This window comes from Elephas maximus, chromosome 4 (assembly GCF_024166365.1).
Source record: "Elephas maximus indicus isolate mEleMax1 chromosome 4, mEleMax1 primary haplotype, whole genome shotgun sequence".
Lineage (NCBI taxonomy): Eukaryota > Metazoa > Chordata > Mammalia > Proboscidea > Elephantidae > Elephas > Elephas maximus.
Genome location: NC_064822.1, coordinates 180,756,552 through 180,819,213, shown reverse-complemented (window position 1 = coordinate 180,819,213; position 62,662 = coordinate 180,756,552). Strand labels below are relative to the sequence as shown.

The 62,662-nt window shown below is 44.3% G+C and overlaps 1 protein-coding gene across 1 annotated transcript; it reads left to right on the top strand.

The window, feature by feature from the left end:
- Positions 1–2,279: 2,279 nt before the first annotated feature.
- On the top strand, positions 2,280–29,926 carry TEX33 (testis expressed 33). The gene is made up of 5 exons (XM_049881599.1): positions 2,280–2,301; positions 10,488–10,957; positions 12,939–13,083; positions 29,516–29,626; positions 29,829–29,926. Exons 1-5 carry the CDS (start codon positions 2,280–2,282, stop codon positions 29,924–29,926), a joined length of 846 nt encoding a protein of 281 aa, XP_049737556.1.
- Positions 29,927–62,662: the final 32,736 nt, after the last annotated feature.

Genomic DNA, 62,662 nt, shown 5'->3' with positions numbered 1-62,662 from the left:
GAGATAGAGGCAAGTCACTAAGTGCAACCCACACTCAAGGGGAGGGGATTGCACAAGTGTGTGACTATCAGGGGTAGGATCATTGAGGGTCACATCAGAAGCTGCCCACCACAATCATCTAACAATTATTAAGTGCCAAATTGCCTTTGCTTGGCAATATTTCAAGAGGATAAAATTGACCTCATTCTTACCTGCTCTGAGCCTACCAGCACAACGACTTGCTGAGTGACCTTAGACAAGTCACTCCACTTCTCTGGGCCTCAGCTTCTTCACCTGTAAAACGAAGATCTCAAAGATGTATTTCAGCTTACCATTTAGGTCCAGTTGCTAAACATCTATTATCATAAACCAGTCAAACCAAACCCATTGGCGTCGAGTGGATTCCGACTCATAGTGACCCTATAGGACAGAATAGAACTGCCCCATAGAGCTTCCAAGGAGCTCTTGGTGGTTTTGAACTGCCAACATTTTTTTGGTTAGCAGCCATAACTCTTAACCACTTCGTTACCAGGGTTATCTAATAGTTTATTTGATTTAGATGAAAACACTTGCAAAAACTTAAAAAAAAAAAAATATGATAAGAGAACATGAATAAGAAGATCACCTGGGAAAGAGTAACACCAACACGCCAACTACAGGGGCTTCAGAAGATGCCAGAACTGCCCCTCAAATCTGAGACAAAGGCCTGTTCATCAGAGGACGGCTGAGATTATACCATACCGACTTCCCGCTCTTGGCTGGTTTCTTTCCTGTGACCTTGACCAACCAGCTGGTAAAATGAACACGATTCTATTTGCAGGAGGGCAAATCATCCAGAATAAGGGGCTGGGGCAAAGTACCCACAGCCAGGGGCTTGCTGGGGACTCCTAGGGGAGCACTGGGTATGTAGGGAACGGGGTCAAGAGGAGGAAGAGGAGATGGAAGAAAAAGATCACTGTCTTAGTTTCCTAGTGCTGCTGTAACAGAAATGTCACAATTGGGTAGCTTTAACAAACAGAAATTTATTCTCAGAGTTTAGGAGGCTAGAAGTCTGAAGTCAGGGTATCAGCTCCAGGGAAAGGCTCTCTCCCTGTCCACTCTGGGGGAAGACCCTTGTTTCAACATTTCTAACCTTGGTGTTCCCCAGTTTCTTGGGGATCTCTATGTGGCATCTATCTTCCCCCCCTCCCCGTGCTTGCTTGTCTCTGTGTCTATGCAAACCAAAAAATCCAAACCCCCAAAAATCCAAACCTGTTGCCGTGGAGTTTATTCCAACTCATGACCACCCCCCGTGTGACAGAGTAGAACTGTGCTCCGTGGAGTTTTCCTGGCTGGGGTGCCACCGTTGTGGGTTCGAACCACCAACCTTACAGTTGCCAGCTGAGGACAAACCGTTTGCACCACACAGGGACAGTTTTCCTAGTGCAGTGGTTAAGAGCTCAGCTGCTAACCAAAAGGCTGATGATTCGAATCTACTTGGAAACCCTATAGGGAAGTTCTACCCTGTTCTGTATGGTTGCTACACGTCAGAATTGACTCAACGGCAACAGGTTTGGTTTTGGTTTTGGTTTTTATGTTTCTCTTTAAGAAGCCCTGGTGGTGCAATGGTTAAGCACTCGGCTGATAACTGTAAGGTCAGTGGTTTGAGCCCTCTAGCCACTCTTTGAGAGACAAGGCTCCCATAGAGATTATAGCCTCGGGAACCCTATGGGGCAGTTCTGCTCAGTCCTATAGGGTCACTATGAGTTGGAATCCACTCAATGGCACACTACAACAACATGCTGCTCTTTACATAACTCAGAAGGGATTAGGTTTAGGACATACCTTATGCTGGTATGGCCTCATTAACATAATAAAGAAAACTTTACTCCCAAACAGGATTATAGCCACAGGTATAGGGGTTAGGATATGAACACATATTTTACGGGGACACAACACAGCACAAACCTAAACACTTATGAAGGAGGAAGAGGAGCCCAGGGTCCCAAGATTGTTTGGGAAAGGCCGTTGAGGTCCTGGTGGTGGGGGTGACCAGCGCTTTCAAGAGATGACAGGGTCCAGGAGGCAGGGCCCAGAGCTGGGAGCAGATGGGGCAGGAGGCTCTGTGGGTCCAGGCAGGGACAGAGAGCACCAGGAGCAGCATAGAGGGACCTCAGTCAGGGCTGGGCAGACGGCTACAGGCCTCCCTATTCAGTTCTCAGTCCATGCTCAGTCACCGGAACTCTGTCATCTGAGACGATGAGTGGGTTTCTTTGTCTATAGGACTAAGCTTGGAATTACCTGCCCCAGAACCAGAGACCATGGAGCTGAGCCACAGAGCAGGTAGGCCTGGGGAACCAGGGATCAGGGACATGGTGAATCCACATCCAGGCCCTCAGGAGAGGGGACCCCTGGGGGCATCAGGAAGCAGCTCCTCTCTTCTTCCTCACTCTTGCTTTGGTCCCCAGGCTCACCATCTGGCCCTGACTTCCTTGGAGCCTTCTAGAAGAAGAAGAGAGGAGAAGGAATACTTGCAAGCGCCTCCCCTACATCTCCCATCTTACCAGGCCTGGGGATTATGACCCCAGTACAGTCCCCACTCTGAGCCCTGGTGGCACAGTGGTTAAGAGCTTTGGCTGCTAACCAAAAGGTTGGCAGTTCGAATCCACCAGCTGCTCCTTGGAAACACTGTGGGGGCAGTTCTACTCTGTCCTCTAGGGTCACTATGAATCAGAATTGACTCCATGGCAGCAGCCCCCACTTAGGGGGCTCAGAACTATGAGGGGAAACAATGACTCAGTGCACCAGGACAGGGCTGTGGGAGAACATGGCCGCGGGTGAGGGTGGGGGTACATGTAAGCCATGAGTGAGACAAGCCTGGGGGTGACTTGGGCCCCAGGAGGAGAGGAGAGAGTGTTCCAGGCAGGGTAACAGTGAGGGCAAGGCCTAGAAATGAGAGGAGCCAGCCGTGGAAAGAGAAAGAATAGAGTTCGCGGGTTTGGGGGAGGTGAGAGAGGAGCACAGGCCAGGTCCTGGGTCTAGTCAGAGGGCAGGGCTCCTCCCTGAGAATGAGCAAAGGGTTTCAATGCAGCGGTGACTGGGAAGAGTTAGCTCTGGGAAGGCTCCCTACAAGCAAGTGAAGGGTGGCTGTGCCAGCAGGTGGGGGCAGGGCTTTGGGACTGGGAGCCCAGTGAGTTTGGGTGGGATTCCCACTGGAATCTTTCTCCAGCGAGCCCTTGTTAAACCCTCAGATTCCTGACCTCTCCCACAGATTCTGGTGTATCTGCTCTGGGAGGGGCTGTATGTTTAAGGAGTGCCCTGGGTAATTCTGATAAACAGCTAAGGTTGCAAAACTCTGATCATTGCTCTTTTGATCCTTGTGATAACCACGTGAAGTAGGATTTGTTGTTAGCTGCCTATGGAGCCCTAGTGGCGCCCTGGTTAAGAGCTCAACTCTAATCGATGAAGGTTTGTTTGAACCTAGCAGCCGCTCCACAGAGGAAGACGGGGCAGTCTGCTTCCATAGAGGTTGTTGTTGTTAGGTGCTGTCAAGTTGGTTCCGACTCATAGCCACCCTACGAAGCACTGCTCGGTCCTGCGCCACCTGCACAATCGTTGTGATGCTTGAGCCCATTGTTGCAATCAGTGTTATCAATCCATCTCATTGAGGGTTTTCCTCTTTTTCACTGACCCTCTACTTTACCAAGGATGATGTCCTTCTCCAGGAATTGGTCCCTTCTGATAATGTGTCTAAAGTATGTGAGATGAAGTCTCTCTATCCTTGCGTCTAAGGAGCATTCTGGTTGTACTTGAACAGACATACTTGTTCATTCTTCTGGCAGTCCATGGTATATTCAATATTCTTCTCCAACACCATAATTCAAAGGCATCATTTCTTATTTGGTCTTCCTTATTCATTGTCCAGCTTTCGCATGCATGAGGTGATTGAAAACACCATGACTTGGGTCAGGCACATCTTTGTCCTCACAGTGACCACTTTGCTTTTTAACAGTTTAAAGAGATCTTTTGCAGCAGATTTGCCCAATGCAATGTTTTGTTTGATTTCTTGACTGCTGCTTCCATGGATGTTGATTGTGAATTCAAGTAAAATGGAATCCTTGACAAATTTAATCTTTTCTCTGTTTATCATGATGTTGCTTATTGATCCAGCTGTGAGGATTTTTGTTTTCTTTATGTTGAGGCGCAATCCATACTGAAGGCTCTGGTCTTTGATCTACATCAGTAAGGGTTTCAAGTCCTCTTCACTTCCAGCAAGTGAAATTCTGTCACCTGCATAACACAGGTTGTTAATGAGTCTTCCTCCAGTCCAGTTGCTGTGTTCTTCTTCATATAGTCCAGCTTCTCGGATTATTTGCTCAGCATACAGATTGAAAAAATATAGTGAAAGGATACAACCCTGGCACACATCTTTCCTGACTTTAAAAAACCACACAGTAACTCCTTGTTCTGTTCGAATGACTGTCTCTTGGTCTATGTACAGGTTCCTCAAGAATACAATTAAGTGTTCTGGAATTTCCATTTTTTACAACGTTATTCATGATTTGTTATGATCCACACAGTTGAATGCCTTTGCATAGTCAATAAAACACAAGTAAACACCTTTCTGAATACTGGCAGCATAGCTTCCAGCATCACAGCAACACACAAGCCCCCACAGTACGACAAACTGACAGACACGTGCGGGACTGACAAGCTGAAACTGAAGAAAATCAGAACAAGCCCACGAGAGCCACAATATGACCTTGAGTACATCCCATCTGAGTTTAGAGACCATTCCAAGAATAGATTTGACCCCTTGAACACTAGCGACCGAAGACCAGATGAGTTGTGGAATGACATCAAGAACATCATACATGAAGAAAGCAAGAGGTTATTGAAAAGACAGGAAAGAAAGAAAAGACCAAGGTGGATGTCGGAGGAGACTCTGACACTTTCTCATGAACGTCAGTTAGCTACAGCAAAAGGAAGAAATGATGAAGTAAAAGAACTGAACGGAAGATTTCAAAGGGCGGCTTGAGAAGACAAAGTGAAGTATTATAATGACACGTACAAAGAGCTGGAGATAGAAAACCAAAAGGGAAGACCACGCTTGGCATTTCTCAAGTTGAAAGAACTAAAGAAAAAATTCAAGCCTCGAGTTGCAATAGTGAAGGATTCTATGGGGAAAATATTAAATGACCCAGGAAGCATCAAAAGAAGTTGGAGGGAATACACAGAGTCATTATACCAAAAAGAATTAGTCGATGTTCAACCATTTCAAGAGGTGGCATATGATCAGGAACCGATGGTACTGAAGGAAGAAGTCCATGCTGCTCTGAAGACACTGGCAAAAAACAAGGCTCCAGGAATTGATGGAGCCCTGGAGGTGCTCACTCGTCTATGCCAAGAAATAAGGAAGACAGCTTCCTGGGCAACTGACTGGAAGAGATCCATATTTATGCCTATTCTCAAGAAAGGTGATCCAACTGAATGTGGAAATTATAGAACAATATCATTGATACCACACTCAAGCAACATTTTGCTGAAGATCATTCAAAAATGGCTGCAGCAGTATATTGACAGGGAATTGCCAGAAATTCAGGCTGGTTACAGAAGAGGACGTGGAACCAGGGATATAATTGCTGATGTCAGATGGATCCTGGCTGAAAGTAGAGAATACCAGAAGGATGTTTTCCTGTGTTTTATTGACTATGCAAAGGCATTCGACTGTGTGGATCATAACAAATTACAGATAACATTGCGAAGAATGGGAATTCCAGAACACTTAATTGTGCTCATGAGGAATCTTTACATAGATCAAGAGGCAGTTGTTCAGACAGAACAAGGGGATACTATGTGGTTCAAAGTCAGGAAAGGTGTGCGTCAGGGTTGTATCCTTACTCCATACCTATTCAATCTGTATGATAAGCAAATAATCTGAGAAGCTGGCCTATATGAAGAATGGGGTATCAGGATTGAAGAACGACTCATTAACAACCTGTATTATGTAGATGACTCAACTTTGCTTGCTGAAAAGTGAAGAGGACTTAAAGCACTTACTGATGAAGATCAAAGATCACAGTATTCACTGTGATTATACCTCAAAGAAAACAAAAATCCTCACAACTGGACCAATGAGCAACATCATGATAAACAGAGATAAGACTGAAGTTGTCCAAGGTTTCATTTTACCTGTATCCACAATCAACAGCCATGGAAGCAGCAACCAAGAAATGAAAAGACGCATCACACTGGGTAAATCTGCTGCAAAGGACCTCTTTAACAACGACAACAAACATCTTTCTAGTATTCTCTGCTTTTAGCCAAGATCCATCTGACATCAGTAACGATATCCCTTGCTCCATGTCCTTTTCTGAATATGGCTTGAACTTCTGACGGTTCCCTGTTGATGTACTGCTGCAACTGCTTTTGAACGAACTTCAGCAAAATTTTACTTGCATGTGATAGTAATAATATTATTTGATAATTACCACATGCTTTTGAATCACCTTTCTTTGGAATGGGCACAAATATAGATCTCTTCGCCTGGCCAGGTAACTGTCTTCCAAATTTCTTGATATAGAGGAGTGAACACCTCCAGCGCTGCATCCATTTGTTGAAACATCTCAGTTGGTATTTCAATTCCTGAAACCTTGTTTTTCACCAATGCCTTCAGTGCTGCTTGGACTTCTTCTTTCAGTACCATCGGTTCTTGATCTACATGCTTCTTCCTGAAGTTGTTGAAAGTCAACCAGTTCTTTTTGATATAGTGACTCTGCGTATTCCTTACATTGTCTTTGCTTCCTGCGTTGTTTAATAAAAATCACAGCCTTGGAAAACCCTATGGGGCAGTTCTACTCTGTCTGTAGGATCGCTATGAGACAGAATCCACTAGAAGGCAATGGGTTTGGTTTTGGGTTGGTTAGTTGCCTTGGGAAAACCTGGTGGTGTAGTGGTTAAGTGTTACGGCTGCTAACCAAAGCGTCGGCAGTTTGAATCCACCAGGCGCTCCTTGGAAACTGTATGGGGCAGTTTTACTCTGCCCTATAGGGTCGCTATGAGTCGGAATTGACTTGATGGCACTGGATTTGGTTTTGGGTTTTTTTAGTTGCCTAAAAAAAAAAAAAAAATTTTTTTTAAATTTTTGAGTCTGCTGGGACTTCTGGTGACCACATGTATAACAGAAGGAAATGTTGCCTGGTCTCACACCATCTTCATGACCATTGATATGTCTGAGTCCATTCTGGTGGTTATTATTGTGCCAGCCATCTCATCGAGGGTTTTTCTCCTTGGGATTTACCATCCCCATTGTATAGCTGGAAGAACGGAGTGGAGGAAATGTGAAGTTGCAATGAGATTCCAGAAATGACAGATGCAGACCTTCATTCATTCATGCCTTCATTCATTCCACATACATTTAGCTCTAAGAGGATGGGGGTTGACCTCTTTAGATCACTGTTGTAACCCCAGTGTCTGGCACAGCACATGGCACACAGTAGAATGAGTAGATGAATGCATTAGTTCTTTGAGGAAGGGGATTCAAGATGAGGTCCCCACCATTAAAATACTCATAACCTCAAGGGACAGGCAGAAGGCGAGCAGGCAATTACATTACATGATGTGGATGATGTGGTAACAGTGTGATTAGGCTGTGAGAGGAGATAGCCAGGAGCGCAGCCTGGAGAGATGGAGGAGTCTGAGTCCTGAGCTCTGTGGGGCGAGGGAGGACCTCATCCCTGTGCTGAGTCTCAGTCTACCCAAGTGTAGGACAAGGGGCTGTGATTGACTCCCTGGGTGCCGAGTGCCTTTCCTGCTCTCTGCTTGCCTCTTCTGAGAAGGTACCCTCCCCACCATCCCTAACCCTCAGCTTGGCTCCCTGCTTGCTGGGGCAGAGCTCTGGGTAAGGACTGAAGGCAGGGTCACCTGGGGGAACAGGTTTCACCTCTGCCTTTTGTGTAAGGGACTGGAGACCAGAAGTCTGAATTCAGGGTGACAGCTTTAGGGGAAGGCTTTCTATCTCTATCAGCTCTGGGGGAAGGCCCTTCCTTGTCTCCTTGCAACATCTGTGGGCCTGAGTTTCCTTGAAAATCTCCATGTGTCTTGGTATCAATCTTCTCCTGGGTCTAGGAGGTTCTCAGCACAGGGATCCTAGGTCCAAAGGATATGCTCCAATCCTGGCTTTTCTTTATTGGTGGTAGTGAGGGTTCTCTTCTCTCTGCTCACTTTTCTTTCCTTTTTATCTCTTGTAAAAGCAAGGATGTGACTTGAGTCACATCCCCTTGTAAGGCTGTGACTCAAGATTCACCCCACACTGATCTTGCCTCATTAACGTCTACATGTCTTAACATGCCTTATAACATTAACAACACGTCACAAAATGGAGGCTAATTAGATCAGATCACAAAATGGAGGACAACCATACAATACGGGGAATCATGGCCTAGACAAGTTGACACATATTTTGGGGGCACAATTCAATCCATGACAGGGACAAAGCGTCGAGAACAGAATAAGGCTATCTGATTTCAGCTCACAGGCAGGCCTGGGCCTCAGCTTTCTCTGTCTCCCACTGCCCTGGGGAGGAGTCTGCAGCCTCCCATGTGGTGGACTAGGGGCTCTGTCCCAGAGCACCAGCACTTGGCCACAGCAAAGCAAGATCCAGTGGGAGTTAAATGAAAACCCTAAAGCCTGATGCTTAAGGCAGCTGAATGTGGGGCAGGGGGTAAATCCTGAGCTGTTTGAAAGGGAATCTCAGTCTGTAGTCACAGCCCCAAATAGACCTCCAACGAATAATGATAAGTGCTTAGTAGCAAGTTACAAAACAATGCATAGAATCTAATCTCATTGATAAACAAAAGCAAAACAAAACTATGTATCTTTGGAGAGTGATAGAGGATCCTTCCGGAAAGCTTTGGAGGGAAGCTACCAAACATCTTCACAGCAGTAACCCAGGTTTGAGGATGAGGCAGGCAGTGGAGGTGATTCGAACTCTGTCCTGGGCTTTTCCCAGTAAGAAAAAAAGTTCCTACTCCTCTGTGTTTTAATGGTGTACTCCAAGTCTCTAAGGGCTGTGTGATACATCATTACGTATGTTCGCTAAGAAAAAACACTGCCAGATGAGCCACGAATCAGGGCTTTCTTAGCCTGTAGATGGTCAGAGGGGGCTGTTGTGGGTTTATTTGTGTCCCCCCAAAATGTATGTCAGTTTGGCTAGGCTGCGATTCCCAATATTATGTGATTTTCCACCATTTTGTCATAAGATGTGATTTTCCTGTGCGTTGTAAATCCTACCTCTACGATGTTAATAAGGCAGGGTTACAGGCAGTTATGTTAATGAGCTAGGACTCAAGCTACAAGATTAGGTTGTGTCTTAAGTCTGTCTCTTTTGAGATATAAAAGAGAGAAGCAAGCAGAAAGACAAGGGGACCTCATACCACCAAGAAATCAGTGCCAGGAGCAGAACACATCCTTTGGACCTGGGGTTCCTGCATGGAGAAGCTCCTAGACCAGGGGAAGATTGATGAAAAGGACCTTCCACCAGGGTCAACACAGAGAGAAAACCTTCCCCTGGAGTTGATGCCCTGAATTCAGACTTCAAGCCTACTGGAATGTGAGAGAATAAACTGTTGAAGCCATCCCCTTGTGGTATTTCTCTTACAGTGGCACTAGATTACCAAGACACAGGCTGATGTCAGAGATGTTAGAATGAGAAGAAATGAGTGTCTTGAATCTACGAGGTGGTGTTCCTATGGGCCTGACACCCTGCAGGCACCCCTTACTACCTCCCTCACCGAGTCACTCCACCATCATCTCATGCACGCAGAGTCTCCAGTGGGTGCTGTGATGGCCCAGAGCTGACTCATTCCACATGGACCCCACCTCAACACCCCTCCCTTCTCCACCTAGGAGGGGAAATGAGGTGGTCTGTAGCTCACAAACTGAGGGTCTTGAGAGATGTAGTTAATGTTTGGGAGTTGAGAGGAGGAAGCTGACCCTGCTGGGGGCGGTGTCAGGGGACGTCTTGGTGGGGCTGCATTTGAAGGCAAATGTACTAGCTTCCTAGATCTGCTGTAACAAACTACCACAAACCTGATGACTTAAAACAACAGAAATTTATTCTCTCACAGTTGTGGAGGCCAAAAGTCCGAAATCAAGGTGTCTGCAGGGCTAGGTTGTAGTTAATTGCTGTCAATCTGACTCATGGTAACCCTGTTGTGCAGAGTAGAAAAGCTTCTTGGGTTTTAAAGTCTCAAGGCTGGACAGGCTTGGGTTGCAGCCCCTATTGTCAAAGCGACATGGGTTAAGAAAGTGACTGTGACTCTGTGAGTGGAGGGCTTGGTGGCTGAGACATCTTCTTTCTTTGTCTCTCTCCTTCCTTCTCACCATGCTGCTGACTCTGTGACTTCTCTCTGTCCCTGTCTCTCTTTCTGTCTCTGGGTCTCTGTGTCTGTCTGTTCTCCCCACCCCAAGTCTCTGTCTCCTTCCTTCACTGAGTTTGTCTGTCTGTCTGTCTCTCTCCCCCCATTCAGGTACAACCACTTTGACCAGGGCCCACCTGAATAGCAAGGAGCCCCAGCAGAACACGGACTCGTGGAGAACTACCTGCAGCCCCTTGGACACCTCACAGTTCAAGGACCAGACCCTGCTCTCCCCTCATTCACCCCCAAACCGGGCAGGCAGCACTGGAAGCAGCCAGCTAAGGCTGGCCCACCTGGAGAGGGTGCCGCCTCCACCTTCAGCGACCATCCACAGGGACTCTCTGGGGATGGACCCACAGCCCAAGCCCCTGCAGAAGGGGAGCTCTGGATCTACTTCAAAGGAGAGCAGCGGCACCTTCCGAGAGGTGGCTCCTCTGGGCCAGGGGCCTGAAGCAGGTACCGGCTTGGAGACCCAGGACAGAAGGGGCTCAGCTGTGTGCCAGGAGAAGAGCATCATTCCTGACAACATTCGCCACAAGTTTGGGAGCAACGTGGTAGACCAGCTGGTCACCGAGGAGCAGGTGTCAGACCAGGCGGAGAGGAGGCTAAGGGGGGCAGCAAGAGGGTTTCCCAGAGAGACTTACGCCGAGGACCCAAAAGAAACCTGCTCTTATTAGGGTCCCTGTAATAATATCATCTCAAAAAAACGAACCCGTTGTCATTGAGTAGAACTGCCCCATAGGGTTTCCAAGGGGGCAGCTGGTGGATTTGAACTGCCAGCTTTTTGGTTAGCAGGTGAGCTGTTAACCACTGCGCCACCAGGGCTCCAGTGTCATTAGAAAGCTAATGCTTACTGAGCACCTGCTGTGCAGGCTCTGTACTCTGTTTAAACCCTTCACATATAACAATCCATTTAACCTTCCCAAAAACCCTATGAGGAAAGTACTCTCATTATCCCCATTTTATGGATAAGAAACATGAGACTCACAGGGGTTCGATAACTTCACCAAATCACCCAGTTGTGGATGGGGTCTGAAGATTCTGGAGCCCTGGTCCTTAGTGTCTTTGCAGTTATAAGCCCTGTGTTTGAATTGGATGTTTTCAATTTGAACAAATCTCCTAAGGAGACAGCATTGAGTGAGCGGACAGCATTGGTTAGAAATCAGATGACCTGGGTTTAAATCCCGGCTCTGCCCCTGAAAGCTGAGTGACTTTGCATAAATTACTTCCCCTCTCTGAGCTTTAGTAACTACATTTGTAAAGCACGGCAGTTGGACTAGACCCTGCTGGCAAATACACAGCACACATATCATAGCTCTCCTCATCTGTATTCATGACAGACATGACTAATCAATGCTAGCACTCTTTCCCACCTGATATACACCATTCTAGGCAATCACTACTAATCAACTGAAACTTGACATAAAATTCAATTACCTTTCATAATCAAATGTTAAGGCTTTCTCAGACATATTTTCAAGGCCGCCATGTCAATCCTCCTTGGTAACTACATTGTGCAATAGGCCAAGGAGATGGGAAAACTGAAGCTCAGAGAGGCGATATGTCTGCCCAGGTTCACACTGTGCACAAGTGGGAGATCCAGGGTCATAAAGGCTGCCCCCAGGGTCCCCTTCCACTTTGTCATCTTAAGGTGTGGTGACCCCACCTGCCAGCAAGTCTAGGAGGCTGCAATCCCTAAACGCCCTTCACCACCAAAGGCTCTTGTTCCAATTTGAGGTTTCTTTGTACCGTCATGACCTCTCACTGCCTCTCTTTGTCTTGGGGAGATGACATTTCTCTCCTGATCACTGTCCTATTCTTGAATCAAGAGATCTGGCTTTTCTGCCCAGCTGTCAGTCACAGCTGTCATCAAGCCAGCAAAGGTCAGAGCTGGAAGCTATTTCAAAGACCATTCAGTTCTCTCCTCCCCGCATTCTACAAGTAGGAAAACTGAGGCCTAGAGAAGTACAGACTTACCCAAAGTCAGCAGCTGGTATATAGCAGAGTAGGGACTCAAACTCAGATTTCCTGGCTGATAGGCCTGGGCTCAACCTCTCTGGGCCTCAGTTTCCCCATTGGTACAAGAAATGAGTAGGCCTCTGTGAAGTCTAAGGGCCCACCTTGAGCTGACATTGCGTGATGCTTTCGTTCTAAGAGGCTAGCCAGGGCTCTGTACGTTACCCACTGGGTGAGCTGGGTGAGGCTCTATCTTCTCTGAGGCTCAGCTTCCTCATTTATAACAGGCAGGAATAATGTCCCCTACAAGGACCTCTCCTAATTCTGCCCAGGGCAGCTGGTCAATGTGTGGAGGAGGTTTTATGATTGTTCCTATCCTTGTTGCCCCCAGCCCATGGTCTGTGTGTCTGTGCATGTGTGTGTGTATGTGTGTCTGTGTGTGGCTTCCCAGCTCCCTAAGCCCCAGGGATTTGTGGAGCACTACAGGCTAAGGGGGGGTTAGGGGGTGGTGAGGAAAGGGTCAGAGGGAGGAGGAGCTAGAGAGGAGATGTGGGGGTTGGCCCTGTTTTCCCATCCCTTGTCTCTTCTCCTTCCCTCCTTGCTCAGGCTCGAAGGGCCATTGATGAAGTCGTAGAGTGCCAGAAGAGGTCAAACTCATGGCCCAGCAGGATCCAGAGCCCCATGGAAATCTCCTCCATCTTCTCAGACTACTATGATCTGGGCTACAATATGCGGTCAAACTTGTTTCAAGGTCAGGCTTGAGGGCAGGGGTAGAGGTTGTGAAGGCCCATGGTCCTGACAACATTGGCCAAGGAAGACCTTTGGGGTGTCCACTCTTCCTGAACCTCATATGGGGTCTAGTGACCCTGGGGTATACCACCAGGGCCACTCATTTCACCATCACCAAGGGCCTTCTCTATGCTGGGCCCTGGGCTCAGTATTGGGAATGGCCAGTCCCCTTGGCAAGTGGGTCACACTGTGCACAAAGCCCAGCTGACAGTCAGCTCCTCACTCCCTGGACACCTCTGGCTTCTTAATCTGCCAGTAGGAGGCCTAGGCACTGCTGGCCTGGGCACCTTTGGTCACATTGACAATATCAGGTTTCCTGGGTTCCAAGTGCAGGTCTGCCACTCACTAGCTGGTGAACTGGGGCCAGATCCTTCACCTCTCTGAGCCTCAGTGCCCCCTCAGCACGATGGGGCTAATGCTAGCATGGCCCTTCTTGGGTTGCTGGCAGGATTCTATGGAACCCTGAGCATGAAAGCTCTTGGCCCACAGAATATAAAGTATGCCCAGTAGCTGTCAGGTGGTTCTTTTTGTTTCAGAGTCCAGTGGTGGTGCCTCCTGGGAAAAAGAAGGGTGGGCTGGAGACTCCAACATTTCCAGTGTTTGCTGTGGGTCAGCGTGGTCCTGTTTGATTGGGGGGAGTACTGTTAGCTCCATTCACAGGCAAATTGAGACACCTTGTCAAGACCATTCTGTCAAATGAAGGGGACCTGAGATTCTAATTCAGGTTTTTCTTCTGCTTCCAAACTCTACAGTCTTTCTCTGGCAATAGGTCACCTCCCTGGTGATGACCTTATTCCCAAAGGTTTTCTGAAATGTTCCGATGGGGGTCTATGGTCAGCATGCAGGGACTTCTCTCTGCCCCCACATTCCAGTTCAGCCTCATTGCAGTAGGTCAGCTCCTTCTGGCCCTCTTCCTTGCTCCCTCCCCGGCAAACCTCCTCCACCTGGCACAGATCCCTGTCACCCGAGGAACCAGACACCCAGTGGAAGCCTTTCTGGGTTTTCTTTTAAACTTGTAGCAGGGGTGGTGTGGGGTGGTGGAGGGGAAGGGAAATACAGCTCAGATTCTCCTCTGGCCTGGGTCTCAGGAACCCTGCTTTCCACTTCTCTCTTTAACAGTTCTCACAAAATTGTTCTCACCTACAACCTTATGTGACAATGCACACATACATACGTGTAAAGAATAATATGAAAACATCTGTGGGTCCACCATCCAGCCTAAGAAACAGAACTGTGCCAAGGAGGTGCCGGAGCCAGCTTGCACCAGCTCACAAGGGTCCATTGTTAAGTTTTCTGAGGTGATTGGCACCGTCATACTACCTTTCTCAAATCTCTCTTTTTAAAAAATAATTTATCAATTTTTGTTGTTGGTGGTGTTGAGAATATACATACACCAATTCAACTGTTTCAACGTGTATAATTCAGTGACATTGGTTATATTCTTCAAGCTGTGCATCCATTCTCACCCTCCTTTTCCTAGTTGTTCCTCCCCCATGAACATAAACTCACTGCCCCCTAAGGTTTCTATCTAATCATCGGAGTTGCTGTTGTCAGTTTGATCCCATATAGACAGATCTTATAAGAGCATAATGCTCAAGGCAGACATTCTTTACTAGTTGAGCTAATCTATTGTTTGGTTTTAAGAAGAGTTCAGGGGATATTTTTGGTTTAAGGTTTAAAGGTGATCTCAGGGCAATAGTTTCAGAGGGCATCATCACAGTATCTTAACATCAGCCCTGGTAGTAGTATTTACACTCCAGAAATTGGCAAGGCTACAAAATAGGGCTTTACTACCCCTAGAACACCACTGTCAGTGTGCCCCTCCTGTGCGCCCCTGTCTGCCTCCACCCACCCAGGTAAGCCTGTGTGCTTGCTGTTGGAGGTTGGTGAGGTTCACGTGGCTGAGCAGGAGTGAAGGAGAACATGTCAGTAGATGAAATCAGAGAGGAAATGGGCTAGGTCATGAAGGAGTTGTAGGCCACTGTGAGGTCTTTTCTGGGAGTGACAGGGGAAGCTGATGGAGGGTTTTAACCAGGAGAGTTGCATTGTCTGACCTAGGTTCAAGGCCCACTCCAGCTGCTGTGGGGAGAACAGAGTGTAGGGCAGCTGGGGCAGAAACAGAAGATAATGAGGAGGCAACTGCAAAAACCCAGGTGGGACAGATGATTGTGGCTTGGACTAGGGAGCCAGGCTAGTGAATGGCACAACTCCAGAGGGCACCGTTGTGCACTATGGCCACCCAGAGTGGCTGTGGTGAAGGCGTCCTGATGTGATAGGATTCTGACTATTTGCATAAGGTGGAGGAGTCCCGGGGAAGTACAAGTGGTTAAGGTACTTGGGTGCTAATTCAAAGGTTGGAGGTTTGAGTTCATTCAGTGGCCCCTCGGAAGAAAGGCCTGAAGATCTACTTCCGAAGAATCAGCCACCGAAAACCCTATGAAATTGGTGTATGTTCTGCTGTGTATATTCTTGACAACAACAACCAAAATAAAATAAATTATTTTTTTAAAAAACCAACCGTACGGGAGCACAGTTCTACTCTGACACACATGGGGTCAACACACATCAATCAACTTGGCTTGATGGCAACTGGTTTACTAGCATGAGGAAGAGTGAACAACATGCCAATGAATGGATTTGGGGTGTGAAAGGAGCTGAGGTTGATTTCAGGGTTTTTGGCATGAAGAAATGGAAGGATGGGGTTGCTGTTTACTGAGGTAGAGAAGGTTTCAGGAGGAGCAATTTGAAGAAATCTTATCCCATGCTGAGTCATAGGGATAATCTTTTACAGTCTTTTAAAACATTTAGTTTTGCTTTTCAAATTTAAGTCTTTAATCCACATGGAGTTGATTTCAGCTTTTGGTGTGAAGTAGAGATTCATTTTTAATCCCTTCTTTAGGTGGATTACCAATGGTCTCAGCACCATTTATTGAATAATTCCATCCTTTCCCCAGTGACCTACAGTGGCACCTCCGCCACCCTTTAAGTTTCCACGTGTGCATAATATTTATGATGCACATCTGGAAACTTAGCATATTTTAAAATGAAATTAAAGAACATTTATTGGGTTAAGGAAGTTCTCCTTTATTCCTAATTTGCATTTTAATTAAAAAAAGTTATGGGTAGGTGTTGAGTTTTGACTATTTATACCACAATTATTGAGATCATCATATATTTTTTCATTTCATCCGTTAATGTGGTGAGTCATATGAATTGATTTTCTAATATCAAACCAAACTTGCATTCCTGTGTTTAAACCAATGTAGTCACAATGCATTTTTTTAATTGCAAAAACTACCATCCATACAGAAGAGTGTATAAAATCTGTATGTGCTCTTTAAAGAATGATAATAAATCTGAGGAGGTGGAGCCAACATGGCACTATAGACAGAAACATCATGGTGTCTCTCTGGAGGAAAACTAGGTAAAATAGATACAAATGTCAGTCCTGGAACCCTAAGATAACAGGAAACCAGAGACTTCAATCGTAAAAGACAACAATGTCAGAACAATAAAAGAAGGAATAAATGGTATAAAACTTTCAAACAGAGAGGAAGTCAAGGCAATATCAAGTAATAAAAGACTGGTTCAAACTTAGGAAGACAGAGGTAAATTTCAAGGCAACCACAAAGAAAGTTAACAAACCTACCCATCAAAGAAGAAAAACATAAAGGCTCAGTAAACACAAAATGTACAAAAATGAAAGAAACTAAAAGAAAATCCACAAACAAAAGGAATTCAGCACAGGAGAGTAAGAGGAATAATGAAAACATCAGCACGACCAAAAAAAAAAAAAAAAGGGCACTAAAAAATGACAGCAATAAACTCACACTTATCCATGGAAACCCTGGTGACGTACTGGTTAAGTGCTGTGGCTGCTAACCAAAAGGTCAGCAGTTCAAATTCACCAGGGGTTCCTGGGAAACCCTGTGGCACAGTTCTACTCTGTGCTATAGGGTTGCTATGAGTTGGAATCAACTTGACGGCAGTGGTATTAGTGGGTATGGATGATCGCACTGAAGGTAAATGGCTGAAATGAACCCATAAAGAGACAGAGAGTGACAGACAGATAAAAAAAAAAAAGACCCACCAATATGCTATCTGTAAGAGACACACCTTAGAAACAAAGACATAAATACATTAAAAATCAAAAGATGGAAAAAAATATTTCAAGCAAATAAAAAAATAGCAACCAAAAAAGAGCAGAAGTGGCAATACTAATCTCAGATAAAACAGACTTTAAAATGAAAGCCACCATAAATAATAACAATAAATCCAATAGCCTGTGCCACCTCCAAGGTTAAGGGAGGGCTTTACCAGAACCTCGAAGCCCTTGTGTACTTCTCCCGGCTGTATCACCCTTTCTCCCACCAAGGAACCAGCATCCTGACTTTTGTTTGACTTTTGCTGGTAATCCCTTTCCTTTTCTTTATTGTATTAGCCCCTATGTAAAACCTCTTAAAGAAAAAGAATCAAATCTGACCCATGACGACCCCACATGTATCAGAGTAGAACTACGCTCCATAGGGTTATCAGTGACTGATTTTTCAGAAGTAGATCACAAGCCTTTCTTCCAGAGGCACCTAGGATTTTCAAGGGCTGATTTTTTCAGAAGTAGATCATTGGACCTTTATTCCAAGGTGTCTCAGGGTGGACTCAAACCTTCAACTTTTTTGGTTAGCAGCCCAGCATGTTAACCATTTTGCACCATCCAGTGACTCCAATGAAACCCTGAGCAATATCAAAGATACGGGTCAGGTGGACTTCCCTGAGAAGGTGAGGCTTGAGCACAGACTCGAAGGAAGGGAGCAGGTTAGGCCTATGGATGGCTAGGTGAAGGGCAGTCAGGCAGGAGGACCACGGTGAGGACCTTGGCTTTTACTTGTATTTTTTTTTTGGTGCCATTGTAAGGTTTTGGAGACGTAACTTATGTTTAATAAGGTCCCTTTGGCTGTTGAGACTGGACAGAATACGATAGGGCAAGAGTAGAAGCAGAGAGACCCATGAGGAGGCTACTGCACTTGTCCAGGCGGGAGATGATCATGGCTCAGACCAGGGAGGTGGCTGTGGAGTTGGGAGAAGTGGTTGGATTCAGCATGTATTTAGAATGGTAGAGCCCATTGGATTTCTTGATAGATTGGGTATGGGTGTGAGAAGAAAAAGAGAAGTTAAAGATGCCTTCAAAGCCTGAAAACCAGAGGGATGGAATTGTGATGAGGTGCCACAGGTGGAGCAGGCGTGGAGCAGATAGATGTGGTAGAAGACTCAGGAGCTCAGAGCTCAGGGTGGGCCACCTTGAGTTAGAGAGGCAGCATTGCAGTAACTAGGAACAGAGGCTCGGAGTCATTCAGTTGGAGTTTGAATCTAGGCTCTGCCCCTAATAGCAAGGCACTCTACACCTTTGAGGAGCCCTGAGGGTGCAATGGTTAAGCACTAGGCTGCTAACCAAAAGGTCAGTTGTTTGAACCCACCAGCTGCTCTGAGGGAGAAAGATGTGGCAATCTGCTTCTGTAAAGATTATAGCCTTGGAAACCCTATGGGACAGTTCTACATTGTCCTACAGAGTCACTATGAGTCAGAATTAACTCAATGGCAACAGGCTTATGGGTGGTGCAATGGTTAAGCACTCAACTGCTAACCAAAAGGTAGGTGGTTTGAACTCACCAGCTGCTTTGCAGAAGAAAAGATCTTGCGATCTTCTTCCACAAAGATTACAGCCTAGGAAACCCCATGGGGCAGTTCTACTCTGTCCTATCAGGTCTCTATGAGTTGAAATCAACTTGACAGCAAACAACAACAACCCCTTTGAACCTTAGTTCCCATCTCTGTAAAATATGAATAACAATAGCACTTGCCTCATAGGTTTTTAATTTTTTTATTGTGGTGAAAATATACACAACATACACCAATTCAACAATTTCTACATGTATAATTCAGTGGCATTGATTACATTCTTCAAGTTGTGCAACTATTCCCATTATTCTTTTCCAAATTATTCCACCACCATTAACACAACCTCATAGGGCTGGAAAACCAAAATGGAAGATCACGCTCGCCATTTTGCAAGCTGAAAGAACTGAAGAAAAAATTCAAGCCTCGAGTTGCAATAGTGAAGGATATCATGGGGAAAATATTAAACGAGGCAGGAAGCATCAAAAGAAGATGGGAGGAATACATAGAGTCGTTATACCAGAAAGAATTAGTCGATCTTCAAAGATTTCAAGAGGTGGCATATGACCAGGAACCGACGGTACTGAAGGAAGAAGTCCAAGCTGCTCTGAAGGCACTGGCAAAAAACAAGGCTCCAGGAATTGACGAAATATCAGTTGAGATGTTTCAACAAACAGATGCAGTGCTGGAGGTGCTCACTCGTCTATGCCAAGAAATAAGGAAGAGAGCTTCCTGGCCAACTGACTGGAAGAGATCCATATTTATGCCTATTCCCAAGAAAGGTGATCCAACCGAATGTGGAAATTATAGAACAATATCATTAATATCACATTCAAGCAAAATTTTGCTGAAGATCATTCAAAAGCGGCTGCAGCAGTGTATCGACAGGGAACTGCCAGAAATTCAGGCTGGTTTCAGAAGAGGATGTGGAACCAGGAATATAATTGCTGATGTCAGATGGATCCTGGCTGAAAGCAGAGAATACCAGAAGGATGTTTACCTGTGTTTTATTAACTGTACAAAGGCATTCGACTGTGTGGATCATAACAAATTATGGATAACATTGTGAAGAATGGGAATTCCAGAACACTTAATTGTGCTCATGAGAAACCTTTACATAGATCAAGAGGTGGTTGTTCGTACAGAACAAGGGCATATTGATCGGTTTAAAGTCAGGAACGGTGTGTGTTAGGGTTGTATTCTTTCATCATACCTATTTAATCTGTGCGCTGAGCAAATAATCCGAGAAGCTGGACTATATGAAGAAGAATGGGGCATCAGGATTGGAGAAGACTCACCAGTAACCTGCGTTATGCAGATGACACAACCTTGCTTGCTGAAAGTGAAGAGGACTTGAAGCACTTACTAATGAAGATCAAAGACCACAGCCTTCAGTATGGACTGTACCTCAACATAAAGAAAACAAAAATCCTCACAACTGGACCAATGAGCAACATCATGATAAACGGAGAAAAGATTGAAGTTGTCAAGGATTTCATTTTACTTGGATCCACAATCAACAGCCATGGAAGCAGCAGTCAAGAAATCAAAAGATGCATTGCATTGGGTAAATCTGCTGCAAAGGACTTCTTCAAAGTGTTGAAGAGCAAAGATGTCACCCTGAAGACTAAAATGCGCCTGACCCAAGCCATGGTATTTTCAATTGCATCATATGCATGTGAAAGCTGGACAATGAGTAATGAAGGCCGAAGAAGAATTGATGCCTTTGAATTGTGATGTTGGCAAAGAATATTGAATATACCATGGACTGCCAAAAGAATGAACAAATCTGTCCTGGAAGAAGTGCAATCAGAATGCTCCTTAGAGGCAAGGATGGCGAGACTGCGTATTACATACTTTGGACATGTTGTCAGGAGGGATCAGTCCCTGGAGAAGGACATCATGCTTGGCAGAGTACAGGGTCAGCAGAAAAGAGGAAGACCCTCAACGAGGTGGATTGATACAGTGGCTGCAACAATGAGCTCAGGCATAACAATTGTAAGAATGGAGGAGGACCGGGCAGTGTTTCGGTCTGTAGTGCATAGGGTCGCTATGAGTCGGAACCGACTGGACGGCACCTAACAACAACATAGGGTTTTTAGCAGAATGTTGTTAGTTGTTGTCTTGTTGGCTCCAACTCATTCAAACTTATGTATCACAGAACAAAAAGTTGCCCAGCCCTGCGTCATCTTCACTATCTTTGATATGTTCGAGCCCATTGCTGAGGCTACTTTTTTTTTTTTTTATTGTATGATTCCATTTATGTGAAATACCTAGAGTAGGAAACGGACGGAGAATACATATTTGTTGGTGGTCACCAGGGCCTAGAGCAAAGGGGAATGGGGAGTTTTTTTTTTTTTAATTAATTTTTATTAAGCTTCAAGTGAACATTTACCATTCCAATCAGTCTGTCACATGTAGGTTTACATACATCTTACTCCCTTCTCCCACTTGCTCTCCCCCTATTGAGTCAGCCCTTTCAGTCTCTCGTTTCGTGCCAATTTTGCCATCTTCCCTCTCTCTATATCTTCTCATCCCCTCTCCAGTCAAGAGTTGCCTACACACTCTCCAGTGTCCACCTGATTTGATTAGCTCACTCTTCATCAGCATCTCTCTCCCTGCCACTGACCAGTCCTTTTCATGCCTGATGAGTTGTCTTCGGGGATGGTTCCTGTCCTGTGCCATCAGAAGTTCTGGGGAGCATTGTCTCTGGGATTTGAGGCTACTTTTTAAAGAGGATAAAATGTTTTAATATTTGTATAGTGCTTAGAACCTTGCACCAGCAAACACTATATGATTATTTGTCAAACACAAATAAAACGAACACCCAGTGGCGGCAATGTGTATAAGGAAACTGTCACAGTTGGGTGCTGGGTCCAGAAGCAGGTCAATGGAACAGACTCTGGGTCCTACTCTGACTTTGGTTTCCTGAGAGTTTAGTGAGAGTGGGGAAGGTGGTGGCCTGGCCATGAGTCCTGGATATACGTGCTCTCTGCAGTTGGAGCACCTGATAAGGCTGTGAGTGGGCCAGTATGGGCTGTCCTGCAGGAATATGGTCCAGGCAAGTGGCCCACCATCTGTTTTCTGCTTCCAAACTCACCATGGCTCTCGCTCTCAGGAGGTCAAAACATTCTCACCTGCTCTAGGCAGCAGAGTATGGAAGGAAGAGGGGAATGTCAGCATGTGGTCAGACAAACCAAATACAAGTCTAGATCTGGGCTGGACTTACCTGGGCGTTCTGCTCTTTGGGTCACAGAGCAGATAGCAGGGATCGTGGGGAGGACAGCCCTCAACACGCCCAGCCCTTGAGTCACTGCTGCTTCCATATGGTTTCCTCTGTGTCATTGCTATCCAGGAATCTCTCCGAACCAGTTTTCCTAGGATGTTCTTTACCTCTCTGGTGTTGGCTTTCTGCTTTCTGTATCCTGTGTCTTCCTCCTTCTTGGTTTACTCTCTTGTCCATGGTTTGGCCCACATCTCCCACTAGCTACTTGAGAAAGGGTGAGAGAGAAATGTAAGACAACTTGCATATCTGAAAATATCTTCATTCTGCCCTCATACTTGACATTTAGTTTGTCTGCGTGAAGAATTCTGGGTTGGAAACCACTTTTCTTCAGAATATTGGAGGTGCTGCTCCACATCTTCAAGCTTCCAGTATTGCTGTTAAGAAGTCTGAAGGGATTCTGGATTCTTGTTCTTCTGTAGGAGACCTGGTTCTTTCTCTTTCTGTCCTTCTTCTGATTCATCCTGTTGGGTGTTCAGAAGGCTGATTTTCAACTTTTATTCTCTTCTAAAACAGGTATAATCAGGACAGGTAGCACTCATGAGATGCCATGCACACTAATTTTTGTCCCTCATTGGGCTTTCCAACCTATTCACCGATGCTGGCGCTTGCTGTGTTCCTGGATGAAAATGCATGCTGGCCCCAAGATTTTCGGCTCTCACTTAGTTGAAAGAAGGAGGGAGGCGGGAAGAGTGAGAAGGGAGAGGGGGAGTTTCTGTTATTACTTTAAGTGGCTTAAGTCTTAAGTCAGCAATTGACTGTTGCCAGTCCACTATGTCAATCATCACCGCCTCCTCCCCAGGCCAAGCCAGCTTCTCTCTTTTGCACTCACTCCCTCCCCCTTCCACTTCTGCTGTTTTACACGTCCCAGGTCCCAAGATGGGGGAAAGGGACCCACTAAGAGGGTCAAGAGAGCATTCACTTGACTGGTTTTGCCTTAAGATGGTTTTGCACTATCTTGCTTGGCCGTGTTTGAGGCTGAGTATTTCTCTCATGGGCACTTTTGTGGGTTCTGCAGAGGACCCCAGTGGAACATGCTATTGCACTTTCTATGAAGCAGGTGATACATTTTTTCCTTCTAGCCAATCCCTCCTCACTCTCTGACTTTTGATGGTGTACCCTTCATAGGCCCTTTCTGTTCACATCCCGTCAGTTTTCTAGCCTTGGCGTCCTCCAAAGTCTTCAGACTACACATCAAGCTCCTAAGTGACCCCATTAAAGCCCTTCTAATTACATCTAAAGAGCCTTGGTAGCAAACTGGTTAAGCACTAGGCTGCTAACTGAAATGTTGGTGGTTCAAACCCACCAGCTGCTCCATGGGAGGAAGATGCGGCAGTCTGCTTCTGTAGATTACAGCCTTGGAAATCCTATGGGGCAGTTTTACTCTGTCCTATAGCATTGCTAGGAGTCAAGATTGACTCGATGGCAATGCAGCCGGTAACTATATTTAACTTGAGAGATGGCACCATCTCCACTTTGGGGAAGGGGTGTTCACAGTACCTAAAAAGCTAAAGAAATCCTTTTAAGATATCTTCGCCAGTTTCCCCAGATCTGATAGTTGTTATACCCACGATGTGGGAAGTTTTCTAACTGGTTTTTAGGCGCCTACTTTTAATTTCCATGGGAGGAGTTGGCTTCACAGTTCACTTTGATATCTGATCTCTATCTTACCTTAGGGCTTCAGCCAACACTTCTAATTTACAACATTCTGTTATGTAAGCTTTGAAAGCTATAAATACCAAACACAATAAGATTGCTTTAAAAAATTGATTTCCATTTGGATGGCATCATTGTTTGAGAACACAGCCTGGAATGATCTCAAGTCTTTGAAATTGTTGAGGCTTGCCTTGTAGCCCAGAAGGTGGTCCATTTTCTGAAGATGATTTTCGTGTGCTTGAAAACAATCTCTTGGGTGCCGGGTTCTGTGTTTGTCCAATAGAACAGGCTTGTTAATTGCTTCTATCCGAATCTCCTAATTCCCTATTAACATTCTTTGTGTGATCTATTCATTACTGAAAGATGTACTTAACCTCTTCCCCATGATAGCTGATTTGTCAATTTCTCCTTGTATCTCTGCCAATTCTTACTTCATCTATTTTGAGATTATTCCAATGCAGCAAGTTTAGAAATATTACATCACTCTAATGATTTTTTTTTTGATTATGCAACCACTTTTATTTCTCATAGTGCCTTTGCCTTAAAGTGTACTTTTTAATGATATCAATATAGATAGACCAGATAGCTTTTGCTTTGTAGTTGTATGATATATCTTTTTCTACCCTTCCACTTCCATTGTCTCTGTATCCTTTTAAGTGTGCTTACTTAAATATATATATCTGGAAAATATTTTATATAATCTGATAATCTTTTAATCAATGGGCTAGTCCATTTATATTTATTTTAATTATTGATATATTTGGACTTTTTTGGGTTTTGTTTTGTATTTGTGCTGCTTTTTCCATGCTTCTTCTCCTGCCCTTTTTTTTTTTTTAGAGTGAGCTTTCTTTTTTTCTCAATGCAATTTTTGCCCTTCTCTAGTCTTCCTATTCTTTTAGTGGCTACCTTTGCATTTTAACATGCCTTGGTAACAAACTCTAGAGCCCTGGGGGTGCAGTAGTTAAGAGCTCGGCTGCTAACCAAAAGGGTGAGCAGTTCGAATCCACCGGCTGCCCCTTGGAAACCCTATGGGCCAGTCCTGCTCTGTTCTATAGGGTTGCTATGAGTCAAGATTGACTCAATGGCACCTAACAACAACGACAAGAAGGCAACAAACTGTAATGTTAGTTAAGGTTTTTAGGCTTTCTTGAATAACATAAAGACCTTAGAAGGCTTCAACTTTAATGACCTCTCCCCCTCCCCAGTTTATGTGTTATTATTTACAGAATTTTAATTCTGTATATGCAAAGTGTTGAACTCTGGAGCCACATGGCCTGGGTTTGAGTCTCAGATGTTTCACTTATCAGCTGTGTGACTTTAAACAAGTTATTTAATCTCTCTGTGTTTCAGTGTCTTCAACAGAGAAGTGGGAATAATAATAGTCCCTATTTCTTTGGGCTGTTGAGAAGATTCAATGAGTAAATTTATGTAAACCTTTACTAACTGTGCTCAAACAAAAAAACCCATTGCCGACAAGTTGATTCTGACTCATACCAACCCTATAACTGTGCTCAGCACACGGTAAATGTTAAAAAATGGTTAGCTATCATCATCATCAGTTTTCCCCATAAATTAGACACGGCTTTGTTATTATTATCAATGTATGCTTATATTTACTCATGATTTCTATTTTCTTTACATATTGTTCCTTTTTGTGGCTCAGACCTTCCTCTTGGGATCATTTTTTTTTTTTCTCTCTCTGGGTTATGTTGTTTAGAAGGTTTTTTTGTTTGTTTTGTTTTTATAAATGAGATTCTATTGTTGGTAAAATTTAGGGTCTCTTTGTCAGAAAATTCTTTATTTTGTCCTTATTCTTGGAAGAGGATTACATTGTAAATAGTTCTAGGCAGTCTACTGTTTTTCTATCAGTACTTTGACGATATTAATCTACTTTCTTCTGGCTTCCACAGTTAAATTCAAACTAATTGTTATTCTTTGTAAGGAATTTGTCTTTTCTCTATGGCTACTTTTAAGATTTCCGATCAACATTTTACTCGAATGTGCCTAGGTAAGGACTTCTTTTTATTTATTCTAATTGGAGTTAATTATGAGTCTCGAATCTAAGGATTCACACTTTCATCAATTTTGGAAAATTTCAGCCATTATCTCTGGCAATATTGCCTCTCTCCCATTTTCTTCTGTCCATCGTTTAGGGTCTCCGATTAGGCATATGTGCCGGTTGCCTTCGACTCGGCTCTGACCCATGGCTACTGTGTGTGTGTCCGAGTAGAACTATACTCCATAGGATTTTCCAATGGCTGTGACCTTTCAGAAGTAGATTGTCAGACCTTTCTTCCCACTCACCTCTGGATGAACTCAAACTGCCAACCTTTCAGTTAGTAGCTGAGTGCTTAACTGTTTGTACCACCCAGGGACCCTTAGATATATGTCAGGTCTTCTCATTTAACCTGCATCTTAACATTTCTTTCATATTTTCCACATCATTTTTTTTCTGTGCTGTATTCTAGTTGATGACTTTAGATATATCTTCCAGTTTACTGTTTTCTCGCAGCTGTATCTAACCTGCTATTTTACCTGTTCACTGAATTGGTTTTTAAGCTTTTGTGATGGTAATTTTCAAATTTATGAAAAGTAGAGTTCATAGTTTAATGCATACATGTTGTACACAGTACCCAGCTTTGATAGTTATCAGTACCTAGCCAATCTTGTTTCATCTACCTCCCACCCAGCCTTCCATCCTCACTCCAGATTATTTTGAAGTAAATCCTGGGCATCTCATCATCCATTGACCTTAACTCTTTATTATATGCTTGACTGAAGATTTTTACCAACGTCTGCAGTTTGAAATTGATCAAACATGCAATCAAGATGCATTGATAATTACTGGTGATTGGAATATGAAAGTTGGAAACCAAGAAGAGGGATCAATAGTTAGAAAATATGTGCTTGGTGACAGAAATGACTCCGGAGATTGAGTGATGGAATTTTGCTTACCAACGACTTCATTGCAAATACCATTTTTTACCAAAGTAAATGATGACTATACACATGGACTTCACCAGATGGGCTACATATGAATCAAAACAACTATATCTGTGGAAAGAGATGATGGAGAAGCTCAATATCATCAGTCAGAACAAGGCCAGGGGTTGACTTTGAAACAGACCATCAATTGCTTATATGCAAGTTCATCTTGAAGCTGAAGAAAATTAAAACAAGCCCACAAGAGCCAAAATACAAAACTTGAGTATATCCCACCTGAATTTAGAGACCATCTCAAGAATAGATTTGATGCATTGAACACTAATGACCAAAGACCAGGTGAGTTGTGGGATGACATCTAGGACATCATATATGAAGAAAGCAAAAGGTCATTAAAAAAACAGCAAAGAAAGAAAGACTAAAATGGATTTCAGAAGAGACCCTGAAAGTTGCTCTTGACTGTAGAGTAGCTGAAGAGAATGGAAGAAATGAAGTAGAAGAGCTGAACAGAAAATTTCAAAGAGTAGCTGGAGAAGACAAAATATTATAATGACACGTGCAAAGACCTGGAGTTAAAAAACCAAAATAGAAGAACACGTTCAGTATTTCTCAAGCTGAAAGAACCGAAGAGAAAATCCAAGTCTCGAGTTGCAATATTGAAGGATTCTATGGGCAAAGTATTGAATGACACAGGAAGCATCAAAAGAAGATGGAAAGAATACCGAGTCACTATACAAAAAGCTTTGGTGGGTATTCAACCATTTCAGGAAGTAGCATATGATCAAGAACTGATGACATTGAAGGAAGGAGTCCAAGCTGCACTGAAGGCATTGGTGAAAAGCAAGCCTTCAGCAATTGATGGAATGCCAATTGAGATGTTTCAACAAATAAATGCAATGCTGGAAGTGCTCACTGGTCTATGACAAGAAATTTGGAAGACAGCTACCTGGACAACTGACTGGAAGAGATTCCTATCTGTGCCCATTTCAAAGAATGGCGATCCAACAGAATGTGGAAATTATTGACCAATATCACTAATATCACATTCAAGTAAAATTTTCCTGAAGATAATTCAAAAACAATTGCAGCAGTACATTGACAGGGAACTGCCATAAATTCAAGCCAGACTCAGTAGAGGATGTGGATCCCGGGATATCATTGCTGATGTCAGATGAATCTTGGCTAAAAGCAGAGAATGCCAGAAAGATGTTTACCTGTGTTTTATTGACTACACAAAGGCATTCAACTGTGTAGATCATAACAAATTACAGATAACATTTTGAAGAATGGGAATTCCAGAACACTTAATTGTACTCATGAGGAACCTGTACCTAGATCAAGAGACAGTAGTTCCGACAGAACAAGGAGATACTATGGCGTTTAAAGATCAGGAAAGGCATGCATCAGGGTTGTATCCTTTCACGGTACTTATTCAATGTGTATGCTGAGCAAATAATCTGAGAAGCTGGACTATATGAAGAAGAACAAGGTATTAGAATTGGAGGAAGACTAATTAACAACCTGTGTTATGCAAATGACACAACCTTGCTTGCTGAAAGTGAGGAGAACCTGAAGCACTTACTGATGTTGATCAAAGGCTATACACTTCAACATAAAGAGAACAGAAATCCTCACAACTAGGCCAATAAGTAAACTCACAATAAATGGATAAAACATTGAAGTTGTCAAGGATTTTGTTTTACTTGGATCCACAATCGATGCCCACGAAAGTGGAAATCAAGAACTTAAAAAATATATTGCATGGGGCAAATCTTCCGCAAAAGACCTCTTATAAAGTGTTGAAAAGATGTCATTTTAAGGACTAAGGTGGGCCTGATTCAAGCCATGGTGTTCTCAATCGCCTCATATGCATGCGAAAGCTGGACAATGAATAAGGAAGACTGAAAAGCTGATCCATTTGAATTGGCGTTGGCGAAGAATACTGAATACATCACGAACTGCCAGAAGAACTAACAAGGCTGTCTTGGAAGAAGTACAGCCAGAGTGCTCTTTGGAAGCGAGGATGGCGAGACTTCGTCTCACACACTTTGGACATGTTATCAAGAGGGATCAGTCAGGAGGAATCAGTCCCTGGAGAAGGACATTATGCTTGGTAGAGTATCAGCAAAAAAGAGGAAAACCCTCAGCGAGATGAATTTACACAGTGATTGCAACAATGGGCTCAAATATGGCAACGATTGTGAGGGTCGTGCAGGACTGGGCACTGTTTTGTTCTGTTGTACATAGGGTCACTATGAGTTGAAACTGACTCAACCGCACCTCACATCAGACAACAATATGCTTCTTTTCTAAAAGTTCCATTTACTTCTTTTACCAATCTGTGTTCTCTTTCTAGATCCTTTCTTATTCTTTGCTCATATTTTATTCTCTTTTATAACTTCAAGCATTATACTTATTTTATATTCTGTATATGATCATTCAAATCCTGGTGTTTCTGCTGGGTCTTGGTCTGGTAACTTATTTCCTCCTGTGTGTTTTAATTTTACGTATAGAGATAAACTTTCTGAAAAGATATGCATTAATTAATTGCGACATACCAGATGCTCCAATGAATGTCCAATAATTTAATTTTCCCAACCTTGCAGGAGAACTTTGTTCCTTTGTATAGATAAAGAAACTGAAGGTCAGAGAAGCTAACAACTTATCTGGAACCACTGCCTGTAAATGACAGAGCTGAGGTTTGCATCTAGGCCTGCCTTACTCTGAAACTCTCCGCAAACTCCCTACCTTTCCGCAGTCTGCCATCTACAGGGGAAACTGGCACACAAGTATAAACTCTGTTGAGTTGGGGAATCTGGGGTTTCTTTGTGGGTTTCTCCAGGTGCCCCCGAGGAGACGAAGAGCCTCATGAAGGCCTCTTACACCCCAGAGGTGATTGAGAAATCAGTGCGGGACACAGAACACTGGCACGGCAGGAAGACAGATGATCTGGGTAGGTGGGGAGCTGGGGGTAATGGGAGGTGGGCACTCCCCTCCTTGGGCAGGCTGTGTAGGCCTCAAGGCCCAAGAAAGAATCCAGGGCAGGAGATAGAGCCTTGGGGAGGGCCTGGAAGAGTTATGGATCACCTCTGAGGCCTGGGCATCCCAGAGGCCCTCTGGGTGATTTGTGATAACTCCTTCCTTATTCTTTGCAGGACGGTGGCACCAGAAAAATGCTATGAACATGAACTTGCAGAAAGCACTGGGTGAGAAATTTGGAGAAAAGAGCAAAGCCAGGGGCTCAAAGTACTAAATACAACACAAAAGTGGTGTCCTCTGCTCAGAGAAAGTGCTAACAATAAAGAAAGGCACAAATCTGAACCATTCTCTGCTTGGGGCCGTCTGTCTGTACACATTGGGGTGGGGGGGGCAATGTGTGGTGCTGGGAAGACCAACTGTGGGTTCTCCTCCAGAACACCCCCCCAAAAATCACACCTTTTTTTCTAAGCTCAGGAAGGGTGGGACAGCTGAATGGGACTCTGTCTCAAGCCAGTGTGCCTGACTTCTCCCTCATGCCCAGTGTAGAGAGGCCCTATAGTGGATGCTTGAGGTGCAGTGAATTAGTTAATATGGCCCTTCTAGCCATAGTCTTTGTGACTACCACACAATGATTGGGTGGGGCTATGCAAATAAGGTGCTTGTGGCCCACCAAGGGGATTGGACAGCTTGTTGCTAATGCAAATGAGGTGCATGGAACCCCTGTGGAGGTGGAACCATGCAAATAAGGTGCATGGAACCCTAATGAGGGCATTGGCCAGTTTTGCCATCCAAGGGAGACAGGGAGAGAGAAGGAGGAGCTGTAACACAGAAGACAGAGAGAGATGGTGGCGTAGCAGTAGCAAGAGCGATATTTGTGCAAGACAGCTGCAGTGGGGCTTGCTGACCCATGAAGCTTAGAGTTGTAATACTTGCCTGAGAAGGCTCCAGGCAGGGTCCAGCAGCAGAAGGCGAAAGAAGCTGTCCTGATCAAGAGCTGTATCCTGAGTTGTTCCTGTTACTTCTGAGTTGTTCATGATCCCAAGCTGTACCTTGTTACTTCCCTAATACTTCTGAGTTGTTCATGATCCCAAGCTGTATCTTGTTACTTCCCTAATAAGCCACTTAACTGTAAGTTCATGAGTTCTGTGAGAAGTTGCAGCAAATTATGGAACCCAAAGGAGGGAGCGTACTGAGGCGAGGGGGAGTAGTTGATGTTAGAGATGATGGAGTGGGACAGCAGTTTGGAAAAGCTGGACATTTGGGACATCTTTAACCTCCACCTCATAGGAGCCAGCTTTCTGCTGATCCTTACAAAAGAAATTATTCATTTAACACTGCTGACTCCTACTCTATATGTCCTCCCTGGCAGAACCACAATTCCTTCCAGACATCCATTTTCTTCCCCATGAAGTCATGGGCTTCAGAGGAATTGACTGCATCCCGCACTATAATCCAGGAGGGAATCTGGTCTCATGGTAATCCCCTCTCCCTGCCAGTGACTGGTTCAGGAATGGGCACGTGACTCAGTTGGGGCCAATGAGATGGAAGGAAAGGCGTTGTGTGTGGGGCCTTATGGGAAATTCTTTTCTCTGCCCGGGGAGCTGGAGGAGTATCCCTCTTTTCTTTATGTGAATGAGGAACCATGAAGCCTGGACTGCTCCTAGCAGACATCCTATGACCACAGGAGCTGGCCTTAGAAGTAATTGACTCTGTGGATAGCAGCACAATATGAGTGCTCCATCATCTCACACAGCTGCTCCGTCTGCCCAGCTGAAGCCTCCAGCCTCTGGGCCTTCTGGAATACAAGCCTGCTTGTTTAAGCAGCCAAACATCCTAACTGACAAAGATACCAGTAACAAGGGAGGAGGGACCTGAGAGTTGGGGCCCCAGGGAACAGGGTCTGCCAGAGAAGAGGTTCCAGATCAGACAAGCATGTCTTCCAATTGATGCTGAAGCTTTTTACCTGGTGAGTCTCCAAGGCAGCAGCATACACCACCCCTAGGTCTCTGACTTCCGCTCTCAGAAGATGCTCTACTCATGGGTGATGGCTTTGGTTATTCATTCCTGTTCCAAATCTTCCCAAAACCTAGTGGCTTTAGAATAATGATCATTTCTTTGCTCACAATTTTGCAATTTGGGCAGGGCTCAGCAAGTACAAAGGACCTGTTTAAAATGTTGAAAAGCAAAGATGTCACCCTGAAGACTAAGGTGAGCCTGACTCAAGCCATGGTATTTTCAATCGCATCATATGCATGTGAAAGCTGGGCAATGAATAAGGAAGACTGAAGAAGAATTGATTCCTTTGAATTGTGGTGTCGGCGAAGAATATTGAATATGCCATGGACTGCCAAAAGAACGAACAAATCTGTCTTAGAAGAAGTACATCCAGAATGCTCCTTAGAAGCAAGGATGGCGAGACTGCGTCTTACATACTTTGGACATGTTGTCAGAAGGGATCAGTCCCTGGAGAAGGACATCATGCTTGGTAAAGTATAGGGTCAGAGGAAAAAGGGAAGATCCTTAACGAGATGGATTGATATACGGTGGCAACAATGAGCTCAAGCATAACAACTATTGTAAGGATGGCACAGGACCGGGCAGTGTTTCATTGTGTTGTGCATAGGGTCGCTATGAGTCAGAACCAACTCGATGGCCCCTAACAACAAGCAACAGCAGGTATGGCTCATGTAACATTTGAAGATGGCTCCTTCTCCCACATGCCTTGTCTGGATTGAGTGCCACAGCTGGGGGCTGGTATCACTTTGTTTTTGTGTGGCCTCTTTGTGGCTAACTTGGGCTTCTTCATGGCATGAAGACTGGGTTCCATGAAGGAGCCTTGAAGGGGACAAGAGAGAACCAATGTGTCCAAGTTCTTATCAAGTCTTCTCTTGCATCTTGCTTGCAAATGTCCCTCTGGCCAATCTAGCCACATGGTTCAGCCCAGGCTTATTTGGAAGGGGACTACATGAGGGTGTTAATACAGCAGGAGTGCTTCATTGGGGACCACTCAAGTCCGTCTACCAAAGTGATCACCATGCTTTGGAAAAATAGAAAACAGATTACTGCCAGAAGAAGGGAGCCCAGTCTCCCCACTTCTTCCCCAACTCCCCCTCCTCCCACTGTGAAATAAAATCAGTTCTACTTTATGAAGATAGAAGGTTCTTTTGCCCATGATGCTACAGATCATCTTATCAAATGTTAAAAACCTATGTGCTGTATAATCATATATGTATATACTTTTTAATGCTTATTGTTATGCCTTAAACTGTAACTAGCCTCTGGAAGCAGTTTGTCCTGTTTTCACAGTTGTATTTAGGTGGCCAGGCTCACTGAAACACTTGAAACTTATTCTTTCAGGAAACAATAGAAGGTTAATGAACATGGCCTGTTTCTAAGATTTCAGAAGTCTTATAACCATGGCTGGCTGATCTTGTGATTATCTCAGCAAGGCTTCTCTTTTCCATTCTTTTTAATGTTTGAGAACATACTGCTGTCTTATAAGATTTAGGTATTCTGACATAATTGTCAACCAATCAAATTTTTTTTGTTCGAAGTTCCTGATAAAATTTATATATATGTATATATATACGTACGTATATACCAAATCCATTGCTGTCAACTCGATTCTGACTCACAGCGACCCTATAGGACAGGATAGAACTGCCCCATAGGTTTTCCAAGGCTGTAATCTTTATGGAAGCAGGCTGCCACATATTTCCCCTCCGAAGTCGCTGGTGGGTTTGAACTGCTGACCTTTTGGTTAGCAGCCAAGTACTTAGCCACTGCACCACTAGGGCACCTGGAAATTATGTAGAAGTACCCTGAAAATTATATTTAATTGGAGCACTGGTTTACTCAGTAAAGACATGCTGCCCAACTCTAAAGTTGCTATTAAGGCTGCACAGCAATCTGCCAATGGCATTCTGAGCAGTTTATTTTTTGACACCACAAAAGGGAGTGACTTATTCAGGGTAAGACTGGATCAGGGAGGTGAATTTACATTGGATCAAGGATGTGACCTGAGAAAGGGTGTTAATCTCACCGTAATCCTCTTTAACATAATCTAATCTTGCCTCATTAACTATAGACAGAGATTAGAATTTATAACACATAGGAAAATTGCATCAATCATGAAATGGAGGACAACCACGCAATACTGGGAATCATGGCCTAACTAAGTCGACACATACTTTAAAACCCACCCAGTGCTGTGGAGTCAGTTCTGACTCATAGTGACCCAGGGGACACAATTCAATCCATGACATACATCAATTTGGTTAGCTGCCGTTGCTTCCTAACTCACGGCGACCCTGTGTGCAGTGGGATTGGACTGTGGTGATCCACAGGGTTTTCATTGGCTGATTTTTTTAAAGTAGATAGCCAGGTTTTGTTTCCTTTTTGATTAAATCAATTGGCCTCAAAGTAAAGCAGATTCCCATTCAAACTAAACCCATTGCTTTGACTCATAGCGACCCTATAGGACACAGTAGAACTGCCCCAGAGGGTTTCCAAGGCTGTAATCTTTATGGAAGCAGACTGCCACTTTCTTCCATGGAGGGGCTGGTGGATTCCAACAGCCGACCTTTCGGTTAATAGCCTAGTGCTTATCTGCTGCGCCACCAGGGCTCCTCTCATAGCACATTACCTTCCATTATGTGGGCAATTCAAGGCCTTAAGAACAAAATGGGAGTTTCTCTAGGGTATGTTCTGCCTCCAGACTGTAAATAGACATTTTGCCAGAACACTCTTTGCTCTTCTTGTTGGCTGACCTATGGATTTTGGGACTTGCTAGCTTTCCACAGTTGCGAGACCCAATTTCTTGAAGTAAATCTCTCTCTCTGTGCGTCTCTGTATATAGCACTGGTTCTGTTTTTCTAGAGAATCCTGACTAAGGCATATGGGGTAGGGGAGTGGTTGTCGTGGAAGGCCTCATAGAAGAAACAGCTCTTGAGCTGAGTCTTAGAACATGAGTAGGTACTTTCAGGCGGACAGGAAGAGGCAACCATCCCAAATAGAGGGCACAGTAGGAATAAGACCACAGCACAGCGTCTTTGGGGAGGTGCAGGTGGCTTGGTAGCTGGGAGGGTAGAGCTCCAAGAAGGGGCACAGAGGTGAGGTGGAAAAGGCAGACAGTCTACACCTGGGTGAGGCTGTACCCTGTGAGAGCCTTAGATGTGAGACCCAGCCCTTCCCTCCAGGAGCGTACAGTCTGGTTGGAGCGTAAAAGGTTAATAATGATCGAAGGAGCTGCATGGAACAGTTAAAAAAAAAAAAAAGCTCAATATTCCTAATGGTCAGAGAGATGCAAATTAAAACAATAAATTCATCAGGTTGACAAAAATTGAAGTGCAAGTGTAGGTGAGAACGGGGGAAGTGGGAACTCACATACACTTGTGACTTAGGAACGCAGAACAGCCATTTGGGAAAGTAGCGAGAAAGTAGCAAAATTGAAATGACACACTACAACCTAGAAATTCCCATTTCTACATAGCCTGGAGAAACTCTTAAACATCCACACATGGAGTCCCATACTAAGATATTTATTGCAGCTTTGTCGTAACAGCAAAACAACCGAAATGTCAGCAGGATAACGGACCAGTGAGATAATACACAGCAGTTGGAAGGAATGAGCCCCTTCTCATATACCAGCGTGGACATATCTCACCATATATTGCAGTGGGTGGACGTGACAATCTGCAGAATGAACGTACAGCGTGATCCAAAAACCCCCAAACCCGTCGCTGTCAAGTTGATTCTGACTCATAGTGACCCTATAGGACAGAGGACTGCCCCATAAAGTTTCCAAGGCTGTAAATCTTTACGAAGCAGACTGCCACATCTTTCTCCTGTGCAGACGCTGGCGGGTTCGAGCCACCAACCTTTCAGTTAGCAGCCAAGTGCTTATCCCTTGTGCCACTAGCCTCCCAAAGGCACGCATAAAACAGTACCCTCCGTTACTCATGAATAAATTCATCAGAGTCCAGAGGGTGGGTTGTGAGGGTGCTGCAGAGCTCCAACTTCACATCATGTCTAGTCCCGTTGGTCAGACACAGCTTTCCTTTCTGTACCTGCAGGAGAGAGCTGCCAAAACGCCCTCCAACAAGAGAACTCCCAAACTGGAAGAGACGGTTCAACACAGGCTGTTGAGCTGATTTAAAGTTAAGCGAGCAATTTCAATGTTGCGACATAAGTGAACAAATGGAACAGGTTTCATAACTTTGCCTCACAGACTCCATCTCAGAACATTAAGAGGGACCCTTTTTAATTAACCATTGGATACTCCAGACAGCCTCCTGCACCTTCTGAAAATGCGTAAGAGGCTGTAATCCTGGCAAAATAAATACAACATGCATAGATTTTTTAGACACTAAGGCCTTTATCCCACAGATGGTGTTCCCAACAGCATTCCTTGTTCTTCCTTCTCCTGAGGGCCCAAGAAGGTGGAATTCACAGTGATTTTAATGTCTCAAGGAGGTACAGGGGCCAGATCTTCAGTAGCATTCATTCATACAGCGCAAAAGCTACTCTTCCTTCAATTCATGCAGGGCTGCATGTGTGTATACTGATTCGGAACCATTTCCATTATTTCTTTCATATCCAAACATCACCTGTGGGGAATCATATAAAAGCAACTTTGAAATGCTCTCACCTAGGACAGCAGTGGAGTGGGGTTTTAGGACACAGTTGACCAGCCCACATGGCTGTAATTTTTGCCCAGCTCGCCACCTGGTGGCAATGTTTCCAAATTGCAGGCAGAGTATTTAAAAAAAAAATTATTTTTATTTTTATTTTTTTAGATGTCATAAATCTGGCATGTCCATGCTAGGGCATGGACCTAGAAACCGTTTTGTTTAACACCTTTTAACCACGCCTTTCCTCCTCCCCATCCATAGCCCCATTTCAGAGATGAGAAAACTGAGTCCCAGTTAAATGAATGTATGTTTAATTAGGAAGTAAACAGTTGAAGTGGTCAGTTTTGCAAATGCAAATTGTCAGTGATGATGCAGGGCAGCGGGCAGAAGATTTTCTTGTTCTTCTTCCCAGAATCCTGGTCTCTAGTAAGCAGGAACAAGTAGGAGCTGCAGTAAACTCGGAGAAAAATTCAAAGGCAGATTTGCAGTCAAGAGGCCACAAGAGACTTTCCAGCCCTAGCTGATGGTCTAGCGAGGCTCATTCATATCCTTGGGAAGACTATCTCATTGTCAGAACCTGGTTCTCATTTCTAGAGGAGAGGTAGTAGCACCTCTCTCACAGGTTGTGGTCAGGATTAACTGAGAAAATGTACAAGGACCTGGCACAGTGCACAATCTTCTAATAGACATGTAATAAATGTTTATCCTTTTCATTCCTCCAGACCCAGACCAAACCAAACCTGTTGCTGTAGAGTTGATTCCGTCAGGTTTCCCAAAAATGTTTCAAGGAACACACTGATGTGTTAATAGTTGTCTTAGTTATCTAGTGTTGCTATAACAGAAATACCACAAATGGATAGCTTTTACAAATAGAAATTTATTCTCTCACAGTTTAGGACGCTAGAAGTTCAAATTCAGGGCGCCAGCTCTAGGGGAAGGCTTTCTCTCTCTGTCAGCTCTGGAGGAAGGTCCTTGTCATCAACCCTCCCCTGGTCTAGGAGCTTCTCAGTGTAGGGACCCTGGGTCCAAAGGATGTGCTATGCTCCCGGCTCTTCTTTCTTGGTGGTAGAATTTCCCACTCATCTCTGCTCACTTCTCTCTTTTATATCTCAAGAGAGATTGACTCAAGGTACAACGGAATCTTGTAAACAGAGTCCGGCCTCATTAACGTAACTGCCTCTAATCCTGCCGCATTTATATCATAGCAGTTAGGATTTACAACACACAGAATGATTACATCGAATAATCATAAAATGGAGGACAACTACACAACGCTGGGAATCATGGCCTAGCCAAATTGACACACATTTTGGGGGACACGATTCAATATACGACAATAGTGTTATGTGAAAAGTTGTCTTATTATCAAATGAATTTGGATTTTGCTGGTTTAAATAAAACCAGATTTCCTTAGTGCGAGATTTCTCTGAACCTTGAAGATGGTAAAATTTGTTGTGCCACTCCAAATCACTGCATATAGTTTTCACCGTCCCCCACTGTGCCTGGCACAGAGGAAGCCATTAACAGCTGTGGCAATGGCTGTGATTATAATAATCATCTTATTAAAACTACAGGTTTGGAAGCTTGGGAAGGCAGCCCATGAAGAGTAGCCCTCGTTTTTGGGGATGGTTAGACGGATTGATGTGATGGAGAAGGAGGCCTGCCAAAGGGCTTGGCCACTCCCTCCCTCTGGGATGCTGACTAAAAATCAGGGAATATGTGAACCTGGCCTCAGGGCAAGAGTGTTGAGTTTCTTGGCTGGAACTGCATGACTCAGCCTGAGTGAGGGCTATCCAGCCTCCCACTTACATCCCAGTGCTGCAGGCTTCCCTAGTATACCAGCACGAGGGGTTAGGTGACCTGCCCAAGGCACGGGCCAGGAGGCAAGCCTGGGCCTTTCCTATCCCAAACCCCTTTCCAGTGACCAGTATTTACTGAGCCACTGTGCTGGGTGTTTGGCACCATGAGGGAGACAGGGGCAAGTAGTTCTCGTGCTCAGAGGGCTCCAAGTCTAGCACTGATAATGGTGGACGCAGATGAGCTTAATGCAAGGAAGTGAAAGGTCAGGAGAGGAGGGGAAAAGAGGAGGGAGGAGAGTATGCCTGAGGGGACTGGGGTGCAATTCAGCAGCCTCGGGCTCCAGAGCAGGAATTTAGGAGCTGTGAAGCCCTGACCCCAGCCCTAGGTGATTTAGGGTGAAAGTTGCCGGGAGCCCTGGAACAGATCAGAGTCATGGTGTAGGCTCTGCGGGGAAGAAAATTCCGGATCTCCAGGAGGAGGAAATTTGTGACTACTTGCCCTTTGGCAATCAAAAGTGAAAGTTCCACAGTTGTTTACTTGCTCCCCGCTGGTTCCTCAAAGCTAAACTTCTGGGACTCCCAAGCTGTCCTCCCCTGCAATCTGTTCACGTGGTTCTTTCCAGGTTTGTGACCTACTGGGTTCACTTCTCTTAACCTGTGACCTTTATTTTCTGAGGTTTTTAAAAAAATGTTGGGCTAAGTCTGTTAACCCACAGAGGTACGTCCCAACTCCCCAGCCTTCTCGTAAATGTCTACCGTAGAGAAGTTGAGTCACCATGGGAACAGAAGAATATGTTTTCTCACAGATGAAGAGATTTAAAGACACAGGAGATGGCATTAAGAATAATATCTATTACTTCAATAGTATTTACATGCCTTAACCTACTGTGAGGGAGGTAGCTTTATTGGCTCCATCTCACCCATCTGGAAACTGATACACAGAGAGGTTCAGTGATTTGCCCAAGGTCACATGGCTAGTAAATTCTGGAGCTGGGATTTCAATCCAGGCTGTCTAACTCTGAAATCCATGCCCTTAACCACTAGGTGGAGCCCTGGTGGTGCAGTGGGTAAGAGTGCCACTGCTAACCCAAAGGCTGACAGTTCAAATCCACCAGCCTCTCTTTGGAAACCCTATGGGGCATTTCTACTCTGTCCCACAGGGTCACTATGAGTTGAAATCGACTCAAAGGCATGGAGTTTTGTTTTTTGTTTGTTTTTTTTTTTGGTTTAACCACTAGGTAAGGTCCCTGGGTGGCCTAAATGGTTTGCACTTATCTACTAACCTAAAGGTGGGCGGTTTGAACCCACACAGCGGCATTGCAGGTGAAACGCCTAGCAGTCAGCTTCCTTAAAGATTACAGCTGAGAAAACCTCATGGAGCTGTTTACTCTGCAACACGTGGAGTCGCCATGAGTCAGCACCTACTGAAAGCAACGGGGTTTTTTTGTTTTTTTTTTTTAAACCACTGGGTTACATTGGTCTCAGAAATGCAAACAACGGCTTTCTCAGGAATTAGGGTGGGTAGGGTGAGGCTTCTAGAATGCCTGTATAAAGAGTTTAGAGAAGGAAGTTCAGACAAAGCTTTTCACCTTTGCTCATAGTCCTTAACATTCTTCCTGCAAACCAAAAGGCAGGGATCTCTTAGAGCCAGTGAAGGAGGAAGAAAAGCTGCAGATGTGTTTGATTTGGGTGAGGGCCAGGCAATGCCTGCAAGGAAAGTTAGCTTGAGTAACATTTATTTATAGGCCATCCTGCGTGCAGGTCACTTTGGACTGTGGGACCTGAAGGCATTACCACTGACTTCTCTCACTGAAAAGGCTCCCTTTACCCCCATCCGCCCTCTTACTTAACAAATGGGGAAACTGAGGCCCAGAATGGAGAATGAATTGTCAAGATCAAAGAGCGGGTCAAGCGCAGATCAGAGGCAGGCCTGGGGTTAGAATCTGGGTCTTTCACTTCCCATGGGGTGCCCTCTCAGTGACCTCATCGCCCTTGCTAACTTAGCTCACAGCAAAGTCAGGACTGGGGTCTTAGGATACTCTCCCCAACCCCCCATGCTGGCTCAGCTGCCAAACAGCCATGAGACCCTGGGCAAGTTCCTTCACCCTTCTCTGACCTGATAGTCAGGGAACCCACCTTTTAGGACGGTCATGAGGGCTTAAGGAGTCGCTAAAGGTAGGAGTCCCTGGGTGGCACAAATGGTTAAGGGCTCAGCTACTAACAAAAGGTTAGCAGTTCGAATCCTCCCAGTGGCATCTCGGAAGAAAGGCAGATCTATTTCCGAAAGATCGCAAGCCACTGAAAACCCTGTGGAGCCAAGTTCTACTCTTACACACATGGGGCCACTGTGAGCTGGAATCTACTCGTAGACAACTGGTTTGGTTTTCGGTTAAAGGTAGCCCACAAGTGTAATAGTACCCGGTACAGAGTAGGTGTTTGATAAATGCCATTTAGTCTTATTATTTTTCACATACCCTTGCTCCCCGGAATGCATTAAAAAAGAAACAAGGCAAGAAACCCTTTCAGAGAATGAAGAAAACCAAAGACACAAGGGAAAGATTAGTCCAAAGGACTAATGGACCACAACTACCACAGCCACCAGGAGACTGAGGCCAGGAGAACTGGATGGTGCCTGGCTACCACCACTGACTGCTCTGACAGAGCTCACAATAGAGGGTCCCAGACAGAGCTGGAGAAAAATGTAGAACAAAATTCAAACTCACAAAAAAAGACCAGACTTACTGGTCTGACAGAGATTAGAGAAACCCTGACAGTATGGCCCCTGGACACCCTTTTAACTCAGTACTGAGGTCACTCCTGAAGTTCACCCTTCAGCCGAAGATTAGACAGGCCCATAAAACAAACAATAACACACGTGAGGAACATGCTTTGTAGTTCAACCATGTATACGAGATTGAATGGGCACACCAGCCCAAGGGCAAGGATGAGAAGTCTGGAGGGGACAGGAAAACTGGGTGAATGGAAATGGGGAGCCCAGGGTTGAGAAAGGGAGACTGTTGACACATTGCGGGTTGGCAACCAACGGCACAAAACAATTTGTGTATTAATTGTTTAATGAGAAACTAATTTACTCTGTAAACTTTCACCTAAAGCACAAGAATAGCAACAACAAAATGAAGCCCTTTCAGTTCAGAAGCAGAAAACTGAGAACAGAGATGAAGAACATCCATAAGGTCAGAAATTAGACCCCGGGGCTGCCCCCTCTTTGGAGTCTGAGCAAAGCTTTTGCCTGAAGGAGACAAACACATTACCTATGACTCAGCTCTCTTGTCCTTCATCAGCTGATTGAGCAGACAGACAGAAAGAGAGAGAGAGAGAGAGACAGCCCCCTGGAAGGCCCCTGGTGACAGAGCTCTGGTGTCTGGGTATGAGCCTTGGAGGGTCGCAGCAGAATTTGGGTTCCCTGAAGCTGACCCCGAGACAAGAAGTCTCTTTCAAGGAGGAAATGAGAGGAAAGAAGGAAGTGAATAAGACTGAGTTATTTGGCAAGTTAACCACTTGGGTAACTGGAACTTAATTCCCCCCAAGGAACTATGGGAAACAGCGTGGAACATGTGCCTCGGAGTTATCCCACTTGAGGAGTCACTGGACAGGAGCTGCTCCGAGAGGCACCAAGGCTCTAGCACTTCCAGCCTTTGGCAACCCAACGGCATTCTCAGGTGAAGGGGGTCAGTGCACGCATGGGCTGTTGGAAGTCAGGCAAGTGCCCTGAAGTGATGGTGGAAGGGGAATGGGCGGCCTGGAGGCACCTGCCACAGGTAGTGTCGGGAGGCCGACCCACTTGCCGTTGCTCAGCTACCTCAGTCAGAGGCAGCTTTTCTCTGTCTTCACACACATGCACGCACACACACACACACACACACACACACACACACACACACACACACGAGAATTTACATAGAACCTAAGCAACTGCATAGACATATAGGCATGCATACTTGTACAAACACGTGTACATAAACGTGATGCATATATACAAATATACACACTTGTACACATACATACATGCACATGACATACAAAAGGATTGCTAACATACAGCATCCAAATACAAGTATGCAAGCAGGGCTGGCTTCATGGTGTGTGACCCGAGCAGTCGCAAAGGGCCCCATGTGTAGAAATGTCCCACACTTGGTTGAATGCCCTCCTGTTGTCATACTGAAATTCTTAATACTGTTTGAACAAGGGGCCCGCATTTTCATTTTGCAGATGCACGCCCAGGCGTTCTCTATCTCACACTGTCTTGCTGTTTTCCCTCTGCTTTGCTCTCACCCTGGAAATTCCCACGAAACTCCATCGTCAACTCAGAAACCATAAAAGCTTAAACAGAAATGAAAATTGAAACCGGCAGCTGGAGGGGCTGCTCCTGCAGGTTGGGGTTGAAGTTATTTCTGTCGCTCTCCTGTAGGTGGCAGCACCAAGCCGACCCAAGTCCCAGCAAAGGAAGGAAAGGAGCCAGGGGAGCAGTTACTCTCTGAACCTACCCTCCTCCAGAAAGCCAGAAAACATGGGGATTTCCCAAAGCACAGTCTCTTAGGGATTATGGAATCCATTCTTCTGTGCCTATATTTTCATTCAATTCAATTCATTTTAAATTGTTTTCGTTCTTTACATTTCTTTTTTTTTTTTTTCTGGTTGCGAGTGCAACACGTTTGTCATAGAAAATAACACACCCCCAAAAGTACAAATCATTCATAATTTGACACTTTTATTTTTGCTTGTTTAAGGATGTAAAAGGAAGTGACAGTACCCATCCTCCTCCAGCTACTTAAAGAACGCTGGTGCACAGTAGTTGAAGAGTGTCAGCTGCCAACTCAAAGGTCGGCAGCTTGAACTCACCAGCTGCTCCGCAGGAGAAAGCTGTGGCAGCCTGCTTCCATAAGGACTACAGCCTTGGAAACCCTATGGGGCAGCTCTTCTCTGTCCTATAGGGTCACTATGAGTCGGAATCAACTCGATGGCACTGGGCTTGGTTTTTTTTTGTTTCCAGGTACTTGGCGTTTAAGACACCCTGCCAGACATATTACTTTACTCAATCACCCCCATGCATTTCTTGAGTACACATATAAGCAAACACACAAGTGTTTTACTTCCCCCAAATAGTCTCCTATTCACGTTTTACAATTTACTTTTTTACTTAATATGTCCTCATGTTTTCAAGTTGGTATGCGTGGCTCTGTCTCAGTTTTTAAACATTTAGCGTGTAATGTTTCATGCCTGACTTTAGCAAGACTTAGGTAACGGGTTTACTGAAGGGTCTGCACTCAATGGGGTGCCGACATGAAGCAGTTCCATTTTCTCCGTGTCCTGCACCCCTTGCCGGGCCATGTGAACTTGCCCTTCACATCCCTTCCTGACATCTCCCGCAAGCTCCACAATTTTCTGATCACTCTCAAGAATTTAAAAAGTTCACTTCCATTCGATTGTTTTTTTCTGAATTGTGATAAATCTAGATGCAACGAATCATTTGCCCTTTCAACCTTCATGTGTACAATTCAGTGGCAGTAGTTATGTTTATCGTGTTGTTCAACCATTACCCTTATCCGTGTCCAAATTTTCCCATCGCCTTTAACAGAAGCTCAGTGTCCCCTAAACAGTGAGTCCCCCATTTCCCCTCTGTCCCACCCATCCCTGGTAACCACTACTGAACTCTTGTTGGATTTTAAACTTCAGTCTCCTGCCTCCTCCCCCTAAGGCGTGACCCCTGGCTGGGAGAGCGGAAGGGGAAAGTCTTAGTCACTTGGTCCCCCTCATCTCTGCTCTGTCATGGTTGCAGCTCCTTGGATGTGTTAGCGGGGAGGGCTGGAGAAAGGTGTTCCCCTTCTCTGGGACCTCTGCGGTCAGCCTCTGTCATTGCTGCTGCTTCTCTGGCTAGCTCTGGCCAGCTGTGGGTGTGCCTTCTCTTGGAAGAGGAGTGTACACTCTGTGGGGACATCTCTACTGCACAGTGTCCTGATGAGGGAGATGCACTTGGCTCAGCTGCTCCCCATCTCTCCCACAGATCCTGCCCTCCCCCGTGGGACACCCCATGGTCTCTGGTGGCTAGGGTGTCCTCACCCAGTGGCCTGCTCTTTCGGGTGGGCTCTGAGTGGCCATTCAAGCCTAGTTACCTTTCTCAGGGTCCCCTAGAACTTTAGGAAGCTCCCACATCCTTACTACATCAGGGGGTGGGGGTATAGGCAGCACTACTTCCACCCCACCGTCCCATCATCTCTCTCCACTTTTTTCTGATCAAAGAGGTTCAGAAGGCAGAGCAGCGAGCCCTCTGGAGGCACAGGCATCTGACTGGGGATGAAATGTCAGCCTTTCTGCAGGTGCCTCCCACGTTTCCTACTTATGCTCTTGGAATCATCCTCACGTAGCGTGGGAAAGTGGGGAGCACCCACTGCCTTCCTCACGGCAGTGGAGGGGGAAAGCCACAGCTTTTCCACCTGGTCAAGCTTTTATCACCTGACAATTTTTTTCCGTCTCCACCCCAGGCTTTTGGGATGGAGGGAGGAGAAGGGCCAGAGCGTGCTACTGATGATTTAGGGTTGCTGGACTGGAAACTCTATGGGGCAGTTCTACTCTGTCCTATAGGGCCGCTGTGAGTCGGAATCGACTTGATGGCACTGGGTTTGGGGTTTCTGGGGCCCCAGAGAGAGGATCTGAGCCCCATTGTTTGTGATTCTCTCCAGATGTGGGGTCCTCGATGCCTTTTTTGTTTAATTTTGGGGTCTTGGGTGCCAGTAGTGGAGCAATGGCTAAAGTTCCCACTCAACACATTGTTAAATTAACCAGATCCCCACTGGTGGACATTCCAGAGATTTCCAGCTTGGGACTATCACAACCAATGCTCAGGGAACATCCTTGTGCACATCTCCACATTCTCACCCTAGTATTTCTGTGGGCTGGGTTTACGAGAGCGGGATTGTTGGGTAATGGAGTATATTTATTTAAATTTTTAATTTGTAAGTTGGCAGATTGCCTCCTGGAAATATGCTTCTTTGCTCTGCTATCATTAGTATGAGAGTGAGGGTGACCATTTCTTTGTATCTTCATGGTATTGTATGCTACCTGTTGTTTTATTTTCGCTAATCAGATAAGCCAAAACTTATCTCAGTTTGCATTTCTTTTTTAGTGTAATTAAGCACCCCTTCTTTGTAACACCGGTTACACCTACAACTTTGGGAAGGAGACTCAAGTACCAGAGAGGACACAACAACTACTTGACAATTATGAAAGTTCAGAGTCCACAGCAAAAACTTGCCTTGACTTTTCCCATTGAATCATCCTTCAGTCCTTACAGTATTATCTCAGATGGGCATATAAGGTTTCCTTGCTTTTTATCCTTCTCTCTACTCCTGTTGCCATCGAGTCAATTCCAGCTCATAGTGACCCTATGGACAGAGTAGAACTGCCCCATAGGGTTTCCAAGACTGTAATCTTTATGGAAGTAGACTGCCACATCTTTCCCCCATGGAGCGACTGGTGGGTTTGGACTGCCAACTTTTTAGTTAGCAGCCAAGTGCCTAACCACTGCTCCAACAGGGCTCCTCTCCATTACTCCCTTGTTTTTTGTTGCCCCTCTTCCCTGGTCTAGGATCTCAGCTCCATCCTGGTAGGAAGGGGAAGAGTCCAAAGTCCTTGAAGTTCTGCATGACACTTTCAGGACTACTTAACATTGGGAGGATTTAGGCCTGTCACAGTCTTCAAAGTGAAGTAGTTACGGGATAAACCTTTATCTTGCTGTACAGGATTGTCTGTGTCAACTCGGTATCATGCCCATTCCCTTCTAAGGTTTCCTGTGGATGGCAGAGATATCCCAGAATTTTCTCCCCTGTGTGGTTCTGACTTAGTTCACCAATGAGAGGCACTTCAGTGAGATTTGGAAGGCAGAAAAGAAGGAGAAGGTATTGTTTTCTGAAGCCACTTGCAGCCAGGTGTGTGGGCACAAGTGAGAGCTCCAGTAGTTTCCTGGTGGGCTCTTGAGAACCATTCCTACCCTTTAGTGGCAAATTCTCTGAACCCTGGTGGTGGTTTCTCTAGGTTTTGCTTTCCTTGCCCTTCCAGCAGTTGTTTTTGCTTCTGGAAGTAGTTCTATGGGAACACACATTTGTATGTGGAGATCTAGAATTGTTTCTTTGATCTTTTTAGATTTTAAGGTCACAATGACCTCATCGTCAGTAAAAAATGGGACAGTAGTAGATTATGGCATTTATTACCAAATCAGCCACTCAAATTCGCATCTGTAAGTGCTTAGAGTCAAGTGGCTATGGAAGGCAAGACCTTAAAACACTGAGGGGGTGAATGTGTTTTACACAAGGCAAAGAGGTGAATTGGGTGGGGGAGGCAAAAGGGTGGAATGTTATGGATTGAAGTGTTTCCCCCCAAAATGCATGTCAACTTGGCTAGGCCATGATTCTCAGTATTGTGCGGTTGCCCACCATTTTGTGATCTGATGTGATTATCCTACGTGTTGTAAATACCACCTTCTATGGTTTTTTTTTTTTTTTATGGTGTTAATAAGGCAAGACTAGAGGCAGTTACGTCAGTGAGGCAGGATACGATCTACAGGATTAAGTTTATCTTGAGTCAATCTCTTTTGAGATATAAAAGAGAGAAGCAAGCAGAGAGGAGAGGTGCTTCATTACCATCAAGCAAGAAAAGCCAGGAGTGGAGCTTGTCCTTTGGACCCAGGGGTCCCTGGGCCGAGAAGCTTGTAGATCAGGGAAAGATGGATGATAAGGACCTTCATCCGGAGCCAACACAGAGAGAAAGCCTTCTCCTGGAGCTCATGGCCTCAGTTGGAACTTCCAGCCCCTAAACTGTGAGGAACTAAATTTCTAATTTGTTAAAGCCATCCACTTGTGGTATTTTTGTTATAGCAGCACTAGATAACTAAAACAGACATCCAGTAGCTATTGTACTAGAAGACTGAGGTGCAATGAGCTGGATTCTCTTGAATAGACTGGGGAACTTAGAGAAAAAAAAAAGACAAGCTCAGGGCTTTAGATTACCAGATCAAGGCATGAGTAGAAAACCAGAGAACTTCTGGACCACTCTGAAGGAACCCCTTATTTCTCGTGAGTCACAGCGCCAAGGTTTCTGAAAACCAAACTCAAAGACTAATTTTGTGAGCATGTAAAATACAATGCCTTGCTAGATATCTTATGTCAAAGTTAGGGGATTAACTGAGAAGAAGTGAGACTGTGAGAATGGAAATGGGGACATTTGGGCAAATTCTAATGAATCTGAGTACCTTGAGCCTCCAGGTTCTGCTGAGCCCCTCTTGCCATGAAAAGCAGCCCTTCCTCCCCTGCCTGGGGAGTCATCCTTCCTTTACCTGAAGACTTTGTAATTACCTCAACTCAAGCAATTGTCTTGAGGGGAATGCTGTTTCTCCTCAAGACCTCTTTCCCACCTCTCACCATTTTTTGGTCAATAATTAAACTTAATTCCTACCGGACCCTAAAGTGATGAGCACGAAGCTTGATCTGAGAGGAGGTACCAAAAGAATTGCAAGATCTTGCTGATTTCTATTGGCAAAATCCTGGGAAATATGTGTGGGAATGAACTTTCAGGATGTTAGACCAGGGAAGAAAGAACCTAATGTTGGAGGGGACTGAATTTATGAATCTAGAACCAGATATTCCGGATTAAATTTGTCAGATTGAACAGCTGGGAGTGGCTTTCGCAGTTTTCTTAGTGCTGCAATCTGAACTCAATGGTCCATTAAATGAAATCAAGATGCTAGAACTTTCCTTGTGTGTGAGTTCCAAAATTGAGGCGACTGACTCGTATCAGAATGACTGACCCAAGTCTCAGCTCCGACTCCATCTTAGCTTTTGCTTATTTCTCCTCCAACCTTCAAAACCTTGTTGTTGTTTTTAGGTGCCATCGAGTTGTCTCTGACTCCTAAGGACTCTGTGTACAACAGAACAAAATACTGCCTAGCGCTGCACCGTCCTCACAATCATTGCTATGTTTGAGCCCATAGTTGCTGCTGCTGTGTCAATCCATCTTGTCGAGGGTCTTCCTCTTTTTTGCTGACCCGCTACTTTACCAACCGTGATGTTCTCTCCAGGGACTGGCCCCTCCTGATAACATCCCCAAAGTAGGTGAGAGGAAGTCTCTCCCCTTCTGTCATGGATTGAATTATGTCCCTCCCAAAAATGTGTGTATCAATTTGGCTGGGCCATGATTCCCAGTATTGTGTGATTTTTCCTATATGTTGTAAATCCTGCCTCTATGATTTTAAAGAGGGAGGATGGGCTGCAGTTGTGTTAGTGAGTCAGGACTCAATCTACAAGATTGGATTGTGTCTTGAGGCAATCCCTTGAGATATAAAAGAAAGAAGTGAGCAGAAAAGACGGGTGACCTCATACCACCAAGAAAGAAGCACCAGGAGAAGAGTGCATCCTTTGGAACCAGAGTCCCTGCTCTGAGAAGCTCCAAGTCCTGGGGAAGATTGATGAGAAGGCCAACAGAGAGAGAAAGCCTTCCCCTGGAGCTGACGCCATGAATTTGGACTTTTAGCTTACTTTACTGTGAGAAAATAATTCTTTGTTAAAGCCATCCACTTGTGTTATTTCTGTTATAGCAGCACGAGATGACTAAGACACCATCCTTGCTTCTAAAGAGCATTCTGGCTGTACTTCTTCCAAGACAGATTTGTTTGTTTTTCTGGAAGTTCATGGAATATTTAGTATTCTTTGCCAACACTGTAATCCAAAGGCATTAATTCTCCTTCGGTTTTCCTCATTCATTGTCCTGCTTTCACATACATATGAGATGATTGAAAATTCCATGGCTTGGGCCAGGTGCGCCTTAGTCCTTAAAGTGACATTGTTCTTTCTTTCTTTCTTTTTTTTTTAAACACTTTAAAGAGGTCTTTTGCAGCAGATTTGCCCAATGCAGTACATCGTTTAATTTCTTGACTGTTGCTTCCATGAGCATTCATTGTGGATCCAAGTAAAATGAAATCCTTGACAACTTCAGTAATTTCTTCGTTTGTCATGATGTTGCTTATTGGTCTAGTTGTGAGGATTTTTGTTTTCTTTCTGTTGAGGTGTAACCCTTAGTCGGTCTTAAGTAGGTAACAAAGGAAACGTTTTCTCTATGGTTAAACTAAAGATATGGGAAGAATGTTCCTAAAGGAGAGTCTTGACGCAAGACCCTTCTCATAAATTCCCTCAGCAGCCCTCAGAAAATGTTTTAAGATAATTACCTTGTGAACACCCTGTAAAACCACCCTTAGGCTAGGTATTTAAGCGAACCAATCCTAATAGCCCACATTAGTGTTTCTAAGCAATCACTGTAAAGCTCCACTTTGAGTTGTCCTGCCTCCTGCTTACCTAATTTTGCAACTTCCAATTAGAACGTTGTATCTTACCTCATAAATATGCCTTTGTAACTCCATTATTTTGGAGCCCTTGGTTTCACTTTGTGAAATCAGCCGTGTCTCCAGTTAGAACTGTCTTGAATCTTCAGTATATCTCTTTGCTTTTATTTTTAACAGAGTACACGGTCTTACTCATTGGAACTTGGTACATGTAGTCCCCAACTTATGATGTGTTTGAGTTATGATCAACCACACTTACTACCTTCCTTTTTTTTGTAATATTGAATATACCATGGACTGCTAAAAGAATGAACAAATCTATCTTTTTTGGAAGAAGTACAACCAGAATACTTCTTAGAAACTAGGGTGGTGAGGCTACGTCTCACATACTTTGGACATGTTATCAGGAGGGAGTTCCTGGAGAAGGACATCATGTGTGGTAAAGTAGAGGGTCAGTGACAGGGAACACAACAGAGAATCCCTGATGGAGCAGGAGAACAGTGGGCTGCAGATCTCAGATTCTCATGAAAAGACCAGACTTAATGGTCTGACTGAGACTAGAGGGACCCTAGAGGTCATGATCCCTGGACCTTTTGTTAGCCCAAGACTGGAACCATTCCCAAAGCCAACTCTTCGGACAGATATCGGACCGGACTATAAGACAGAAAATGATACTGGTGAGGAGTGAGTTTCTTGGCTCAAATAGACACATAAGACAATATGGACAACTGTTTGGAGGCGAGATGAGAAGGCAGAGGGGACAGGAGCTGGTTGAATGGGTGCAGGGAATACAGGGTGGAGAGGAAGAATGTGCTCTCTCATTAGGGGGAGAGCCGCGAGAAGTACATAGCAAGGCGTGTATAACTTTTTGTATGACAGACTGACTTGATTTGTAAACTTTCACTTAAAGTGCACACACACACACACACACACACATACAAAAGTAGAGGGTCAGGGAGGAAGAGGAAGACCCTCAATGAGGTGGATTGACATAGTGGCTGCAACAATGGGCTCAAGCATAGCAACAATTGAGGAAGGCACAGGAACAGGCAGTGTTTCATTCTGTTGTACATGGGGTCGCTATGAGTTGCAACCACCTTGAAGCACCTAACAACAACAACATTGTTAGTAATGTGTACTAGATACAATGTTGCAGTGCATAATTTGCTAATGTTATTATTCCCAAATGTAATGTTTCCAACCCCCAAAGACAAAGATACTGATAATAAAAGGCAATAATATTATAAAGAAAATGTTCTAGATCCTACTTTGGTGAGTAGAGATTGGGGTTCTAAAAGCTTGTGAATGTCTAAGATACGTCTACTGGTCTCACCCTGTCTGGAGCAAGGGAGAATGAAGAAAACTAAAGGCACAGGGAAAGATTAGTCCAAAGGACTAATTACCACAGCCTCCATCAGACTGAGTCCAGTATAACGAGATGGTGCCTGGCTACCACCACTGACTGCTCTGACAGGGATCACAATAGAGGGTCCTGGACAGAGCTGGAGAAAAATGTAGAACAAAACCCTAACTCACAAAAAAACACCAGACTTACTGGCCTGACAGAGGCTGGGGAAACTCTAAGAGCAGGGTCCCTGGACACCCTTTAAACTCAGTACTGAAGTCACTCTTGAAGTTCACCCTTCACCCAAAGATTAGACAGGCCCATAAATCAAAACAAGACTAAGTGGGCACACCAGCCCAGAAGCAAGGATGAGACGACAAGGAGGGAACAGAAAAGCAGGACAAATGGAAATGGGAAACCCAAGGTCAAGAAGAAGAGAGTGTTGACACATCACAGGGTTGGCAATCAATGTCACAAAACAGTACGTGTATTGTTTAATGAGAAACTGATTTGCCCTGTAAGCTTTGATCTAAAGCACACACACCCAAAATAAATAAAATAAAGGCAGTAATGATGAACCCCCCCCCAAAAAAAAGATCGAAATATTTGACTTATGTCAGAACCAACTTATGACGGATTCATTGGAACTGAACCCTGTCATAAGTCAGGGACTACCTGTACATTATAGAGGAGGAAGTTCAAAGGTTTAGAGGGCTAAGAATGCCGTAGTGTATTTATTATGTGTGGTCTGCTCACCCATCCTCTAGGATGATACAGAGGACGCTCGCATAACCAAAGCTTTTAATAATACATTGGCGGGGTAAGACATAATGAGGCCTATTAAGGATAGAAAAGTTAGTTCCAATAGGTCATCCAAGGACACAGAGCTATACTACAGTGCAGATATGCAGCTGCACAGAGGAAAAAAAATTATGTAATGAGCATGCAGAGTGCCTGCTCAGAGGGAATCTTTGGTAGAAAAAGTTCATGACAATAAGACATAACCTGTAATTATGTGCAAATGCTTGCTAACTGATAACACTAGCTACATCTTTCAGGTGTGATCTTTCCACCCCCTGGAACATCTGTTGAGACACAACGGGAAGGTGTAATTCATTGTTGGAAGGTAGGAGGAACAAAACACTTCACTGAAAGACCATTAGCATTGCCATAACTCCTTATTCTCTTTAATCTGTTTGTCATTTTCTATCAGTTAAAACACATATAAAGAGGCTTGGTGGCACAATGGCTGCTAACTAAAAGTTCAGCAGTTCGAACCCACCAGCCATTCTTTGGGAGAAAAGACCTGGCAATCTGCTCCCGTAAAGATTACAGCCTAGGAAACTCTATGGGGCAGTTCTGCTCTGTTATATAGGGTCGCTATGGATCAGAATTGATTTGACAGCACACAAAAACAATAGACCACACGTTGTAGAGATTTTTGAAAGTGTGTTAATTCCCTCTTCAGTCAATAAAAGGAACATCAGGCTCTTTGAAAGGCTCTGTAGTGGTTGCTTTTTGTAGGCCAAGGGTGATATTGGGAGATACCATCTTTGAAATAGGCTCCCTGAATTCATTGGAGATGACGGGATCTTGGAGCAGAGGAGGCCCAGGTAAAGAATATGATGTATGTGGTTACCATCCTGGGAACAGGAATGAAGCAGTAAAAGTATAGTATGTCCTGAGAGATCTTTGCAAGAAGTTAATTGGTCATGGTGTACCTAGGACTGGAATAGTTGGGCAGCCTATTAAAGTCTTGATCTGAACAAGTGAAAAATTCTAAATCAAAGAACAGAGACTTGACTTGAATCACCATCATAGGGAGTTATGCCTCCTAATCCAATTCCTAGAACTGATCCAGTTCACAGTCCCAGAACTCCTTGACTGAAGGGAAGGGTGCGTCCAATTGAGAAAGGACCCTGCTACTCTGCCAAAAATTTATATGGAAAATGTTTTTCTAGCCTACTCCAAAGGGACTGTGGCACTGAGGGAAGGTGACTGGACATTGGTTCTGAACTGACACTGAATCCAGGGGATTCAAAATTTCTCTGTGCTTGACAAGGGAGAGTGGGGGTAATGAAGGTCAGGAGATGAATGGAGTTTTGACTGAGTTCCATCTCACAGTGGACCCAATGTGTCCCCAAACCTACCTTGTGGCCCTCCTCCTCTGGTAAAAAATGTGTATTTGGAATAAACTCAGAAACTAAAAAGATCGTCATATTAGATCCTTGACTGTTGCAATGAGGACTGTTTTGATAGGAGGGGCCAATCCTAGAACTACTTCTCCCTATCGTAATAGTTAAATCAAGGCAATAACACATTCCTTGAAAAATGCGGGGTGCTGATTTCAATCACATCCCTCTTCATCTAGCCTATTTAGCCTGTGCGGAATACAGAGATGGATCTTGTAGAGCGACAGGGTATTACTGTAAACTTAATCAGTTGTAATGCCAGCTGCAGCTGCTGTTCCAGATGCAGTCTCTTTACTGGGGGCAAATCAATACAGTTTGTGGTACTTGTTTTGTAGCTATTGATTATTAAATAACTTTTTCTCCAATCTAGTTAGCATAGACCACGAGAGGCAGCTTGCTTTCACTTGGCAGGAGCATCAGTACACCATCACAGTTTTAATTGTAGAGCTAAGTCCACTCTCAAGGTCTTTGCTGAAGTATAGAACAAAGGGACATTTGACATTTGGTCTACTACAATGTTGACAATATATTGATTGACCTAGAGATCAGTAGGTAGCAAATATTCTGAAAGCTTTGATGAGACACAAGCAAGTCTGTGGAAATAAGTTCCACAAAATGTCAGGTCATGACAACTTGGTGAAGTTTCTAGAGGTCTAGTGGTTTGGGCATATGGCAAGTTGTATTTTCCTAAAGACTACAACAATATTTCTCATCCCATATGTTCTTGCAATGTGACTTGGACACTTGTTCCACTAAGAGGTGGGGTCCTTGTTCCTTCCCCTTGAATCTGAATGGGAGATTCTTCATAAGCAGACATAGCTGCTGTCTGGCTCACTCTCTTTGAGAATTCTCACTCTGGGGAAGACAACCATAATGTTGGGAGGAAGCCCAAATATCATGCTTGGAGAGGCCCACACGGAGACTATCTGAGGCCCCTGGCCTTATAGCTAGTATCAACTACCAGACATATGAGTGAATAAGCCTTCAGAGAATTCAAGTTCCCAGCTTTCAAGTCTTAAACCTGAGTCCCTAGATATTGTGGAGCAGAGCTGAACCAACCCTGCTATGCTCTGTCCTAATTCCTGGCTACAGTATCTATGAGTATAATAAAGGGCTGCTTTATGCTACTAAGCTTTGGGGTGATTTGTTATGCAGCCATGATAAATAGAACAGGCATGCCAAGATATCTCCTACAAAATAAAGGACAAGTTCCTGCGTCTTGCACCTTCTACCCCTAATAAAAAACCAGAGCACCTGGTGAGCCTCTTTGGATTCCGGCAATGGCATATACCACCTTTGGGTATGCTGCTCTGGTCCATTTACCAAGTAACCCAGCAGGATAACAGTTCTGAGCTCGGTTCAGAGCAAGAGAAGGCTCTGCAGCAGGTCCGGGCTTCTGTGCAATTTGGACCACATCAGCCAGCATATCCAATGGGGCTCAAAGTATCTGTGGCAGATATGGATGCTGTATGGAGCCCCTTGCATGCTCTGATAGGAGAATCACAGCACAGCACCTGAGAATTTTGGAAAAAAGTCATGTTCTTTTCTGCAGACAACTATTCTCCTTTTGAAAACCAGCTGCTGGCTTGATATTGACCCTGAGAGAGACTGAATATTTGACCACGGGATACCTAGTTATCATGTCACCTGAACTGTCCATCATCAATTAGATGTTATCTAATCCACCAAGCCCTAAATTTTGATGAGTACAGGAGTACTTTATTACCAAATTAAAGTGGCAGATAGAAGGTTTGGCTTAATAAATTCCTGAAGGCACAGGCTGTATCAGATTCCCATGGAGCCTATACCTGTTGCATTGACAACTGTCCCAACCCACACTTATGACCTCATGGGAGTTCCCTATGACAAGTTAACTGAGGAAGGAAAAACCTTGGCCTGGTTTGCAAATGGTTCTGTTAACTATCTGGCAGTACTTAAAGTGGATGGCTGATATTACAATCCTGCCCCAGTGGTGGGCAGGATAGAAAGGAAGGAAAGTCTTCCTAGTGAACAGAACTTTGGACATTGGACCTGGTTGTATACTTTGTCTGGAAGAAAAGATGGCCAGAAGTATGGACCTAGTTTAACCCATAGGCAATGGTTAATGGTCAGGGATTTGAAAGGAATAAGTCGGAAGACTGGTTGGTGATAAGGCGATCTGGAAAACAGATATATGGCCGGACCTTTCAGAATGGGTATAAAATGAGAAGATATTTGTGTTCTCCATGAATACACACTGGAAGGCAACCATTTCAGAGGTGGCTTTCAACAATCAGGTAGACAAGATAACCATTCTGTAGATGCCAGTTACAACAGTCCTTTTCAATAGACTCATGAGCAAAATGACCATAGTGGTGATATGAATATTATGATGGGCTCAAAACATAGTTTACCTCACCTAAGGTTGATTCGCTGTGAAAGTCATTACTGAATGTCCAACCTTCCATGGCAGAAATCAACACCCCCAATGTGGTACCATTTCAACCACTTTCTGGCAGGTCAATTACATTTGGTCCCTTCCACCATGAAAGTGGTGGAGACTTGCAATAGATACTTATCTGAGTTTGCCTTTCTTGTCCACCATGCTTTTGTCAAAATCACGCTCTATGGATGTATAGAATGCCTTATTAACTGTTGTGGTATTCTACACAATATTGCTTCTGATTAAAGAACTCATTTACAGTGAACGAAGTGCAATTGCGGGTTCACTAGTCCTACCATTTTCTTCATTACCCTGAACCTGTAGAACCTGCAGGAAGAGGGCTTGTTGAAAGTTCACATATGGTGCCAGTTGCAAGACATCATCTTTCAGGGCTGGGATGACTTCTTATAGGAAACGGTCTATACTCTTGACTCAATATGTAGTGCTATGTCTTACATAGTCAAAATACACAGTCCAGGGACAAGGAGTAGAACTGGGACTGGCTTTTCTTTCTTTCTTTTTTAATTGTACTTTAGATGAAAGTATACAGAACAAACTAGTTTCTCATTAAACAGTACACATACTGTTTTATGTCATTGGTTAACAACCCTACGACATGTCGACACTCCCTTCTCAATCTTGGGCTCCCTATTACCAAATTTCCTGCTCCCTTGTGTCTTCCAATCCTTCCCCTGGGCTGTTGTGCCCCTTTGATCTTGTTTTGTTTTAAGGGTCTGTCTAATCTTTGGCTGAGGGCTGAACCTTGGGAATGACTTCATTACTGAGCTAAAAGAGTGTCTGGGGGTCATACTCTTAGGGTTCCTCCAGTTTCTTTCAGGCCAGTAAGTCTGGTCTTTTTTTTGTGAGTTAGAATTTTGTTCTACATTTTTCTCCAGCTCTGTATGGGACCCTCTATTGTGATCTCTGTCAGAGCAGTCAGTGGTGGTAGCTGGGCACCATCTGGCTGTACTGGCCTCAATCTGCTGGAGACCATGGTAGATGTGGCCCATTAGTCCTTTGGACTAATCTTTCCCTTGTATCTTTTGTTTTCTTCATTCTTCCTTGCTTCTGAAGAGGTGAGGGACTGGCTTTTCTTAGTGACCCACCAGCAAAATTTTTGTTTCCTATCTCTGTAACTTTGGGTTTTGCTGGTTTAGTTCCAAAAAGAGGAATACTTCTAGCAGGGGGAATTCAAACAACTGCTCCATTGTCCTGGAAGCTGAGACTGCCACCTGGCCACTCTGGTCTTCTCATGCCACTGAGCCAACAGGAAAGAAGAGAGCTACTGTACTGTCTGGGTGATTAATTTGGGAAGATTCCAACTATCAAGAGAAAATAATGTTGCTACTACACAATTGGAGAGGGAGGAGTATGTCTGGGACCTGGGGATTTTCTGGGATTTCCCTTAATACTCCCATGTTCAACAGCAAAAGTTCCTAAAAAATGACAGCAACCCAAATGCAGGTAGAAGCACCTTCAAAAATGGTTTGGGTCACTTGACAGGTAGAGAGCCATCACTACTAAAGTGATGGCTGAGGGCAAGGAAGACGTGGAATGGGTGGTAGAAGAAAGCAGTTATTAATACAAATTCTGTCCACATGACCAATTGCAAAAACGAGGGTTATAGTTGCTATCGAGTTTCTCTCTCTCTCTTCATATTTCTCTTTTCCTACTCCTCTCTTTCTAATGCAAGTTGTGTTTGATTCAGCATTTAAGTTCTAGGATATTAAAGGGCATTTGTGATTCAGCTAGGAAAGGCTGAAAGAGATATATATATCTCTTTGGGGAGAGAGTGAACATGGCTTCATTTGACTGAGAGATAGCTGCATTCTGATATGCAGAAGCATGGTATTCTTATTGTCTGTATTTGGAAGTTAAATGTGGGTTAGGGGTGTTGTGTGGATGTCCGGTGGACAGTGTTGATGCTGGGTAGATGTGCTGGACTGTCTGCATCATCCTGGTGTCAACACCACCGCCACCTAATCTTTCTTCTACATTACAGTAAAAAAGTCAAGAACTATAATTCCCAGAATCCCTTTTCCCAAGTGGTTCAGGATTAGAGGTTGCTAATGACGGGCACTCTGAGAGATGTGGAAGGTGGAAGAGATGGCAAAATCAATATTCTCCGAAAGCAGATGCAACCAGACGTTTGAGTGGAGATGATAGTCACAGCTTCCTGGCAAATTCTCAAGAAACATCTGCTTGGTGTTTGAGCCTGGGATCTTTGGTTGTACCTTCTCTGATCTTTGCTTTCCCTGCTCTTCCATGTGTAAGCCCTCAATTCCTATATTAAATCCTTCACACGGGAAATTCATAGAAGGGCTTCTGTTTTCCTGACTGAAACGTCATAAACTTGTTAATATTGAACACCTATATACCTTTGATGTGTTATTATGCTAAAAATAATCTTTGAATTGCCAAAAGCCTTCTCCCCATCAAGAGCGAAGAGGTCAAGGAAAGAAGGTGAGGGGAAAAAAATCCTGTTCTGTCACATCTCTTTTGGCCATTTATATTTCTTCTGCTCATAAATTACCCGCTGGTCGATTTTTTGACTCAAGTTTATCTTTCAATTTTATATTGCTCTCTTATTATCTTGAGAGTTACCGATAGATACTGATCTTTTGTGGGCCACATTTGTTGTGAAATATTGGGAAGAATGAATGCCACCTCCCAACACACATGCACACATGCGTGCGCGTACACACACACACACACACACTGATCTCTGTAGAAAAGAGGTATTCTAATCCCTCTTTCCATGAGAGGAGAGTTTTGGGGTGGATATGCCCAACCTCTTTCTTCACACCTTATTTCTTTCTCCCCAAGGATGAAGCTACACTTGACCACAAAGGTCACTCCTCATGCACGCCCATATCTGCCTCTTGTTCTCTTGGACTACCTAAAACCAGTCACGGCGGACCCTCCCTTCCTTCCTCTTTTCTCAGAGCAAGCCCACCATATTCCAGTTTCTCTGCCTGTAACTACATGGATAAGTCAGGGTGAGTCCAGCACTCCCCACGGGTTTGTTTATGGCTCAGAGTCTAGGTTCAGGGAAGGAAGTTAAAGGAGCTTCCTTATTCCCTAATGTGTTTTACTAGAACTTTTGCAGTTTGGGATTGTTGAGTACTTTCCAGCCATTAATAAAGCCAACATTTTATTCTGCGTTTGACTCAACTCTTCGTATTTTCTACTGGGCAGAACCTGGAGGGGAATAGGAGCAAGTGGTATGGTTCGAGCCCCAAACTCCATTTCACACTCTCTACACAAATATTTCCTCCTAGTCAATTGATTTTTTGTTTTGTTTTAACCTAATTCTTTGTGTCTTTCTTACTTATCTAGTGCTGCTATAACGGAAACACCATAAATGGGTGACTTTAACAAACAGAAATGTATTTTCTCATAGTTTAGAAGGCTAAAAGTCTGAAATCAGGGCACTCGCTCTAGGGGAAGGCTTTCTCTCTGGGAGCTCTGGAGGATGGTCCTTGTCTCTGTGAGCTTCTGCTCCCGGGCAACCTTCACTGGCTTGTCTTCTCTCTTCCCCCATCTCTGCTTCTCCCTTGCTTGTTTAATCTCTTTGATACCTTAGAAGAAATTGACTCAAGACACACCTTAAACTAGTCTTGTCTCATTAACATAACAAAGACAGCTCATTCCCAAATGGGATTATAGCGAGGGGCACAGAGGTTAGAATTTACAATATGTAGTCTGGGGGGACACAATTCAATCCATAACAGTGTCTACTGCATATACATTTAAAAATTGTAGATAGTCAAATTTGTCTGTATTTTCTGTTAGGGCTTCTGGGATTCATTCCTTCAGTCATTTTCTAACAACATTCCTTCCTTCCTTTCTCTATGTGGCTAATATCTCCCTGACAGGGCCCCAGACAATACAAGATGGCTCCTCCCAGCAAAGGCCTCTGGGTAGGAACCAGAATACCTTACTGAGCAATGAGCTGGCCCAGGAAAAAGCACACCAAACACCTGACTTCATAGTAACATCGATTGAAACCCATTAACTAGTACAAAACAACCCCACTAACTCGTACAAAAACCACCTCATCTGTCATAGATTACACGTTTTTCCTGGTTTCCCTGCACGTAGGCACATTGTTTTCCCTACACGTTAGATGTACCTAAACCCACACTCCACACTGCCCTGCGTGGACCTCCAGCCGATGACTTGGTGCGTCGCTGTCCATTGTGGGAATCTTGGTGCCCACCTCTGTCTGTAAGTTCCCTAATAAAAGCTAGATCTGAGCAACCTGGCTTTTTCTGCCTCTTTTTTTCAGAATCTGGCCTGTGCCCCTTGGAGCCACTCCTGCCACTGGTCTGGTGGAGTGCCACCCTTCCTCAACTGATTTCATCCCAATTGGTTATTATTAGTGGAAAGGAAAGCTATTGATAGTTGTATAACCAGCTTATACCCCGCTCATTTCTGAAGTCTTGTTTGTTGAATAATTCTTACTTAAACCATATAGATTTTCTAGATATACAATCATATCTTCTCCAAACTATAATAGTTTTGCCTCCTTGTTTCTTTTTATTGTGCTTTAAGTGAATGTTTACAAATCAAGTCAGTCCCTCATACAAAAATTTATATACACCTTGGTATACACTCCTAGTTGCTGTCCCCCTGATGAGACAGCACACTCCTTATCTCCACCTTGTGTTTCTGTGTCTGTTCAGCCAGTTTCTGTCCCCCTCTGCCTTCTCATCTCCCCTCCAGATAAGAGCTGCCCACATAAGCTCACTCCTTACCAGTGTCATTATCTGTCTTATAGTCCAGTCCAATCCCTGTCTGAATAGTTGGCTTTGAGAATGGTTCTGGTCTCAGGCTAACAGAAGGTATGGGGATCATGACCTCTGGGGTCCTTCTAGTCTTAGTCAGACCATTGAGTATGGTCTTTTTATGACAATTTGAGGTCTACATCCCACTGCTTTCCTGCTCCATCGGGGATTCTCTGTTGGGTTCCCTGTCAGCGTAGTCATCGGTTGTAGCCGGGCACCGTCTAGATCTTCTGGTTTCAGGCTGATGTAGTCTCTGATTTATGTGGGCCTTTCTGTCTCTTGGGCTCATAATTACCTTGTGTGTTTGGTGTTCTTCATTCTCCTTTGCTCGAGGTGGGTTGAGACCAATTAATGCATCTTGGATGGCTGCTTGTCAGCGTTTAAGACCCCAGATGCCTCTCACCAAAGTGGGATGCAGAATGTTTTCTTAATAGATTTTATTATGCCAATTGACCTAGATGTCCCTGAAACCATGGTCCCCAAACCCCTGCCCCTGCTACTCTGGCCTTCAAAGTGTTTGGTTGTATTCAGGAAACTTCTTTGCTTTTGGTTTAGTCCTGTTGTGCTGACCTCTTCTGTATTATATGTTGTCTTTCCCTTCACCTAAAATAGTTCTTGTCTACTAATTAGTGAAAACCCCTTTCCCTCCCTCCCTCCCCACTCTCATAACCATCAAAGAATATTTTCTTCTCTGTTTAAACTATTTTTCGAGTTCTTATAATAGTGGTCTCATACAATAATTGTCCTTTTGCAACTGATTAATTTCACTCAGCATAATGCCTTCCGGATTCCTCCATGTTGTGAAATGTTTCGCGGATTCATCGTTGTTCTTTCATTGTGTGAATATACCATAATTTATTTACCCATTCATCCATTGATGGGCACCTTGGTGGCTTCCATTTTTTACTATTGTAAACAGTGCTGCAATTAGGACTGGGGAACAGAGGGCCCCCCAAATTTGCAAACAAAGTAACAAGAAATGCGCCAGGGCACAGAAACAAAGCCATTCCCCAGAACAATGGGGCAGGGTATCAGAAAATAACCCACAAATTTCTTTAAATCTGTCTTTCAGAAACAGCTGGAGAAAACCAGCCCCAGGGACATACTCAGAACATTCACCTGTGACTGCTGTGTGACCTTCCACTAGGAGCAGTGAGGGGATGCAGCAGCAGCCGAGACTACCCAGGTGCAGCACCCCATAATAAGCCCTGCTATGAATCCCAGAAGCCTCCGGGACGGGAGCCATCTTAGAAAAGCTGCTGTGCTTGCATCATAGTTAGCATATCCCTGCCTATGCCTATGAATAAACATGAATCTTTTCCCACCCAAGAACTTTTAAAAACCCAGGCCCGTCTTTTGTTCTGTGAGATGGGAGTATGCATTGCTTTAGGCCCTCCTTGTCTCCCATTGCAAACCTGTTCAACAAAGCTTTGCTTGTGGAAAATTCTGTGTGCCTTACCTGTTCATTCTGACCAATGAGAGGCAAGAACCTTATTCCGGTAACACAATGAACATGTGTGTGCATATATCTGTTCATGTAAAGGCTCTTATTTCTCTAGGATATATCCAAGGGGTCGGATTGCTAGATCCTATGGTAGTTCTATTTCTAGTTTTTTAAGGAAGCGCCAAATCGATTTCCAAAGTGGTTTTACCATTTTACATACCCACCAGCAGTGTGTAAATATTCCAGTCTCTCTACAACCTCTCCAACAGTTATTTTGTGTTTTTTGGTTTAAATGCCAGCCTTGTTGGAGTGAGATGGAATCTCATTGTAGTTTTGATTTGCATTTCTCTAATGGCTAATGATCGTGAGCATTTCCTCATGTATCTGTTAGCTACCTGAATGTTGGGTACCTGAATGTCCTCTTTAGTGAAGTGCCTGTTCGTATCCTTAGCCCGTTTTTAATTGGGTAATTTGTCTTTTTGTTGTTGAGTTTTTGCAGCATCATGTAGATTTTAGAGATCAGACCCTGATCAGAAACGTCAGAGCTAAAGCTTTTTCCCAGTCTGTAGGTAATCTTTTTACCCTTTTGGTAAAGTCTTTGGATGAGCATAGGTGTTGGATTTTCAGGAGCTCCCAGTTACCTGGTTTCTCTTGTGCTGTTTGTGCATCTTTGGTGATATTTTGTATACTGTTTATGACATGTATTTGGGCTCCTAGCATTGTCCCTATTTTTTCTTCCATGATCTTCATCATTTTAGATTTTCTATTTAGGTCTTTGATCCATTTTGAATTACTTTTTGTGCGTGGTGTGAGGAATGGGTCTTCCTTTTTTTTTTTTTGCATATGGCTATCCAGTTATGCCTGCACCATTTGTTAAAGAAACTGTCTTTTCCCCATTTAACTGACTTTGGGCCTTTGTCAAATATCAGCTGCTCATATGTGGATGGATTTATGTCTGAATTCTCAATTCTGTTCCATTGGTCTATGTATCTGTTGTTGTACCAGTGCCAGGCTGTTTTGACTATTGTGGTGGTATAATAGG

What these genes read in the sequence shown, in the direction of transcription:
- TEX33 (XM_049881599.1), top strand. Translation starts at nt 2,280, where the DNA reads ATGGAGCTGAGCCACAGAGCAG. An exon ending in GCGGTCAAACTTGTTTCAAG is followed by an intron (nt 13,084 to 29,515) that starts GTCAGGCTTGAG and finishes GGGTTTCTCCAG; the next exon opens with GTGCCCCCGAGGAGACGAAG. An exon ending in CAGGAAGACAGATGATCTGG is followed by an intron (nt 29,627 to 29,828) that starts GTAGGTGGGGAG and finishes TATTCTTTGCAG; the next exon opens with GACGGTGGCACCAGAAAAAT.